This window comes from Rhinolophus sinicus, chromosome 3, assembly GCF_057876585.1.
Source record: "Rhinolophus sinicus isolate RSI-liver-muscle chromosome 3, RSI-T2T, whole genome shotgun sequence".
NCBI lineage: Eukaryota > Metazoa > Chordata > Mammalia > Chiroptera > Rhinolophidae > Rhinolophus > Rhinolophus sinicus.
In genome coordinates this window covers 30,747,225-30,819,313 of record NC_142503.1, presented here as the reverse complement: position 1 = coordinate 30,819,313, position 72,089 = coordinate 30,747,225, and the positions used below count along the sequence as shown (strand labels likewise).

General features: G+C 36.4%; 1 protein-coding gene across 1 annotated transcript; it reads left to right on the top strand.

Moving 5' to 3' along the window:
- Positions 1-14,397: 14,397 nt before the first annotated feature.
- EMB (embigin) lies at positions 14,398-61,028 on the top strand. Its single transcript, XM_019736208.3, has 9 exons — positions 14,398-14,814; positions 27,711-27,800; positions 43,548-43,734; positions 43,971-44,059; positions 49,899-50,026; positions 52,159-52,435; positions 53,205-53,238; positions 56,231-56,285; positions 56,819-61,028. The coding sequence occupies exons 1-9, from the start codon at positions 14,472-14,474 to the stop codon at positions 56,834-56,836; spliced, it is 1,221 nt and encodes a 406-aa protein (XP_019591767.3). The 5' UTR covers positions 14,398-14,471; the 3' UTR covers positions 56,837-61,028.
- Positions 61,029-72,089: the final 11,061 nt, after the last annotated feature.

Sequence of the window (72,089 nt, the reverse complement as noted above, 5' to 3'; positions counted from 1 at the left end):
CAGACTCTATTTGGAACGTTGGGAAATTTAAATTTTAGAGAAAAATGTATCGATTTCTGTCAAATAAACAATAACTCCAATGGTAGAGATGCTAACCCAGTCAAGTACTAATTCTAACAGAAATGTATATAAAGTTAGTGGAATAGCTGAAATCGTGGAAGGAAGCAATTCAAGGAATTTGTTTAGTAACAGACTGGCAAGGGTCTATCTTCTCTTCTGCCTTTCTCTTTCTCTGTATATAGAAGATGTTGTCTATCTTCCCATCTATAAAGTCGAGTCGATTAGAGAAGTGAAACTGAAAGACAAATGTCTAGAATTTCAGTTCCCTGAGGAGTAATGAGTGATACTGATCTCAAACTACTCCACTTCAAAAGGTTTTGCTGAAATAGGAAACATAGGTCGCGTAAGGCCACTGATGGGTACAATGAGTTATTTGAAAATACTACAGAAATTGCACAATACTGTGGCATTTAATATGAGATAGGGGCTAAAACAAACATTTGCTATATAGTTATAGAGCTATTTCTGACAATGTTTTAAAGTAAAAGTGCTCATTTAAGTTTTTCTTTATAGTTTCTAAAATTTTATTATATTGTATAATCCTTACGAAAAATAAAATATTCTGTATTGAAATGATACTGTTTTATGGATAACACATATAATAGTCATTAACAGAAGATAAAATTTAGCCCTGCCAACCAACCTATGAGGAACTTAGTCTTGCAAAATGCATTTATTTTCAATTTTGGAGAAAAAGTTGAAAAGTGTGTGTGTGTGTGTGTGTGTGTGTGTGTGTGTGTATCCACCTGTATATCCAGAATGTCTGTATTTTTTTTAGTACTCATTCTCATGTATATGACATGAATGATTCATCAGCATATTATCATCTACCCATGAGTAATTTTTATTAATATGTTCCTTTAAGGTCTTTTGAGTCATATCTATTCAGGAAAATTAAATATTGACATATAATGCATATTTATTGTATGCACATTATAATCTTTTAAAGATTTAATCTGTCAAGTAATCATTAACAAATGCTGAGTGAAACAACATGTAAACTATTAATACATATAAACTGTCAATATATGTAAGTTGTTAATCCTCATCTTATAGTGAAAAATGACAGAAGGAAAGATAGGGCAACCCTTAGTTCCTTTCCCTTTTAGTGCTTCCTTACTCATCACACTAAGCCAGCAGGTAGAGAGTGTTGGGAGAATGCACTGGTGTCAAGAAGCAAAACATAAACCGTTGAGTTACTTTTGTGCAGTATTTCCACTTATTTTGTAAGAACAAAATACATATGTATGTATAAGCTGTGAAATATGAATACAGTAATTTCAGGGATTCTGCATAAAAGTTAAATGCTCTTATATATTTGCATTTAAGCTGGTATTGCACATCATAAAGATGAATGGTAAAATCCTTTCTAATAATTACAATTTTTTTGTTTACTTAGAGCATTATATAGCAAATAAAAAAGACATGACTAGTTGAGAGAGAGAGACCATAGAAGAGAGGTAAAAGCGTTATAGTTTAGTACTTGTAATGGAACTTCTTCCCGCTTTTGGAACAAGGGGCCCTACAATTGCATCCTGCACCAGATCCTGCAAATTGTACAGCTATCTCTGCCTTATTTATTGAGGTCCTGGAGAGGATATCACAGAGGCAGAGAGGTTAGTGACCCTGTCTTCTAGGGGCTGTAGCGGATACTTTGACTACACTTTCTGCCTCCACCGTTGTGGTAACCCTCTCCAGATCCCTTCTGCCAGCTTCTGGGGCCAACTCACTCAGACTCACATCAGGCGCTGGCCTGCCCTTTTGACTTGCTTCGTCAGCAAAGGGGCCAGCCTCTCTAAAATGTTTTTCTCAAAGCATTGCCAAGACAACAGAGCTCTTTTCCTTGGCTATGGAGCCCTGCCCAGCTACAAACAGATGGAGAATGCAATTCATCCCCTCAAAGGTCTGGAAGGCGCTGAGATCCTGCAGCAGTTGCTCTGCACCTGGCTTCCCCACGGACCCCATGGTCTGAATGAACTTGCTGCTTACTTTTCAGGCTGTCTCTGAGTCAACGACTTTGCTGAAGGGTTCTATCCTTTTTATTTCTGGTCCATGTGGGAGCTTATTATAGAAGCCATGATGAACTGAGATTTATGGTGTTTAGAACTTAGCAAGGAAAACTGAGAAACTGTAACAGACTCTACTTTATTACCCAGATTTTAAAGACTAAGCCTAATCCATCTATATGTTACCCCCAATACATTTCATTTCACATTTTTTTTCCCAAGTGGCGACTTTATCTTTTGTACTGATTTACTGGTGCTCTTTTAATATTAAGGTTATTAACCCTTTGTAGATGATACACTGCACATATTTTCTCCTAATCTGTGTTTTTTAAAATGTTGCGGTGTCTTTCATCATGTATAAATTTTAGATTTTATGTAGTCAAAAATTACAGTCTTTTTTTATATTCTGAAATGTTACACATACCAAGCAAGGCCTTTTCTATCCCCAAAATAATTTTCAAATTTTGATATAGCTTTTCAACAATTTTGTAGTTTTATCTTTAACTCAACTTGGAATTTACTGTTTAATATGATGTGTAAGATAGAGCTATAAACTTATTTATAAAAATGAATAACATATTGGCCTTAAATTTATTGGATTATCTTTCCCTTTCTCACTACATAAAAATATCATATTTGCTGTATATCAAATATGAAAGTGTCTTCTTTTGTCCATCTATTCTTCTTCATTAGATTATTTGTCTTTTCCTGTACTAATATCACACTATTTAAGTTATTATAGCTTCATATTATATTGTGATAGCTAATAGGACAAATTCTTCAGTTGTCTTAAAATTTTCTTTGGTTATTGTTCTGATTTACGCTTCATGGATACTTCTGAATCAACTATTTATGATCAGTTACTTTTAAAAGCAGAATTTAAACAGAAATGGCATTGAATTTGTAGATTAACTTGGGGAAATGTGGCACCTTTGCTATGCTGAGTCCTCCCCATTTTGTCATACGTCTCCATTGTATTGAGTCTTGGAAAATTTTAACTTTTCCTTCATGCATGTAGGTTTACACAATTTTAGCTGAATATATTCATCAGCACATCATTGTTTTGTTTTCATTTTTGTCTTTGTTAACAGCATTTTCAAATAAATGTTTGTAATTTGTTACCTCTGTAAATTAAAAAGGTAATAACATATATTATCTTATAATTGGCCACTTTACTAAATTATCTATTTAGTCTAATAGTTTTTCTGTTGACTTTCCATGATTTTCTATGTAGAAAAATCATACAAATTGCAACCACGTAATGAGGATTTTTGTTTCTTCTTTTCCAATATTTATTTCTCTTATTTGATTTTTTGTTTCATCACATTTATTAGAACTGCCATAAAATGACTATGGTATATAATTTCAAACAGCAGAATAAACCAGACAGACTCTGGTTAATTTTGGTTAAAAAAAAAAAAATGAGTTTTCAAGGGAACACTACAGAATCATATCTGGAAAACAGGTCAGAAAAGTAGCCAGAATCAAATGCAAAATAAATCCATCAGTGGACACACTAGGACTGTTGCTACTGAACCGTGCAACCACAGCGGACCCTACCAGCCCAGACAGTCCTGGACACTGGGCATTTCCACTGGTACCACTGTCATCTTGTTCCTTGGGAAGCCAGGGTGGCTTCTCATCTGCCTTTGCTTCATTACAGTCATTTCTGACTCAAGGTTTTGTTTGAGTGTCTCTGATTCCGATTGGTGAAGCCTGTGTCATGTGCACAGTCTACAGTGGCAAGCAAAGTTGGGAAAGGAATGTTTCTTGACAGTTTCCAGTTCCTCAATTAGTGGGAATTTTTTAATCATAGAATTGGGGTTTAGATATCAGGCAGGAAAAATCATTAAAAAAAAAAAAGTCATATTCATCAAGACATACTGAATAATGGCAATGAAAGTGTGATTTATTTTCTTTCTTACCTTAACTGAAATTCCTACAGTATTTTGCTGTTTAATTCACTTTTTGTTGCTGATAGATACCCATAATTATACAAGAGTTCTTTCTATTCCTAGTTTACTATAAGTTTACTTTTTTAATAAAAAAATTGATGTTGAATTTTTATCAAATACCTTTTGACCATATATACATATACATATATATATATATATGTATATATATATATTTGTGTATTTTCCACGAGTATAAAATAGTAAATTACATGAGATTTCCTAATGTTGAATTATTCTTATATTTCAAAATATACCCCATTTGACCTTGCAATATTACTGCTAAATCAATATTCAATATTTATATTATTAGGCCTAGGTAAGTATATTTATTTCACAGCTGATAATTTTAGTGTATTATTTTTTATTTTCTTCTCTCTCTCTCTCTCTCTCTCTCTCTCTCTCTCTCTCTCTCTCTCATGTGTGTGTAACAATTGCTATTTCCCTTGACCATTTATCAATAGCCTAAGTACAATTTTCAACAAGGTCAATCATATCAAGTAATCTTTTAGATATTTCCATTAGTTTCCTGGAAAAATCTACCCCCCCAAAAAAAAAAAATTCTCTTTTTTGTCTGAGCTGGTTGCACTCTGGGCCTGAAGCACAACTGCCATTCTAGGACTTTCCTTTTTCTTCAGACTTTGGATTCCCTTTGCCTAACTTCTGGCTTGTATCTGCTTATGGCCCCCGTCTTCCTCTTATTTGATTGATTGCAGCGGCACGCGGATGAGAGCCCTCAACAGGTCACAGTCCAATCTGAGCTGACCATGCTGTATGCCGGTACCTGTTTAGCATCCTAGGATCTTCCTTTAACGTCAGTCTGTTGATTCCAGGTCTCACATTTCCCCCCTTTAATTTGATTTACTCTTGATTTTGAGGAGTACTTTCTTCATTATCTTGTTGAGCAAAACTATGCATTTTTTGAGACAGTGCATTCTTTAACATGTTTTTATTCATCCTCATATTTAATTGACATTTCAACAGGTCATAGAATTCTAGGTTGGAAACATTTTCCTTCAGAATTTTGGAGTCATTTTCTGCTAAGAGTGTCATAGCCATTCTATTTTCTGACCAGTTCCATATCCTTTCCTCCTTCTACGGCATCTGTAGAATTTTCTCTTTGTCCACAGGGTTCTGAAAATTGATGTGCCTCTGTAGGGGGTCTATTTTCATTCATTTGGGGACTTGGTATAATTATTCAGCCTGTATTATCTTCAGTTTTAGTTAATTTTTGAATTATTTCATTATTGATTGCCTTCCTCTGTTTTCTCTGTTCTATCTTTCTGCTATTTGCTTGTTGGGCCTCCTGGACTAATCATTTAATAGTATTATTTTTCTCTTCTTACAGCCATCTCTCTGTCCTTTTGCTCTACTTTCTCTGAGATATTTCTCAACTTTATTTTCTAACACTTCTTTCATATCTTCTATCGTGTTTTTAAATCTGATCTCCTTTTTCTTTCCTAAATGTTCCTTTTCATAATAGTTTGTTCAGTTTTTCATAGATGTGATATCATTTCTTAATCTGAGAATTTTTATGATAAATTTCTATTGAAATTTCTTCTCTTTGTATATTTTTTACTTATAAATTATGTGTCTTCTGTTTTGGTTTCCGTTTCCATGTTAAATATTTTCCTTGGATGCTTGGCTTATACTTGTTTAAGATTGTGGAGATTAAAAGTTTATTTTAATCACTCTGAGCATGTGTATGGGACTTTTGTGACTTTGAGCTTCATTTGACTATTAATTTGAATATGTTTTTGGGGACTCTTGGGCTGGTCATATATATAACTGAAAATATTATTTTAATATCCTATCTGGCGAGTAAAGGTAATAGCCCATTTGCAAAGAGCTCTCAGCATCCAGCATTTAGTATATGTATGGACAGGGATCTTCCTATTTCCTGTAAAGTATTTCCCATAAACTACCCAGGTGGCCAGCTATGCGGGGCCAGAACCAGCTTGTACAGTCACACCAAGCCCCGAGAAAGGCTCCACATTTGGTTTAATTCTCTACTGTAGTCATCTTAAAATCTGTAATTTTTGAACAATGGGCCTGTGTTTTGATTTTGCTCTGGGCCACACAAATTATGTACCCAGTCCTAGTACCCACACCCCCTTGGTCTGTGAATCCAAGACGACAGAATCTCAGTTTGCTCTCTCCACTTTTCTCTGAGAGTGGAAGAGGGGCATTTGACAACAACATACAATTCTAGTGGGGATCTAGGGATCTAACTTTCTAAGTTGGACTTCACACAATTCTCTAGCATTCTCTCTCTCTCTCTCTCTCTCTCTCTCTCTCTCTCAGAAAGTAGTTGTGCCTAAATCTAGCTTTCCATGGGCATTAAGGTCCCATGCTTGCAAGCTGGCAGCTGATTTTTCTCTACCATTCCTGCATGTGTCTGGCCACCCAAATCTAGACTGCTTCTTGATAAGCAGTCTTTTATTCCTCCATGAAAAAGGTTGCTCTTTATCAACAGTGGGGTAAGGTCCTTCCTCTGAATGTTAAATCTGCATTGTGTGTCCAGGGGAGCATTCTGGCTCTCGCATGCCTCTGTGATAGGGGGATGTACGGGGTGGGGGTGGGGAGGAACCTGTGCCTTTCTTTCTGGTGACCACACACCTTATAAGTTTCACCAGTAAAATCTGTTTCTTAACCCATTAGAGTGACTTGGTAGCATTCTTTCTGAGCTCCAGTGCACAACAAGGCACAGCTGCAAATGGATGCATTTTGCACAAAAGTGTCTCAAGAAAAACATATTACTTTTGTGAAATCTATACTAATAATGAAAACAACAAAATCACTACAACAGACATTCACATATTCTGTTTTATAGTTTGCAGTACTGCCAAAACTTTTATCTTTATCTTTATAACATTGGCAGATATGCTATTTCCCTATTTCATAGGAAAGGAAACTGAACCTTGGAGTGATTAAGTGATTATTCTCAAGTTCACAAAAAGATTAAGTGGCATTGTTGAAAAACAAAAGCCTTTTTTCTTTTTTTCTTTAAAGAATGGTTAATCTGACTACAGAACAAATAATTTTTGGTGATAACGTCACAAGACAAGAGGCATACTGGACAAAGTTATTACCTAAAACTAAATAGACAGTGACAAATGGTCTAAGCAGGTTTCATTTCTCCTGAGGCCTCTTTTCTTGGCCTGTAGGTGGCTGCCTTCTTTCTGTGTCCTCACATGGCCTTTCCTCTGTGTGCCTGCATGCTTGGTGTCTATTTCTCTTCTTGTAAGGACTCCATATTGGATAGGTCTAAGATTAGTCAAATTAGATTTTTGGCCCACCCATATGACTGCATTTAACCTTAATTAGCTCTTTAAAGATAACATCTCAAATACAGTGACATTCTAAGGTGCTGGGGGGTTAGAGCTTCCCAACATACAAATTTTGGGGGAACACAATTCAGTCCACAACACCTTTGATCTATAAAAGGCACCCTATCCCCCCAGTATCAATTTACTTCTAGTGCCAAGTGACAATAGGGTATCAAGATTGGTCTCATACTTGTCATCTTTATGTTGGGATGACCAGAGAGTCAACTCAGTGCTGGGGGAGCCACACAGCAGAAAGTCTGTATGCTTTAAGCCATTTCTAGACTGGGTAGCTAGCAATGATCTGTCTCTGTACCAAGGGTCTACTACAAACACATAGGATCCAAAAAACATTTACAGCATGCCATCTGACATGAGGGAGAGTGTGATGCAAGAGAAATTGGAGTAGAAATGAATGGTCATATTAAGTAGTTCCAGTTAAAAGTAGCTTAATTTAGCAAATTTTACCAAAAAAACTCAGAAAATAAACATGTTACTAGCTCCTGTCTTGGGCTTCAGAATGCATGTGTACAAGTCAGGGGCCCAACTTCCCCTTCTAATGAGACCATCCTCTTTCTGGGATTAGATGGAATGTCTGCCATTTAAATGAATAGAAGCTGTATGAAGCTGGGGGCATCTACTCTCATTCAAAGAATAAGTATGAAGAAAGGCTGCCTGCCTATCACGGGGATGACTGGAGTGGATATGTGACATTGTCAGGACCTCTTGTCGTGTCTTGAAAACCCTTCTAGATTTGGGAAAATTTTCTCATGATGAATCCTGCCTTCCCCCATTGAGGCCAGAACTCAAATGCTCAGCCCCTTGTGCAGCGAGCGCTCAAGCACGTGCCCTCGCTTTCGACACACCCAGGTGAATGAGTGATTCAGAGATGAGCAGCGTGGCACTCCCATTTATGCATAGCAGTGCTCCCATTTGGCTGGTGTAGGTGGCAGCAGGATTACAACAATGAGTTCTGATGCACACGCAGCATCAGGCATGGATGTGGGGCATTGTGTCCCGGGCAATTCACGTTTGATGGACGAAGCATCAGTGTTATCCATATCAGGCCAGTTTACCGTGTGCTTTCAGTGTTCCTGGAAGCTAATTCTTGAGTCTGTTTCTTCAACAATCCCAAATCCTGTATTACCTAATAATCTTTAAGAGATTTATTGTTGTTGTTGTTAAACTAGCTAGACTGGATTTTGCTGTTTACAACATTTGTATATCACATTTTAACATATAAAAAATGCTTACCCTGATTTAGAATTAAAAAAAATACAATTAAACTGTAAAAGGACATCAATTTTTAACTGTCAGATTAACAAAGATCAAGAATTTGACTAGGTGGCATTAATAGGGAAACTGGTCTGCTCACTGCTGGTGAGAAAATAAACTAATACAACTTAAAAGGAAAGCAGTGGGGCAACATCTATCAAAGTTGAAAACACAAATAGCTTTTGATGAAGCAATATTATTTCCCAGATTATAGTCACCATGTATACTTTTTTCTGAACCACTAAAGAAACACACAATAATATTAAGTTTTGAATTGTTTGTAAATGGGAAATGGCCAAACAATATAAATGCAGTCAATTGAGACCTGGTAAATACCTGGTTGAACATCCACAGAAAGGAATAATATTTAGCTGTTTAAAGGGGAAAGCTCTATATGGAAGAAGGAGATATACTATAGAAGAAGAAAAGCTGGGTGTGGGACAATGCACACAGGATGCTCTCTTCTGTGTGGAAGGCACAGGTAACCAGAAACATTTTGCATAGATTTAGAATATCCCTGGAAGAAGGCAGCAATGGATAACCGTCATCCCTGGGAAGGGAGGGTGGGTGGGGGACACTCCAGGAGATGGTTACTTTTCAAAGAATATCCATTTGTAGCTTTTGAGTTTCATTCTTTCATTCTTCAACGGGGTTTCTGGGGCATATAGGACGCAAATGTAAACCAGGCACCGTTTCAGCATTTAGGAAACTAAACGATGGAAATAAAACAGATGATTATAGCATAATCCACAAAAAAATTGAGATAAGAGTGTACACAAGATGTGTGGGAGCCCGAGAAGAAGTTCTTAAAGAGGGATAATCAGAGAATTTTCTGGAGAAAAGGGCACACAGAAATTCAAGTGAGGATTAGGCAGCAGAGCTATAGGCAATACTATTCCAAAAGTCAACAGAAAACAAGGGAAGGGCAGGGCAGAGGAGGGGAGGGGAGAGAAAAGAGGTTGCCAAATTGGAGAGGGGTTGGTAGGTAGGTGAAAAAGGTGAAAGGATTAAGAAGTACAAATTAGTAGTTACAAAATAATCATGGAGATGTAAAGTACAGCATAGGGAATTTAGTCAATAATACTGTAATAACTACATATGATGCCAGGTGGGTACTAGACTTATCAGGGGGTCACTTTTTAAATTATATAAATGTCTAACCACTATGCTGTACACCTGAAACTAATATAAAATAATTGAATTTCATTTGTAATTGAAAAATAAAAAAAAATAAAAAAAATAATGAGAGGTAAAGTCAATGATGCACACAGGACAGCTAACTTTGGGCGTATTTCAAGTACTTATCATGAATAGAGTTCGGGTGAGGGGAGATGTTGAAAGGTAGAGTTCAATAAGGGCCAGATCATAAAAAGTCTTAGATATTGCATATTATCCCCAAAGCAAAAGTGAGTTATTAAATTAGGACGTAGAAGGAGAATCTCATGTGGAGACAGTGTAAGGCTTTTATTTAAATTAAGGCAGGGTACAGAAAGTTCTGGAAGACAGGAATGCCGTCAGCTGCCATTTAACTGAAAATCCAAACAATAGTGTTGTAACTAATAGTTCTTGTTTTACACAGGTCTGGAGGTAGGCATCTCAGGGCTGGTGCAGCAGCTCAGTGATATCACCAAGAACCCAGGTTTCTTTTTTCTTTCCTCTGCTACGTTTGGAAAAGTTAGCTGGTCACCACTTAATTGCAGAGTTACCACTGCCAATCCTGGCATCAAGGCTGTATTCAAGGTTGAAAGAAGGTTTCAAAAGGATGTGGCAAAAAATCTTTCTCTGTTTAAGGATTTTGATCTCTTTGATGAGAGAAGGTCTCCATAGATTTGCTATTTTTATCTCATTAGCTATGCTTCCCCTTAGACATACCGTTGCTAAGGGGAGTGAGATTATACTCATTGCTTCAGACCAATTATGATTTATCTCCTGGGATGAGGTGGAGGACTTACATCCCTGAGATCAACGGATCTCCCTATGTTGCTTAAATAATTTAATTAAAATATGTGCATGTATATGTACACACTATGTATGTATGTATATACATGTACATGCATGTAAATACACAAATACACATGCATACACACACATATATATATTTTTTCCCTTCCTTCCAGAGGAGAGAAAATGACTATCAGTTGGTCACAGGTTCCAATTTAGAAATGTTACAACCTTCTGAGTAGCTCTGGAACTTTTCATTTATTCTTTTTAGTATACAGAGGTGAGTAGAGTACTTTCTTCTTTTTCCTTCCATATCCACATCTTATCTTGTTCAAATATATAATTATTTTCTTGTAGTGTGACTAGAATCAAATCTGATGTGCCCCCCGTATTAGTTTTCTATTGCTGCATAACAAATTTCCTACACAACAAACTTAGTTGTTTAACACACATTTATTATTTCACAGATTCCGTGGGTCAGAAGTCATGGGTACTCTATTCAGGTCTCACCAGGCTGCAGTCAAGGTGTTGGCTGGGACAGCAATCTCCTGTAAGGTTTTGGAGCATTTTCCAAGCTTACTGGTTGTTGGTAGAATTCAATTCCTTGGGGTTGTAGGCCTGACGTGCTCAGCTCCTGGAGGTCGTTCCTCTCAACAGGCAGGTAGTTCACAACGTGACTGTTTCTTCCGGATAAGCATGAGGGCATCTTTCTCACTAGGAATATTTCAGCCTGCTATAGTGTCATCTAATCAAGGCAGTGACTACTCTCTCATATTCACAAGCCTGCCCACGTGCAAGGGCAGCCAGGGCATGCAACCAGGGAAGCAGGAATCTTGGAGGCATTGCAGAATTTTAGCTACCATAACCTATGACTTGTGTTTGTACTTTTGGGTTTTTGTTTATTTTCTAGTAATCATCAGTAGCAAATTTTTGTCTTAATTTTTAGTACTTTACATATTACTGTTTGATAAATGCTTTTCTCCAATATTATTTTTCAATAAGCAGTAACCGACATCCACATTCTCATTCTCACTTTCACACCTTCCCAGGGCACTGTCACACACTTTTCACTCAATGACAGCTTATATCTTAAAAGAAAAAAAAAATTATAGCATTATTTTATAAACATGAGTTTATAAAAAAATAAATGTTTTTCCTATACTAATTTTATAATAAGTAAAAACAGAGAACACTAAAAGTACTATTTTAAGACACTGTAGAAAATATAAAGAATTATAGAATCATTTCCAGGTACTGAAAAGTTATAATGTAGCCGGGAAAGAAGATGGAATCATGTAACAAGTTGAATACCAATGAAATATTTAAATGGAAATTCAAGCCAAGAATGAAGGCCAAGTCACAAGTCTGTAAATTATTAATTGTCAAATTAATCATAGGGACAGTATGAGTTCAGAGGAGAGTGTTTGGGTTATTTCTTGTGGTGACTCAAACTACCCCAACATTTAGTGGCTTCAAACAACAGTGTTATTATACCTCACAACTGAGTGGGCCAAGAGTTCAAGCAGGGCTCAGCCAGGCAATTCTTCTGCTCCAAGGAGCATCACCGGGGATCATTAAGAGGTGCTTGGCTAGCCTTGTCTAAAGGGTCCAAGGAGCAGTAGGTGCTACAAATCTAGCACCTACTGCTCCTTGGCTGGCTGCTCTCTTTCCACATGGCATCTCATTGTTCTGGGTGCTCTATGTGGTTTGGGCTTCTCACAGAAATATGGTAGTCATATTTCTTTCCTGGCAGCTGTCTTGTAAGAGTGAGGAGAAAGGAAGTGGGTGCTGTTGTGGTTTGGATTTGGAAACTCAGTGTTACTTCAGCAATATTCAATAGGTCACAGAGTCCACCCATCCTGAGGGAAGGAAACACAGGACTCTCCTTCCTCAACACACCTCATGATGAGGAGAATGTCAAAGCATTTGTGACCACATTTAATTCACCATGAAGGGAAAGTTCAGTTTGGAAAGGTCAGAAAAAGCCCTACAGGGAAGTTTTATATAAACTGGTTTGAAAGGATATGGAGCATTTGAAATGAGTGGGGATAAAGCTAAAAATATCAATATCTAAGTATAAATTGTATTGATGGGAAAAAGACTTTCAAGATGCTTAGCGAAACAAGAATTGTATTTCTCAACTTGTTCTGCTCTAACGACAAAAGTGATAGAGGGAATTAGCCTCAACTTGGGCAAGTCATTTTTTCCAGTTCATACGCAGGCAAATTCAACTGGAAAGATAAATGAGGTCCTTTAAATGAGGTCAGCTTATTTGAAGAAAGATGAATTTGAGAGTCAAGATTATACAGGACTAAATGGGGGAGATCCGTTACAGTTCAGTTTGTTTTGAGAAGTGCGTCCCATTAAAACTCTCTGCAGGCATTGGCAAATGTTTGTAGTTTGTTCTGTGACAGGATGCAGGGCAGCAAACAGGTATGACTTAGCAACCAATGATTAGGCAATTTGGGTTTAGCAAGTTGGGCCAAGGTCCTGAGAGGGCCTATAAAATGTTTAGTTCTTCAAGGTCTCATAAGGTAAAATGTTTAGTTCTTCAAGGTCTCATAAGGCTTTGTTCAGAAAGGCTTAATCACTATAACCATAATTTTCTGACTGAGAAGAGGAGGCTTTTCTTAGATTTGCAGTTATAGGTAAATAACTCTCTAGATTAATTACTATGTGTGTGTGTGTGCACGTGTTTGTGTGTGTGTGTGTGTGTGTGTGTGTGTGTGTGTTTCTTGCAGTACATGCAGCCTATTTTGAACATAGTGCCTGCAACTTGGTAGATACTTTATATTGGTTAATGAGTTGTATTACTCATACTCTCTCAACACTGATTGAAAGAATCTACACTCTTTTCCACAGTTTTGCCCATGTAACGTTGAACCAGAAACAGTAGAGTATCTTAGTAACACATACCAAACAAAAATTAAATACTCCTGCCTGAAATGAGTGTACCTCTCGTGCAGCACTTCAATTTTTAAAATTTGTATGTAACATTTGTTTTCAACCCTCTTTTTCTGGACACAGATATATTTTGAATTTATGAATATCAAACCTGATGTCCAAAAAACAAAGAGAAAGAAAACAAAGCTCAGGATAAATACTCAAAAACAAAACAAACACATTTTCAAGTGTTATAACTTCCTGGGGAATCATCAGATCTTACTCTTTTGTTATAATGGAGATTCTTCCTCCCTGCTCTGACAAAACAATAGCTTTTTGTTGTTTTATTTTATTTGGTCAAGAGCACTGAAAACTCAAGCTACAGCCTCACTGGGTAAGGAATAGCATTGTAAACAGTCTTCAAGTTCGACTCAGGTCCACAGGTTTGTGCAGTTTACAAAGTAGTTGTATCTGGTAGTTTTTGTTTGTTGAGCTCTAGGGGTTCCTCAAAACCTGATAGGCCAAGAAACAGAAGGAAAAGAAAACACACACACTGTAGGGCCTTGGGACTCTGAAACCTTCATCTGGAGAGAACAGGTTAAGCCTTCAGAGACTGGAGGGGAGGGTGTGTGCAATTGGTACTTGGTACACAGAGCAAAGAAAGATTAGTCTAGGATGTAATGCGAACTTGTCTCCTTAATAACCCAGGGATGTCGGGGGAGGGGGTTGAGAAGAGTGTTCTCCTCTCATTTGTCCCATCAAAGTAAATAAGTGAACCCTGCTTCAAATAAACTGCAAAGGATAGTCTGCAGACATATAAACATTTTATATATATAAATGTTTATATATATAATATAGTTTCAACCCCTCCCCCAGGAGATCAATTAGACAGCAACTGCCCCGCATCTTTAGCAGGCTCGGTCTCAGACCTGCCAGAGTCCAGATGACAGAGGCTGGAGAGAATGCCGCTCGGATGTGGCCACAGTACATCCGGGCGCGCCTGCAGCGGACAGCGCGCTGCATAATTGATGGGAGGCCGGGCGCAGTTCTGGGTCGGCCTTGGATGCGGTGAGAGTGTCTCCAGGGAGCAGGGCAGGGCAGCCGGGCCCCTCCTACTTCGCCTTTTCTCGCGTGTCGCGTCCCTGGAACTGGCATCTGGCGCCGGGCCACGAGCGAGTATGCGCAGGGACTCCAGGCACCAACACTGGTTTGCCGAGGGACCCGCCTTGGTGAGAACAGCGGCGGACTCACCGACAACCATGCGCACCTTCCCTTGCCTGCGGGGACCCCCGGCGCGTCCGCCCCTGCCCCTGGTCCTCCTGTGCTTCCTGGCCGCAGCGCGCCCGAGCTTGGCGGACGGCCACCCCCCAGGTGTGATGGGTGCAGGACGGAGGAAGGGACTGAGGGCGGGAAGGAAGGGGCTCGGGAGGTGCGTCCCCGCTAGCGGAGGGCTGGCCCGCGCACCCAGGCGGGGGGGGGGGGGGGGGGTGTTGGCGAGAGGCGCGAGGATGCTGGCGGCCGCAGGTGGACCCGGGCGGCCGCCTCCTCCCATTGGCCACGCATCGGTTACCTAAGCTGGAAGAGGGGACTGGGAGGCTCTTGTTCCTCCGCAACGGCTCCTGAATTTGGAAACAACAGTGCCCGGGAGTTGGTAGTAGGGCAGTGTCAGGGTGTTCCTAAGGAGAGGATGGTAGTGTGGGTGCCGGCGGGCGCTGGCAGCGAGTGGCCTGGGCGAAAGGGGCGGTATTCTGAAAGCCATAGTCTCCGAGGCCGAGGCTCTGCGTTTGAATTGATAGTAAGACTTAAATATCACCTACTCTTCTTCCTGGCGGGTAGATTGGCTTTGAGAATGTGAAACAACAACTTAACAATAACCAAGCAACCAAACAAAGCCCACAACTCATTGGATTGCGTATCTTTTTTTACACCATGCTCTTTGACAATGAAGTTTTCCGTGGTGGTGGTTTTGTTAAAGACACTTTGAAAGTAGTATTTATGTGCAGAACATTATCAAAATCAACACCGAATTTGCCATTTTAGCTTCATGTGTTTATAATTACTTTTTATGATGAAAGTATTCCATCTAATCTACTTTCTAATACGCATTCCTGCGTTATGAATTTCAGTGTTAGCAGCCAGGTAGGATAATACACCGCCTCACAAGTTGGTAAACATTGCCCATCAGTTAACCAAAATTGGGATATTGTTCTACACAATGCTTTCAACTTTTCACAAGAATTCATTTTTATGAGTTTATAGCATGTGGATTTTTAGCATGTGGATTTTTCATAATCTATAAAAGATGGAAAGATAATCAAAGGATATGATTATTTGTGTTTTTTTTTTTAAATAAATGTCCTTTAAAAGGCCTCGTTCACAACTTGGACAAAACACTTTTGGGTTGCTTAAGTTTCTAAATTTCCTTGCCCCACGTCTCTTCTTTATTCGTACCACTTAAAAGAATTGTCCAGCACATTTTTCCCCTTCAAGCTATCCTTAATTCTTCTATCCCTGACTCACCACCCATCCTTCACCTCAAAATATTGCAGTTGTGTGGACCAATGCATTCTGGGTTAGCCCTAGAACGTTGATTCTCTATTTGGCTGTATGTTAGAATTACCAGGGAGTTTAAAAATACTACCTGGATCCTGCCTTCAAAAATTCTGATTCAGTTGGCCTGGGATTCAGCCTGGACATCAAGAGTTTTTTAATTGCCTTGTTATTTTAATCATGTGACCCTATGCAGGTTGAAAACCAGTACTTTAAAATGATACGGCCTAGAGAATGCACTGTTGGGTGGATATTTATTCTGTTGGCATCAGAGAGTCAGGTTCAATTTGACATTCAGAGTAGACTTCTAGAGAGAAAGTAGGAAACAAGTGAAAGTGGACTAAATTAACAAAGTTGTAATTAAATGGGATGGTGTATGTATGTATGGCAAATGTCTCTGTGTGTGTGTGTGTGTGTGTGTGTATATATATATATATGTGTGTATATATATATGTGTGTGTGTATATATATATATATATATATATATATATAGTGTAAGTCCTGTCCTATTAGCTTCACTTAATATGGAATAATATGCCATATAAAAGGCATGAAGTTAGCATCCAATTTTAAGAGAGAATTAAAAATTGTCAGGCAACTTCATCTTGTTTTATAGATTCTATATTGATCTCTGTGAGACTCAGTTTTTTCTTTGCTAAAGGACATTGTGAAGTTTACTGCTATTTTTTATCTAGATGCTTCGAACTGAGATATAGATGTTCTACAAACCTAAGACTTTTGGCCAAATTTTCATAAAAATGGTTATAATTCTTCATATTTACTATATAATTATGTGCATTGCCTACACACTGCATTATGCAGTTTATAGACCTATGGGTTAGCTCTTATTGGCCCTGACTTTGAGATGAGGAAATTGGAATTTAGGGAGGTTAAATGATCGCCCAAGTACACATAATTAATTAAGCAGTAGAGCAGGAAATTTAGCATTGTTCAATCCAACTCCTAAGCCTGTCTTCTTAAACACAATACTCAGTTGTCTCTGAGATAATTGGATGTCTATGAAAGTTTGGAACCACTGACAAAGAGCGCAGTTGTGAAGCTAAATGCTTGATTTGAGCTGAAGGACATGCTGACACAGTGTGAGTCCTGCAATACAGTGAGGCACAGGACTCACCTTAACTCTTTCAGGCTGTTTCAGTTAAATAAGAAAAGTAAAATATCTTTGTAAGGAGAAATATGACTTAAGTGGGAATATTCAAACATCTTTGTTTTTACTATTACGTGGAACAAATTGAGAGACTGGCTCGTGTTTATCTTTTGAAAAATGTTTGCAGGGGAGTCATTTGAAATGATCATTTTTAACTTCTAGAGTAACATGGCCTATATGCTCCCTTTATCAACCCCCATCCTTTCTATATGCCTCACCTCCCCCACCCTCAGAGCAACTGCCTAATAAGAAATATTTATTGGAATAAATATTATTTGAGCACCTAGATGTGCCTGATATTGTGTCAGTCTATATCTAAGTAGAACTTTAGCCGTTTTTAGCTTTCAATGTGTTTAATCTGTCCAAAGGAACAGGTTGAGAGAAGCCTATATTTAATAGGGTTGTATCTGATACATTAAAATATTGATCCTAAGTTTGTCATATTTAAAATTACATTATGTAAACATTTTTAAAGATTTGGTTCAACTGTGTCTTCCTTTTCCTGGTCTTCTGTCCCCGCCTCTTCTCCCTTTTCTTTTCCTTCCCAGAATGAGGCCTAGAGCCAGAAAGTGGGTATCCTCCTGTGTGGGAGCCAGAGGGGCCCAGATCAGGGAATCAGAAGCTCTGCCAGGTCAGGATGGTGTCCAGGAGGAGAGTAGCCCTGTTGTAGTGTTTGAGCCTGAGCACCGGGAGGTGGGCGCTCCTGCAGAGGACTGGCCTGGTGCTGGGCTTCAGGGCTCAGCAGAGCAACTAGGCCTGTGCAGGGCCTGCCAGACATGTGGTGTCTAATGCTGATCAGGGGATGGAGGTAAAGCATGCAGGAGAGCAGACAGTGCAGGGTGTTGGAGCCTGAGTGAGCAAGACATCCTTGGGGTCAGGTGTGGCAGCGGCAATGGGAGATGAGTTATATATAGGTTGCTTGAGCAATTCAATAAAGCTAGTAGGGATAATAGGATACAGGTTTTTCAGTAGAAAAGAAGAAAATAAAGGCGGACAACTAGAATGAACTTTGTGGTGTTAGAATGTAATTTGCAGCCTTAGTGTGAATTCATGACTTTAAATATCTATTTATTCTACTCTTATATTTACATCTGTATAAATAGATATATAGATATAAATGTGTATATGTATAACTATATGTATGATGCATATGGCATATATTTATATACATACGTACTATACCCATTATATATACCTAATGGGTATAGTACTTATGTATATAAATATATGTATGTATATGTATATATAGTGTGATCAAACAATATGGTAAATGTTTAAATAAAACATTTATTGCAGTAAAAGACATATTGCCATTAATCCCCCTCAAAATACTCCCCTCGCTTTGGACACACTTATCCCATCATTCTTGCCACTTTCTGAAGCAGTTCTGGAAGTCCTCTTTCATGCGTTTCCTTACTTTATCCTCCATCATAACAATGCTCTCTGTCACACATTGCTTCTGGTTTTTACTATTTCTGTCAAATAAAAACATTACAGTGAGTATTCATCCACCGGATCTGGTACCATGTGACTTCTGGTTCTTCCCTAAAGTCAAAATGACCATGAAAGGTAAATGTTTTGAATCAATTCAGGACATCAAGGCAGCCACGACAGCACAACTAAAGACACTCGTGAAAGAGGACTTCCAGAACTGCTTCAGAAAGAGGCAAGAACGATGGGATAAGTGTGTTCAGAGCAAGGGGGAGTATTTTGAGGGGGATTAATGGCAATGCGTCTTTTACTGTAATAACTTGTTTAAAACACTTGCTGTATTTTGTGGTCACACCTTGTATGTATGTTGTGTGTGTGTGTATGAATATGCATGCATGTATTCTTAACTCTCTCCACGGAGATGGAGCAGTGATTTCCCAATAATGATAAGTATGCTTAGCACCCAAATCTTAATTCAAAACACTATTCTTTACTAATAATGACTAGGACTTGTTGGAAAAATGGCTGATTTTGGGCCTGGGATGGTGAAAGTATAAGATAAGCCGGGAATATCTTGTGTCAGAAAGTAATGAAGTACTCAAAGAATGATGGGTAATTTCAAAAGGATACAGGAGCCCAGAGTGAAAGGGCTCCCAGTAGACAAATCTGGGACAGAATAAATAATAATACTAATGGACTAGTATTCATTAGTATCCACTGAATAATATCCATTGGATAACATTGGTATTTATGAGTACATACTGTATAAATTAATTAAATGAATCAATTAAAAGTTTGATAAGGCACAGAATATTACATAGTTTTAAAGTAACTTCACACAAAATTTTTACTAATGAAAACAGAAAAAGAATAACTTTGTGGTGGAGAAGCCTGCCAGATAGCACTTTAATCAAATGATCCAAGTGAAAATTATCAGTAAAGACAGAAATAAAAATTGTATGCCATCTGATAGGATGCAATGAGAAGAACACAATCACCTCTGATATTCCTGCCAAAGATGTCTACTCTGAGTCTAAACATATTACAACATATCTCTCCTGGGACTTTCACAAGTATCAGTGTCATAAAAGTCAGGAGAAACTAAAGTTTTTCAGAGTGAAGGAGAAGAGAGGGATATGGCAGCTAATGGCAACATGGGATTCTGAGCTAGAACCTTTTGCTGAAAAAAGTACATTTCAACAAAAGGACTTTTGTCGAAACTCTGATGAAGTGTAGGATGAGATGGTGATGCATAAATGCTTAGTTCCCTATTGTAACGTCAGTATTGGGGTGATGTGGGGTTATGTCCTTTGTAGTAAATACACAGTAGTGTTTTAGAGGGAAATGAGTCATCAGGTCATTATCTTATTCTCAAATGGTTCAGGGGAAAATTCTTTATTCTGTACTTGAAACTTTTCTGTTAGTTCTAGATTGTTTGTAAAGAAACAAAAAGAATTTCAATGGAGAAAGTCTGAGTTAACATAGACATTGAACCACAAGGAATAGTTGAGAAATGGTCATGAGTGTATGTATAATAATTAGGTACCATTTTCGAAGGGAATATTTGTTCTCAAATAGTAACATTATGTATCAAGGTTGTTTGTCCTAACCTGTAATCTTTTGAAGTTACTTTTGTATAGCTGGCCTCCCATATTTCACAATAATACATGAACCATAGAAATAAACAACTTAGGACCTACACACATTGACATTGAAGGAAAAAAAAACAACCCTCACATTTTATTAAAAATAAACTCTCTGTTCCTAATGAGACATAGTCACTATTCATGCATAACAAAATATCTCAAATAATATATTATTAGTACAGAAATAATAGATGTTATCTTTAAAAATTGTGTTATTCTTTTAATTGAAAAATTATATTTTTCTAGCACTTTTAAAGTTATTGTGGTTATGTCGTCACTAATGTATCCCTACGCCCAAGACAGAATCTTTTTTTTTACACTCTTATAATTACATAGTTCTGAGATCCTGACAGGGAATTGAGATGTAATATTTGATTGATCTTGAAGCCTAAAGTGCTTCTGTGATGTAGTCAAGAGCCTGGAGCTAGCTAATAGCTATAACTTGTTTCCTGGTTAGTGTTTCAAAACCCATCCAGTAACTGGTGCTTCTTCGTAAAAGGTCCGCGAGGTCGGCTCCTGGCAGAAGGGTGCGGTTAGCAGGGAAAGGATGCAAGAAATGTCCATGTTGTAAAATACCTGCACCTAAGCTATGGAAGAACAGGACCTCAGGGTGATGGGGCCATGGAAGATTATTAAAAATCACATTGAAGAATCAGAGTTGAGGATGTACCTGTTTTGAAATTAGGGTTTCTCAATCTTGGCATTATCGACATGTGGGGCTGGATAATTCTCTCTTGTTGGGGGCTGTCATGGGAAGATGCTTAGCAGCATCCCTGGCCTTTGCTTATGTAGTGGGTGAGTTGTGGCCCATAAAAAGCAACGGTCCAGTCCTCACCCTTGGTATCTGTGAGAGGGACGTTATTTGAGAGTAGGGTCTTTGTAGATGTAATCAAAATAAAATGAGGTCATGCTAAATTAGGATAGGCCCTTAACTCAATTACTGTGGTCTTCAGGAAAGAAAGGAGAAGGAGATTTGGATACAGAGACACACAGAGGAAAGATGACCCTGTAAAGACAGGTAGAAATTGGATGATGTAGCGGAGAGTCAAGGAACACCAAGGATTTCTGGCAACCAATAGAAGCTAGGAAGAGGCAAGGAAGATTCTTCCCTAGAGCCTTCAGAGGGAGCAAGGCCCTGAACCTTGATTTCAGGCTTTTAGCCTCCAGACGAGGAGAAAATAAACTTCGGTTGTTTTACATAAGCCACCATATGCATGGCAGCCCCAGGAAACCAATATAACCTTCTAGATACAAGTAATAATCTTCCCCAAGTTTGACAACTAAAATATCTCCAGGCATTGCCCCCTGAGGTGGAGGGTGGGGGGTGGGGCAAGAACACCCCCAGGTGAGAAGTGAATACAATTTAAATCTTACCAAAGAATAATTTACTGGGTGAAACAATTAAAAAACCTACTGTCTAGAAAGAGCAGAAATCCTAGACAAACTTTTGGGTTTTTATTTTTTAAGAGTTTTATTGGCATAGTTTTCACTGTTAAAATATCTTCATGACCCATGCAGAGGTAGTTTGAAACATGTTTCCATACTGTACTTCAACATATACTTTACTGCAAAAGTCACTTTTTTAAAAAAAGATCAATTTATTTATAGTCCTATATGACCAAGTTTTAAAACTATTTTTACAAGGCTGAGTGAAAGCACACATTGCTCTTGCCATTAGGCTTTTTGATTGTTTATTTTTTTTAACTATTCTAAAAATGGCCTTCTTGTCCAACAGTTACCATGTTATGTAAAAAACAAAACAGATAAACACACACACACACACACATACACACACACACACACACACACACGATTTCCCTGTCTGGACTGTTTTCTGTCCCTGACTTAATCTGACTTATAAATGTCCCCGTCAGGAATTTATTTTCTTGCCAGACCTTTTCTCTTATTTTTTGGACACCTCTCTCCCGAGTATAGTGTCTGGGAATCAGGGTAGCCTTATTGCCCCTGTTCTTCTTTCTACTACTGCAGTTATCGATGGGATGGGAAAACTAATATTCCCAGAGCCCAGGAGGAGAACTCTAAATGTATTCTTTATAGGAAATATTGATAATTCGATATTTTAATGCTTTAGTTCAGCCATATCACGACTTAAATGGCTTTTACAATTTGGGAAGATTATATATATAGTTGCTTCCATGAGGAAATATATTTTGATTTCCAAAACTATGTTTTATAAATAGTATCCATTCCTATGTTACAGTGTTCCTGCAATTGGGTTGCACATTTATGATGCTATATATCAGAATGCTAAAATTAAGATTTATTAAAATAATTTTAATTATGCATATTGATAGCAATTGATACGTTATGTGAATGAAAGAGAGAATGATATCCAAATAATAGCTTTTTTCTTACACTTTTCTCTAAACGAGGTCTAGACTCTTCCAAGATTTTAAAATATTTAAAAATTTAGGGGCAGGGGAAATGGCAAGTTAGAGAAAATTTTTGATTCTTAAACAGAGGTATAGTTGGACTTATTTTCTGATTTAAATAAAAGCAAATCTTAAAATGCAATGCAATTTTCCAGTGTTACTCATCCTCTTTCTTTCCTACCCAATTTACTTCAATGAAATGGGGACCCAAAGTTAAATATGTGAAAATGTTACCTTAAGTAGAAATTACAGCATGTTCGTTTCATTTGAAAATATCAGTAGCATAAATAATAAGTCGCTCTAACAATGTCTATTTTTAAATGTAATATATGAAAATATTTAAGTAGATATTTCACATGAAATAATAATAGGTGACAATTAGGATGTTATTCAGTTCTTTGATACAACATCCTCATGCCCCGTCTACCCTGCAGAGGGAGAAAAGCTAATCTTTTAATCTCTGGAACAACTATGAGATGTTACTCCTCTATGCTGGCATTTATTCCACTACCTGTAGAAGAATACCACATGGAAAATTTTCAGCAATGATTAAGAAAGGGGCGAGTGTGATAATTTGAGGCTGTGTGTTCTGGTCATTGCACCCTCACTCAGTATTATATCCCTTTTCTTACCCTCCCTTCTTTCTCCATGAAATGAAACCCCAAGCAACAAGTCAGTGGCAGAACTTGGATTAGGATACAAAACTCCTGCCTCTCCATTTTGTGTTTCTTTTTGTGATTCAGCCTAATCCTTTCAGGGAAGTATTTAAACCACATCTGCCTGAATTTCCTGCCAATTTCCTTTAAACACCAACATCAGCTGAATCAGCCTCCTGCCAGCCGTCCTACAGAAAGCAATAAGGTTTACAGTCTCACTTTTTTGATTAAAAAATATCTTGGCTAAAGAAAGAACTTCTCACTTTTACTATTCTAACACCTTCTCTAGACTGCCCTGCTTTGACACTCAGGATGTTTGTATATATTTGCCTCTTAAAGGGATTTTTCCGAAGGCAATGATCACAACAGATATATATATATATATGTTCTTTTGCAGTCAGGCCTTGTTCAGTAGAATCTGGAGCCTGATCAAGATGAATGCTTTAAAGGGAATACGAAGTTAGGAAACGGGTCATAGCTGCTTTATGGATGTCTGATTGTATTTCTAATATATGAACTGGCAATTGGACGTGGTCACAACAGCAAGAATATTCTGGAACCACCTATACTTCCTACTCCTGAAGCTTGTTTTTTTTCCTCTTCCTCCTAGTCCTTCAACTTCCATAAGTTTAGATTTTGCCCAAGCCAAGTCTAGACCTCTGTTCTCTCCTTGTTCTAATGCAGGACCTGTGAGCCTTTCCAGATCCTGATAATGCATAATGGGAAAGTAACCCCAGCCTCAGAGCTCATCTCTTTGGCATTTTGTCCCGCTCTATTACAGAGTCCCTCAAAGATGCAGAGCAGGCTTCATACTCTAGCTCACACGCCAACTCGTATAAAATACACAGGCTAGTTAGAGTGCATACTATGAATGGGCGCTACTCTAAATTCTAATGACTCTCAATCACAGATTTTTGTGGGCCCAAACTGATACTATGATGATTCATGTAGCCCTCTAGGGACTGAGTTTACTCTGCTTCAAACTCCTCATCAGCATCAAGCAAGTGCCAGGTGATCTGTATATTACATGACTCTCTTATTGTTCTGGATAGGGTGAATATAATAATAATAATAATAATAATAATAATAATAATAATAATAAATGATGTCAGACCATCTCAGAAAGATTATGCGCTTGTTTCAAAGGTAAGAACCCTCAAGATTGCATTCTATGTTTCCGTAGGCTAGGCCAAGAAAGGAGAACTCCCTAGCAAGGAAGCAAAGCTGGCGAAGAACAGATGATAGAACAGCTCCCTCCCTACCTCCCTCCTTTCCTTCCTTCCTTTTTTCCTCTCCATTTGCACCCTCCTGGCTTCCTATCCACAAGTGAACAGCAGCTGCCTTGACTTCCTGAGATAGCTTCTTTTTAATAAAACCTCTGAGGGAACTATGCCCAAGAATGGGAAAAAAGAATTTTCATTAGGAGAAGAATGTTGATAAGAGCCTTTTGGCAGTGGTGTGTGAGTGTGTGTGTGTGTGTGTGTGTGTGTGTGTGTGTGTGTGTGTTTTAGAAGCAGAGAGAATGAATGAATATTAGATGTGGGTGGAACAGTTTTGTATTCCTTAATAACCTCGTAAGAAACTCAGGCATATTTTCCTACATACGGTCAGAGGGTACTATGAATTAGTTATTGAATTTGTTAAAGGATTATTTTATGGGAAAGTGCATTCATTCTACCTTCCAAAGCTGAATTAGAAGTGATCAAGCCTTGGGAACACAACTTCCTGGAGAATTAGATTCTGCTAGGTAGATTTCATTTATTAGGCAAAATTGTAAAAGCTATGTGTAAGCTAAAGCAACAAAAGCAATCACTACCTTTTGATAACATTTTTCATACAAAAAGAAGTGGAAATAACTGGAAATCTCATCTTGCACTAGTGTAGGGAAGATGTTGAGGAAAATTTGCCTTCATTGGTTGATGTGAGCTTTTGTCTGTTAGCTTTTGTCTGTTATTGCATGTGAGGTTATGGTTAGCTTAGGGTTAAAAGAATTCTGTGCTGTGATTAGGGGTTGAGTAAATTCCCCGTTTGGTCTCATTCTCCCGAGCAGAGGAGATATGAGATGATGTTGCTTTCTGTTAGATGAGGTTGCTGTTCTGTCTGTGCTGTGATTATGGGTTGAGTAAATTCCCCCATAATGTTGCTTTCTGTCTGTTTCCCCCGCATCAGCAGATGAAGTGAAGAAGTAGCTAGGTTATATCAGGACGTTATGACAGGTGTGTTGCCAGGCTTTGGAAGACCTTGTGCTGATGGTCCCAAGTAGGAATAGTAGATGTGGCTCGTCCGGATGAACTAGCCCTTCAGCCGGATAAACAATATTTTTATCATTGACTGCAGGACCTTCCTGGAACTGGCTATTCCCTGAGGGGGAGGCAGGAACAAGAAACTTGGCTTTAAGGTACATCTGAGAAAATATATAAGACAGACCTCAGTTGGCAGTGTAAAGTTCGTCATTTGGTCCTTTGTCATTGGTGATTCTTCATCATTTTAACATTTTGGAGACTTTCAGCAACATGCAACTTATAACACCGGGAGATGTCCTGACTTCCAGCCGTGGACGTGGTGAGGTCTGGCTGGTTCCCGACCTCTCCAGTGTTGTTCCCCATGGTTAGCCTTCTTGAGAACTTGTTAGCATTTTAGAAGCTTGTATGCAGCTTGCAACATCAGAAGATGTCCTAACTTCCAGCAACAACAGCAAAGGCAACAGCAGCAACATTCTTGGGAACTAGCAAGCAGTGGTGTGGGAGCCGCCTGAGTTTCTCTCAGCTACAGACCTGGCAAGGTTTTGACTTATGACTTTTCCAGTGCTGTTCTCCCCTGGTTTTGTGAGATTTTGGCATCTACTGTAATAGTTACTATCCTATAAAGCTTATTACTGCTTTTGGATACTCCTTACTGATGTTATTTGTGTATTTAGCCAAGTGATTTTTGATCAATACCGTTTCCCCCCGAAAATAAGACCTAACCAGACAATCAGCTCTAATGTGTCTTTTGGAACAAAAATTAATATAAGACCTGGTCTTATTTTACTATAATATAAGATCGGGTCTTATATAATATAAGGCCAGGTATAGTATAATATAATGTAATATAATATAATGTAATTAATATAATATAATATAATATAATATAATATAAAATGTAAAATATAATACCGGGTCTTATATTAATTTTTGCTCCAAAAGACGCATTAGAGCTGACTGTCTGGCTAGGTCTTATCTTCAGGGAAACAATGGTAGTAAACATATATTGAGATCTCTTAAACTTAGGTGTATGTATACTCCTTTGACATGACATTGTTATCAATGTATATAGTTTAGTCTTAACCACCTTTACTTTCTGTCATTAGCACATTCTTTTAAGTACCTTGGTCTTTTTCTATTGCACAATGATAAATAAATTGACTAGATATTGCTAAATAAATTAATTAATCCCACTCTAGTGTGTGTTCTCCCCTTTTTTTTCTCCACTTGTCATTACAGCTAAGAATAGCTTTTTGAGTGGAATATAAAAAATGTGAAATAAGGCCAGGTTTAATTTAAATTGAATGAAGTTTAAGGAATTCAGCCAAACTGACAATAATCTTTTTTTTTTTTCTTCTCTCACTTGTTTGATAGAGTTGCGGTATTTTTTGTGGGACATAAGGTTTGGGGCCCTAAAGTCAGAGAAATAGTAGCCAGTGTAACAAAATGAAGCTTTGAGGAGAGTGAGAAAGGTGGAAATGCAGACCTTGTTTCTTTGATAAAAGTTTTCAAACGAAGATATAAATGACAGAGGAAAATCAAAAGTCAGTTTGGGAGAGGACATACTGTACTGTCACCAGAGCTGGAAAAGGAGTAGCAGCCCCAAAATTCTTACTGTGCGTCCATTTTATCGTCTCTGTCTTCTAGTGTTCAGTGCTCTCTATTTTGTTCCCTTTTTATGCCCCTTATTATGGTGTCTCTGTCTCTCTTTATTCTCTCACCTTCTGTCTTCCTCTTTATGCCTTTCTTTTTTTCTACCACTGTAACTCCTTAATGTTTTCATTTGTGTTTTATAAAGAAACCACAAATTGTAGGATAAGAAAATAAGTTTTCTGCTCTGGACTCTGCCCCTGGCAACTCCTCTCCCAGTGTTTCTCTTAAATAAACTTTCTAATTTCTTTTAAAAAAAAGGATTTAAAAAGCCACTTAATGTAAATCAATAGGGACTTTTCAGTAGAAAAACAACATAGGAAAAATTGGAAATTGGGTCACAATTTTTGTTTTTTAGCCCAATATATTTCTGAATATCTGTGAAGCATATCAGACCTAGTTACTCAGATCTTCCTGAAAACATTACTTTTCATTAATAGCATACAATAACATTTTAGCTGTTGTAAACCAGCATTTAGAGTCATTGAATCTTGGTAAGAGTGTGTAATCACATGTTCTTTTTCTTACAGCTTTAACTTTTACAAGTCTACCTGCCCAAGAAGAAATGCTGGCAAAATATTCTAACATTTCCTTGGAGAGTCATAACATATCACTGACTGGTAAATATATCATATTTCAATTAATACTATGCCAACATAAGTTTTTATTTTTAATTAAGCCACTGCATTTTACCTCATGAAGTACTAATCCCTGCTCATGGTCTTGTGGGAGAAACACACCAGTCCCTTATGCAATTTTAGTATATGAGGTCTGACAATTAAGTTCGCGAACTCATCCTAGAAAAAGTGCTCCATACCTCATTGCTGAATATCACTATGGTCACCTTCGAAGTACTCCCCTTGGGAAGCTATGCACTGATGCCAGCACCTAATCCCCCCTTCAAAGCAATTTTGGAACTCTTTTTCTGGAATGGCCATCAGAGCTGTCATCATATTACCCTTGATGTCCTGAATGTCATCAAAATGTCTTCCTTTCAACATTTCCTTCATTTTCCGATAAAGAAAGAAGTCACTGGGGGCCAGATCAGGTGAGTAGGGAGGGTGTTCCAATCCAGTTATTTGTTTACTGGCTGAAAACTCCCTCACAGACAGTGCCGTGTATTGTCGTGACGCAAGAGCCATGAACTGTTGATGAAAAGTTCAGGTCGTCTAACTTTTTCATGTAGCCTTTTCAGCACTTCCAAATAGTAAACTTGGTGAACTGTTTGTCCAGTTGGTACAAATTCATAATGAATAATCTCTCTGATATAAAAAAAAATGTTAGCAACATCATTTCAACAAGTTCACGAACATAATTATCAGACCTCATATGTATGTTATATATAGTACCTTATACTATATAATGTAGAACATGGAAGTATAATGCCATGAGGATGGTGTATTCTGTATGTATGGAGGAAGCAGCTAGTCTAGATATGGGAGGGCTAAAAAAGGCTCTCTAGAAAAGGGATACCTGGAGGGGAGGAGTGTTTATTTTGATTTGTAGATACTCTTATTTCTTTTTTTATCAGTTCTTACTGGTCATCCATTCAAATCACTCTGCATTGAAAGGACAATTCATGTATCTAGTGGAAGACACTTAGGCAGAGAAATTGAAGATGCTATCAATGCATCAATGACAGTGCTATAGAAACACAAGTAAAGAATTCTGAAATTCAGTTCTGCTGTCTCTCTTCACAGTTTTGGATTCCAGTGTTTCAAAAGTAAGCTCAGAGATCTTTAAATAAGGAAGAGTAGTTATCTGTTTTAGTAACCATAATTCAAGGCTTAATTAGCATTCAAAATATTTTAAACCTGTTTATTAAATCAATAACAAGTTTTATCCAATGATATGTCCAGTCTTTAAATGTCTTTTTGTCTGATGAACTGCTTCTGTATTTCTGTGTAGTAGGAACAAAAGGTGTGCTTTTCCTTCCCCAACCTGATACCAATGAAATGTTTGCATTGAGCTTGTTGGTAGAACATTTTTATGACATTGTGCAACTCCAAATTGTCCCCAACTGTCCCCAGGCTAATAGTTGGAATTTATTCTTCCTTATAAAAATTAATTATAATGCTCCTGTGTTATTTTTTCTTTTGTTTTCTGCATGTTCTAGCTGTCGGTTTTCCCTGTTAGGATGCAATATGGAAGAAGGATTCGTGTGATAACACAAGTTGACAAATCCTTTGACCAGCCTGCTGTTGGCAGCAGCACACCCCTCATTTCCCCAGTCCAGTTGGAGCCTGGGGAGAAAAAAGGGTTAGAGCAAGACAGGCCTAGAGCAAGACACGGACTTTTTAGTTGATGTTAGGCTGGTTATTTATTATACTTACTTAGCCTGTTTGGAGAGTTTAACTCCTAACTATGCTTTTAGTCTATGACTGCTATTAAAGCCAGTATTTCTACTGTTATGAAGAGATCGAGTGTTCACAACTGTTCACTGCTTTCTTGTCTTTGCCTTGGCCTCATCCAACTTTAGTCAGGCTCTTCTCTTCCTCCCAAGCCCCTGAACTTCGGCTTGTCACAGGTCTGACCACTCAAGCTGTCTATTTCCATCCACTAGTTTGCCCGATTTCTTCTCAAAAGTTCCTGCCAGACTGCTTACCCTTCCCTATAAAAGGCCTATGTCTGTTTGATTTTGAGTTGCTTGCAGATCCAAAGTTTGGAATATCTTCTCTATTGTAATAAACTTTTTGAATGAAGTTTCTCCTATTTAAGGCTGGATTTGTTTTTAGTTGACGAAAGATTTGACATTAATTTTGAAATATTGGATTCCTGATCTGTCACCTAGATGGTTGCATTTTCATGTAGGTGGTTGTTCTGCTTGCCTTCTCATGAAAAAATTTGGTTTTAGGAACTGCCTTTACTAAAATATAGAAGTTAAATCTGAAGATGTAGTTATGATTATTAGGAACCACAGGCTTTCATCTCATTGCTATCCCTAGGATTTTTAATCCAATTTATGAATGGAATGTTTTCTTGTCATATCATTGTTTATTTGGTTTGTGCCAATATTAATTATATCATCACTCAAGTTCATCTGTAAATGACGCTTACAACATTTCTGTGGTGTCACTTAATTTATTTTCTCTCTCTCTCGGGCCATTTTAGAAGTGGATCTCTCTTTTAGGATAAAACTTTTCTTGTCGAGAAATTCAAATGTAATGCATTAGTGGCAAATTTTGGACCAACATGACAACATTGTCCCAGTTCTTAGCATATACTTAACTTACCTAAAGATACTTGAGACTGGGAAACACAGGATCCTGTGCCTGAGAGAATGAAATACATGACCTTTGAGTCATGAATTCCTGGTTGTTTATTATAGTATGTTTTTAAAATGTTGCTGATTATTTACTGAATAGACACATGGTGTTGACGATGTACCATGTAGAGTCTTGTATGACAACGACTGGGATACGTTCTGAGAAATCCCTGGTTGGGAGATTTCATCATTGTATGAACATTGTAGCGTGCACTGACACAAACCCTACTCCACACCCAGGCTATGTGGCATACCACCATTGTACATGCAGTCTATCATTGACCGAAAACTCATTATGTGGTACGTGACTATGTCTTTCTAAATAAAAGTTAATTTAATCCTCATAACCACCCTGTGCAGTGGGTATTATTATTATTTTAATTTGTAGATGAGGGAAAAGAGGCACAAAAAGAGTTAAGAGAACCAATAAAGGTCACAGGTGGTAAGGAGTTCAGTTTTGAACCCAGGTAGTCTGGCACTGGGGGCCATGTTATTAACCCTTATGTTATGCAGCCTTTCTTAATGCCCAATTACTAATTTCTTTCAACATCATCATTAAAACAATTATACCTATTTTAAGGAAAGTTACATTAGTTTGAAACTATGTAAGTTTCAAAAAACAATGAAAACAAAGCTATTTTAACTGGCTTATTTCTAAATAGGTTTATGTTAGAAATTGCATTTGCTGAGAGAATGCATATATTGTGAAGGTATAATTGATTTAACTAAAATTATTTTTTCCTTTCTGATATCACTGAATTTTTAAACCTGATCTTTTGATAATGGACTATTTTTATATCACTGTACTAAGTTTCCCATTGTCAATATTTGGAATTCATTTTATGTGTTATAGCAGTAGAGTGTTTTGTTATTGTTACCTTTTTTTTTTTTTGCACTTCCTCTGCGTATTATACTGTTTGGTATCTCGTTCAGTGTGTTATAATTTAACCAAAGAAATTAAAATCAAAACATCTGCTGGCAGTTTTCTTGACAACCCAGGCAGTGCCAGTGTAGGCTTTCCCCAATGGAACATTTTATTTATCATGTTGACATGTGAGCAGCTGGCCTGACATGGTCCTGGTGAGAGATAGAGGTAGATAAAGCAGTCACTAGATGTACAGATATGTAGACTAAGGTACAGAGTAAACTTTGGGAAGACAAGTCGGGGTCAGGAAAGGTAGCCATGTTGCCTTGGAGCCAGCCAGGCCACAGGCCTGAGTGATGATCGCTCAGACTCCAGGGCTAGATGCCTGACCAATGAGATTGAGAAAAACAAAAAGCGAGAGTCCCCTACATTTGGCTGCTCAGATATTTTGCTGCAGAGAAGGTCCTAGAATGATTCAAACAGAGCGCAACTGTTTATGATGTTTTTCAGAGGCAGACTAAAAAATAAGTGCTAACACTCACAGAGAGTGAGAGAGAGAAAAGATAGAAGATGGATCCATTGTAGGAACACAAGTGGCAATAGTTGCAATGAACTTTTGTTTTACACCAAGGTTTCTCATTAGCAGGAATATTGAAATTTTGGGCTGGATAAATCTTTGTTCTGGGGGGATTGTTTGGGGGGATTGTTTGGGGGGATTGTAGGTGTTCAGCAGCATCCCTGGCCTCTACCCACTAGGTTTAAGTAGCACCCACAAAACTGTGACAACTAAACACATTTCCAGATATTGCCACATGTCCTCTGGGGGGCAAAAATAACCCCACTTGAGAACCACTGCTCTACAAATAAAAAAGAAGAGCTGTGTAACTGCCCCATCCCCTCAACATGGGAAGACAAATGATTTAATAATCACATGGTTGTTAACATTTAATGAAGACTCTCACCAAAAAGTTAGATGATGGTGCTGAGTAGGAGACATGGGACCTCCTAGCGTAAGTGGGACACGGAACCTGGTGGGTTATAATCCCACCTTTTTCCTCCCCTCCTACTGATGTTCAAACCTTTCCAATCTTTGATAGTTAAGTCAAAAGCTACATCTTCAATAAAGTACATATAGAGAAGTACTGTTTCTGTTCCTCTGATATGTATTTAGCATATTTTATTAATTTTGAGTTGCATAAGTAAAAATGAGTTCATTAAAAATACTGAAATATTATTTTATTTTCAGCAATACAGTAAATCAGAGAATCCTAAAATCCTCCTGCCTTACCTAGAAAATCTAAAATGCAGCAAATCTCTTTTAAATATATAGCTAAATATACAAAAAAGTAAAGACAATTTCCACTAACCAAAACTGGTAACCAACACATCAGGTCTGTGAACTGATGTCCTGTTAGGTTCCCTTGTGTTTGTTGCCAAGGCACTTGAGTTTCAAGACCAACAGAGGTAAGGACAAAGCCTTGAATGTAGGCAAGGAGGGGAGATGGAACCAGAAACTCCCAGAAAGCTGATCCTTCCTAAGCTATAAATACAATGAAAGGTTTGACCTAGGGGTAAAAAATTAGCTGAACAGCTCAAGGCGATGAGAAGTTGGATGCTCAATTTCAGCCTTCCTCTGCATCAAAAACAAAAACTCCAGAGTGTTCAATGACAAGGGCCTGCCCTGAAGGAGGTTTGGATCACAAATTCACATTACCTGCATTATACAGGAGCTTCCAAGCTGGTAACAAAAATGACCATAGGAGGAGATGCGTCCGCAGGAAAGTAAATGAAAAAACATCTACGGAAGGATGCATTGTACACCCTGGCAATGCAATCTCTACTGAGGACTGGCTTACAAGACAGACATACAGAAAGCGGTGAAGCCGCCCCCAACACTGAGAGTGAGCTAAGGAGCAGTACGATTAGACAGTCTAGAATTTCAGACTGCAGAAATACTAGATAGGGACATAAAAATGAAATAGTAAAACATGAGAAAAGAATATTCTCCTATTAAAAAAAAAAGGATAAAACACGTTTGAAAAATAGCCAAATAGAACTTCTGGGGATAAAAACTAAACTTGTCAGAGGAAGTCAAAGCTCCTTGGACCACCTACCATTTCTGTCTCCGCGTGCTCTCTCTCTTCCAGCTCTCTCTCTTTTACTGTGTTCAATGTGTGTATGTATCCTTAGAAACTATATAGTACTACATAGTGTTGTTTTGTATTCTTTAATATGAGTGGTATCAACCCATATTGTTCTGAAAATTGTTTTTTGTTATCATCTGACGTTAGTTCTTGGAGCTCTAGCCAAATTACACAGAACTCGTATGTTTCCTTTACTTGTGTACACAGTATATCAGCTTACTTAGATAATTTTCTCTTCATGGACTCTAGTTTGTTTAATTTTTTTCTATTGTAAACCATGCAGCAATGAACACTTATACATATCTCTCTCTGGGCATGATTGTGTATTTTCCTGGATAAATACCACGAAGTAAAATTGCTGAATTAGAAATTCGGTGCATAAAATAGATACTTGGAAATGCCCCTCCAAAGCATCTTATTAACAATTTAGCCCTTCCTCCCACCTGCATATTTGAGTATAATTTTTTCTAGATCTTGACCAACACTTGATATTATTAAACTTTTTTCTCCTTGCCAGCATGAGTGTGAAAAGCTATATCATGGTTGGTTTAATTTGCATTTTGGAATTGGACATACTTATATATGTATGCATGTGTGTTAATATCCTTTATCCATTTTCCTATTGGGTTTATATATTTTTAAATTGATGTAAGTAAATTAGAGCTATAAATTTTGAACACTAATCTGTACTTTTTAGAGAAGTTGCAAATATTGTCTCCCACTTGTCTTTAAACTGTTTGGTGTTCTTTATTGTGAAGAAGTTTCATTTACTCTTTTTCTTCTATTATTTTCATAGTTCTTTACCTTTTAGTTTTTAACCCATTTGAAATACTATTATGTATTGTGTGTGATAGGGCACTAACTTTATTACTATTTTGAGATACATAGCTAACTAATGTCTCCACACCCTTTACTGAATGGTTCTCCTTTTTCCTACAGCTTTGAAATACTAACCTAATCATATTCCAGATTTTCATATGCTATTCTGTTTCTCTATTGTTTGAGTGTTTTTCAAACGTTTTATAATGCTAGCCAAAGAATTTATCCTGTAACCTGATGCACCACCCATGCATGCATGCACGCAAAATAAAATGTTCATCAAGCAACACCCACCCCTAATAGGTGTGTTAACACTCTGATAATTTCTCTTCTCTTCCAATACATTTAAAAAATCTGGTGGCAACTATTAAATTGACTTCCTGACTCACAAATAGTTTCTGACTTGAAATCTGAAAAATTTTGCCTGTTTTATTCTATTCGTTCCCTGGAGTTTTCTAGCATCATTAATATAAATATTAACTTTTTGAAACATTTGATATAGCTTTATATCTTTGTACTTTTTAAAAAAAAATAGGTTTCCCTGTTTCCTGGACTTTTACTCTTTCATATAGATTTTTTTGGAATCAGGTTCCACAAAATTATTTTTTCCTTTTAAAAATATATTTTTAAAATTAAAATTGTACATACTTAAGGTGTAAATGCTTAACATGATTCTATATCTATATCTATATCTATATCTATCTATATCTATATCTATATCTATATCTATCTATATCTATATCTATATATCAATGTTACTATAGAGCCAAACTAATTAACATACTCTATTCACTCATAGTTATTTTTGTGTGTGATGAGTGCACCTGAAATCTACTCTCTGAGTATATTTCCAGTGTTCAATAGAATATTAGGCATGGTCTTCATGCTTGTACATTAGCGCTCTATTTTTCATCCTATAACTGAAACTTTGTACCTTCGACAAACATTGCCTCTTTCCTCCCACTCCCCCAGTCACTGGTAACCTACACTTCTACTGTCTGTTTCTCTGAGTTCAACTTTTTTTTTTTTTTTTTCCAGATTTCACATGTAAGTGAAATACAGTATTTGTCTTTCTCTGTCTGGCTTATTTCACTCAGCATAATGGCCTCCAGTTTCATCCATGTTACTGTAAAAGGCAGGATTTCCTTCTTTGTCATGGATGAGTAATATTCCTCTGTGTGTGTGTGTGTGTGTGTGTGTGTGTGTGTGTGTGTGACATCTTCTTTATTCATTCTTCTATTGATAGACACAGGTTGTCTCCATATCTTGGCTATTGTGACTATACTGCAATGAGCATGGAAGTGCTGACATCTCTTTGAGATTCTGATTTCATTCCCTTTAGGTAAGTACCCAGAAATGGGATTGCTGGATCATATGGAAGTTTTATTTTTAAATTTTTGAGGAATCTCTGTACTTCCATGATGGCTGTACCAATTTACATTCCCACCAACAGTGTTCAGGAATTCCCTTTTCTCCACATCCTCACCAACACTTGTTATCTTGTGTCTTTTTGATAACAGCCATTTTAACAGGTGGGAGGTGATATCTCACTGTGGTTTTGATTTGCATTTCCCTGATGATTAGTGACATTAAGCACCTTTTCACATTATCTGTTGTCCATTTGTATTTCTTCTTCAGAGAAATGTCTATTCAGGTCATTTGCCCATTTTTTAAAATTATTTGTTTCGTTGCTATTGAGTTGTCTGGATATTAACCCCTTATCAGATTATAGATTGCAAATATTTTCTCCCATTCCATAGGTTCTCTCTTCATGGTGTTGTTTCCTTTGCTGTGTACAAACTTTTTCGTTTGAGGTAGTCCCACACTTGTTAATTTTTGTGTTTGTTGCCTGTGCTTTTTGGGTCATATCAAAAAAATAATTGCCCAGACCAATGTCAAGAAACTTTTCCCGTTTTCTTCTAATAGTTTTATGGTTAGGATGGAAACCAAGTTCTGGAATATACTGAAGATCTAAGGAGGACAGAGAGCAAGGAACCCTGAAATAGTCTGGTTAAGATATTGATACTAGCATTGGACTCTTAATATCAGTGCCTAGAATAAAATCACATAGTAAATTTTTAGTAAAACGGAATGAATGTTTGAATGAAAGGCATGCAGTAGGTGTTTAGTAAATAAATGTTGAATGAATGGGTAAATGAATAAATGATGTCCTATCATTGCTAGACATATGCCATTGCTATGGTGATTAATTTCTCAATACTGCCTAAAGCACTCCCTCCTACTTTAAAGTCCTGGGTGAGAGGATATGATTAGTCAAGTGGCCATGCCCTCAGTCTCAGATGGGGAAAGAGAAGGAATATCTGGCTTTTCTGTGTCCACAGTGAGTGAGGGGGCTTTGCCTCTCACCAAAATTTACAGAGGGGAAGGGTGTTCAGATTCTGGCTACCGAAAATACAAAAACCCACTGCTACAGTGTTGGATTAACTTTGTGTTAATTATTTGAAAGTAATAGTAACCTATTACTAAAACAGTTTCACCATTTGTTATAGTTTCTCGATAACTGATGTAAACAGTAGTTGCACTACTGTCCTGTTCTTTATGCTGTGGAAAAATGGGTTTAATCATTGCATTATTACTCAATCCTGTATCTATATTACATTGTTGAAGATGAGAAGAAATATGCCTTCCTTAAATTCAAATGGAACCATGTACCTTTTAAATTTTTTCTTTGCAATGATCTTAAAACAGTTTAGAAAGTAGAGAAATAACCATTATATCTGGTACTGATCGAAGTGGAGGGAAACAGTGACCATAGGAACTTTGTGTAATAAAATTCCGCCAGCATCTTTTGCTGGCTAATTTTAGTACATTTTCCATAATTTTTCTGAATCTTTGATGAATTATGTTTGGTAAACCTGGCTTCATTTGTGTAGAAGCCATCCACATTTTCTAGTATTTCCCTTTATTTTTGAGGATGCCGGCATAAAATTCCCAAAAGTTTGAGAATAAGCTGTGCTTATGTAATACCAGCCACATAGTCCATGGGTCTTGAGGGCTTCCAAAGACAGAACTTGGAGGCGGCGGGGGGAGTATATTTATATATATATATAAAATAATTTCTTAATCATATACTTTTCTATTCAAGTTGTACTTAACATCCTTCTGAGTTTCTCTGCACGTTGGTAGTTTTACTTTTTAAGCTTATGGTATAGAATTCAGGAGCCACATACATTTTAGATTGTATCACATGAGTATTGCATTGATTAGATGGCTGATATAAATAACTTGTTGACAGATTCAGTGAAAAGAAATGATCATGATTCTTGCTTCAATATGAGATTTAATTTGGGAGGTGGTACCAAATGACAATAATCAAGGAGTGATGTTCCTATGTTATTTTACAAAAATTAAATATAAAGTTTAAGATACTGTGTTTTATTCTTACTTAGAGGAGTTATTTTATAAAGTCAGTGCAACTCCATATGGTAAGAAACATCACATAAATGGAGCCACAGCATGTTACAAATGGGATTGATTGCTTCAATTTTTAAAAGGGTGTTGGCCCCACGTTAGAATGGCCTTCTGACTGTTTCTGTAAGCATTCTGGATGTTCCATCTATATTTTAGGATGTAATATGGGACCTCATTGACTTTCATGGTAAAATGAAGAAAATTATTAAATAAATTATTAAAATTATTTCCTGTCTCTTCTGCTTAGAGTCGTCCCATTTTACGAGCTCTATATGTTGTAATGCACTTAACTCTTTTAAATAAAACTTTCTGCTTTTAAAGCATGTTTGGAAACACTGTCCTATGGTAGAAATTTTAATTGGCTTTTTCCATTTTTAAAACTTTTTTATAAAACAACAAATTAGACTTTTATTACACATGATATGATTCCTAAATGGAACCATTAAGGTCTAACTATTGTCATTTCTCTGAAAATAACAAACTGCTTAAAAATTTAATTATAAAAATAAGAGAATATTTAGACATGTAAATTACTGTATGATTTTAAGAACAGTCTTTTAAAAATATAGTTCAGTAACTGAGCAAATATGTATAGTCTTGGAAATGTAGATGTCATGGATATTCTTGCAACACTCTGAAAAAGCAGAAATGCCCTGCAGTTGTGGAGTTTTGGGGAAGTTGAAACATTGTACACTGAGTTCAACTGACATACTAATTTGTTGGCTAACCATAAAATATTTTAAAGTTCTAGGTAAAACATTTACATATTTTGATGCTTGTGATTTCCTGATAGGAAAGAAAGCAAGCTGTAGAAACACCTGCAAAGTATTATAAGAAACAGTGACATAATAATCAGGACTTGGAGAAGGCCCGTCACAAAGAAAGGCCCCTTTGCAGTTCTAATAGAAGCATCTAGGTGCAAGTGTGAATGTTTAAAATACGTTGATCATACCATTCATCTATCATCACATTGCTATGTTGCTGCATTATACATTCATTTCATTTGCTGTATTATACATTCATTTCATCTTCTATTAATATTTTCTTTCATTTAAAATCTTGATTCAATAGTTTGAAAGTGATGAAGTTAATTCCATTGTCAGGAGAATTTCACATCTTTGAGCGTTGGTATATACTGTTGGTTATGAGAATCTGGGCTCAGCCTCACCTAAATTTGAGATTCACCTCTGTCATTATCTTGATATATGATCTGGCACAAGATAGTCAACCTCTCTGTCTCAGCTTCCTCATATGTGAAGTAGGAATGATAATAATGGTACTTACAGAACTGCTGTGAAGAATAAGTGATATAATCACTACATAACTATTAGCAATATATGTGATATCTTTTGTTACATTCGCTGGTGAGAAGAAATAAGTGGTAATTATTCAGCAATTAATATATTACTAAAACTTCCCTTATGATAGCTCATCTAACCCTTTCTACAGCCTCATGAATATGTATTGTCCCATTTTACAAATGAAAAGAATGAGGTGTCCAACATAAAGATACGTTGTTTTGCCCTGTGAATAGCCTCAGGTAAAGAACCTCAGCTATTGGGCTGCTCCCTTGTGAAATAGGGGTAATATTAATAATTCATATCTTCCTGCTATGTTAGGAGGCTTCAATGAGCTACATTAACCAAAAAGAGCATGGTGCCCTGGTATCACCTTCTGGAATGTAAATATGTCTATAATGCCTCCTGCTAAGAGTGATAGTGCTGCCACGTCTCCTTGCCAGTCCTCCCCCAAGTAAGATGGTTTGTCATCAGCTCTAGAAAGTGCCAGATAATCAAAACTAGAGTCAAAGTAGTCTTCTCTGGGTGCTCCAGCCTCCACAGCCTCCTACACGTCCACGGCCTGCAGTGAGGCCCGATTCTCCTCATTCTGGTAGAATAGACTCCGGCTGAGCAGAGACCAGCAATAATGAGTGACGATCAGACAGGACCTGGGGAAAAGACTCACAGAAGTCTCCAAAGACTTTGTCCTGAAACAGTGTTCGTGCAGAGCTTTGCAGGATGTCAAAGAGTTTCCTGGAGACTTTGGTGGATGGTCTATCTACCACATGTCTTAGACATTTTGAGCTCCTGAGACCCCTTTCTTCCCTGTAAGTTAAGATTTCCCTTTACATACCATCAAGGTGATAAATCGAACAGTTCAGCCTTCTAAGGATCCATGCAGTACCAACAAAGACAGGAACTATTATGAGCAGAGACTGCAGTAAAGCAGACCTCTCCATATGAGTGGAATTGTGTGGTTGTCCTTCTCTGGCTGGCTTATTTCCCTTGTAATGGTGTCCTCACGGTTCATCCATGTTGTTCCATGTTGCCAGACTTCCTTATTTTTTAAGGCTGAATGATGTTCCATTGTGTGTATGTTACCACATTTTTGCAGGCCATTCATCCATCAGTGGTCATTTGCATTGTTTCCACGTCTTCGCTATTGTCATATGAGGTATCTATAATAGTCAAACTCATAGAAGCAAAGAGTAGAATGGTGGTTACCAGGAACTGTAGGGGTGAGGTGGGGGAGGTGATGGAATGGGGAGATGTTAGTCAAAGGTACTAAGGCGCAATTGTGCAAGATGAATAAGTTCTAGAGATCTGTACAACATGTGTTCACTGATAAGAACACTGTATTGTACTCTTAAAAATATGTCAAGATCATAGAACTCATGTTAAGTGTTCTTACCACAATTAAAAAAAAAAAAAAGAACAAAGATACTTTATTTCTAAATGAAAAGTATGTAATCAGGACAGCGAAATAACCTAACCTGAGTTTTGCTTTAGAAGGACAACTTTGGTGTTGTTGTAGAAAATATGAAGAGGAGGAAAAACTGTAGCCGAGAGAAGCTAGGAGGTCGTTGTCTGGTCCTGGTGAAAGATAGTGAAGGTGAGGGTGGAACAAGTTATCCTAGATCCTCTTAGGGTCCCTGCCTGGGTCTGAAAATTAAACTGATAAAGACAGATTAATAGGAGAAAAACAACAAATTTATTTAATATGTTTTACATAACACAGGATCCTTCATAAGGAAATGAAGACCCAAATAAACAGAGTCTTTTATGGTAGGTTTGATGAAGAGTGGACAGCTGTGGAGGCATATGATAGGTCAGAGAGGATGAGATTAGTGTAATAAACTGGGGGAAACTTAGCAAGGCCTGTTTGTTAGGATTCTATTCTGTGTCTCTTTGTCTTTGGAGATAAGGATGCTTCTTTCCTCCAAATATAGGGAAGCACCTCCCACCTGAGGGTTTTATGACCTGTTTCAGGGGAGAAGGATGAAGGGGGTCAGATGGACCTTTCTGCTTTTGCTGTTTTCTCAAATTCCTTCAGTTTAAAATATTCAGTATGCCAAGGTGACATATTTGGGGGGTAGTGTGACCTGAAACTGGGTGAATTGGTTTGACATTTCAGAGGTAAAATCAACAATTCTACTGCATGTGACTAGGGGAAGAGAAGTCTAATGCATCTCCCTTGGATATATTGAGTTTGAAGTACCTGTGGGATATCTAGGTTTAGATACTCAGTAGACACCTGGAGCTCTAGACCTGGGGATCAAGAAGGAAGGAAGTCTTGAATGGAGCCAAGAGGTTTACAAACAAAGGATATCAGAGATAACCACTGAATCCAACATGGGAGTGTGAAATTGGAAAGTAAAAGGGGGGGGAGGGAGGGGGAGAGAGAGAGAGAGAGAGAGAGAGAGAGAGAGAGAGAGAGAGAGAGAGAGGTCCAAAGAGACATCAACATTTACAGGTAGTTGGAAGAGTTAGTGTAGCTAACAAAATGTTAGACATGACACAGAAGCAAAGTAAAGGGTATTTCAAGGGGTAGATAGTCTGTGGCAATGTCTGGGAAAAGCACTTTCTGTAACATGGTAAGATACCAAAATATGCTATATTGAAATGAGAACGTGGGTGAAGACAGATACTGTGTAGAGAACTCCTTCATGAAATTGACTAAGGAAGTACATTTCTTTGACAGAGAGACAGCACTACCTTTTTAAGGGTACTCCCGAGCTAAAGGTAAAGTGAGGAAAATTGACAGAAAATAAACTCAGGACTAAATATAGTAAATCTTGAGACATTTTCTCCTATAACTAGTACCTAGTATAATTTCTGACATGTAGTAGATGCTCAGAAAATATACTGACATGTGTATATCCTTTTAGTTTTATTGACTCAATTTTTTCCCTATATAATTGTATCTTGCTATACGTAAGGTGTTTCTTTTTTCTTTTTGTGCATAAAATCAATTCAGCAATTTTGGAGTTACATGAACAGTTATTTCAAGCATGTGCTCACAAAGCACTTCACACTTAGCTGTACTTAACTGTCTGCAAACTTTGCACCTGGTCATTGCTTAAGGAAGCATTTTTGTAAAATTTTGAATGCAATCAAAAGTGGTATTATTTTATTTAAGTTCTGTTTTTTTTTTTTCCTTTGTACATTTTGGCTCTGCATTCTACTTTTCATGATACCATACTATTGTGCACAAGGTTGAGAAATGCGTTATACAATGAAGTCCTTCTTCCCAGAACAACTCTTTCCTTCCCCTTCAGAGTAACCATCGCTATGCTGATTTCTGTATAGTCACGTCTTTGCTTTTTGAAATTGTTTTATTACACTCAGGTGTGCATTCTAAATATTATAATTTGGTTTTAACTTTTTTTTAAAAGGCATGTTTTAAAAGTATCTTAATATTTTTAGGCTTATCTCTCTCCCTTTTCTAATTTATCTGTTGAAAAACCAGATCATTTATCTTACAGTTTTCTCATAATCTGGATTTTGCTGATTGCTTTCATGGGATATAGTTTCATATGTTTCCCCATCCTCTGTATTTCCTGTAAACTAGCAATTGGATCTAGAGACTTAGTAGTTTCAGGCACCCCTGCCCTTTACTGCCAGATTACTTCCTAGGTAGTGAGGTGTTCCTCCTCAAAAAACACATGATTCTGTTTCCGAGATGTTTGTAGCAGTTGATGCAAAATGTCTAGATCCATGATTCATTAGAGGTTATAACATCATTGTACTACATTTCTTCACTTATTTGCTGAATTCTATAAAAATTTTCCTTCTCTATTATTTGGTTACCAGTGGTACATTTAGTATAAGAAGAGCATGTACTTGCTTGATTTTCTTTTTTTTTTATTTACCACTGTTTGGAAAAAAAAAAAGTTGGGTCTATGCTTCCTTCATAAGTGGATGTTTATATCTATATACTTATATATAGATATATCACCTCATGGCTTTATACTGATATTTCAATTTTAGTGAAAATTCAAAACTACAGGATGTTTATTTAAATTCGTCTTACATCTGTATCTTTACCCAATTCCTCCAAGTTCTTAAGGAGTTAAGAAAACTGGGAATGACAGAATTAGTGTATCATACAAACCTACGATATACACAAAACATTCTTGTACTAACTACCAATAACATGATTACTGAAAGGAATTAAAATAGTCATTCCATTCTCTCCCCATTAGCTTTTGTTTTTTTGTTTTTATAGTTGCCCTGTTTCTATACTGTCAGCGCATATGGCATTATTTCTATACTGCTCTCTTTCCCCTATATTCGTGTCAACTAGAGATTTTAAGAGACTAAAGTTAGGCTTTTGTGATTCTGTTAATGTTTTAATAAAACTTTTCTTCAGCTGTGTTTGTGAAAGAATAAAGGGAACCAAATCTATGTTGACAGAAAAATCACTCTTGAAAGGAATGTTACATTAAGAAACTGTCAGTAGAGTGCTATTGTTGATGATTTAAACTGTTTTTATATATTGGATTTCCCCTAAATGTAACTTTTACATCTTTTCCGTTGCTGTTTTCTTTTGTGGCTAATAGAACATTCTGATGTTCCAGTAGAAAAAAATATCACTTTACAAAGACCTTCTAATATAGAACTCACATGCCAGTTCACAACATCTGGGGATGTGCATTCAGTAAATGTGACTTGGAAAAAAGGTGATGAACAACTTGAGAATAATTATCTCATCAATGCAACAGGAAGCATCCTGTATACCCGGTACATGTGAGTATACCAAATTTTAACCTGTGTGGCTAGATGAAATTACTAGTGAAATTCTAAATATTTTTGCTGACGGCCATTCTTCCCTTTGCTGTCACATGAATGTTATGCTAATATTCTAATTTGCATATTTCAAGAATTTTTTTTTTCCATTTTAAAATTTTGATTAATGGCTAAGTCTTCATTTTCATTAATGAGTGTTTTGAGAACTACACCTATATTAATAACATTATCTTTAGGTTCACCATCATTAATAGTGAACAAATGGGAAGTTACTCTTGTTTCTTTCAAGAGGAAAAGGAACAAAGGGGCACATTTAATTTTAAAGGTCAGTACTAATAATTGGTAGACTAATAACTTCAGCATTATATTCTTAGAATTCTAAATCCCCCAAATTTAAAAGTGTTATCATAATACTAAACATAATGCAGTTGAAAGAAAATCATATGCTTCCAATTGAATCATAAGTGGCAACCTTGAAAATAATGCTTCCTAATGTCTTCCCCATGATAGAATTTGTATTTCCCAATCCATGCCCACTCTTGCCTTCCTTCCCTAGTTTAAAACACAGGTTTTAGTTTCAAAGACCAGGCACCCAGGTTATTTGTAGATCATAGCAACCTCTTTTATCTCTCTGTCTATCATCTATCATCTATCATCTGTCTCTCTCTCTCTCTCTGTAAACTCAGAGCTATCATAATAGTCCTCTAGGTGTCTGAGTTATTACACTCCTAGACTGTGAGAATATGCTTTGTGTTCTGTGTCAGTGGCTCCAGGATTTGGGATTTTAGGGATACATCAAATTTAAACATAATATGGAGAAACAAAGAGTTGCCTGCTTTTGATCTCATCAAGTAAGGACAAAACACCAGAATATAATCCATAGCTCTCCCTTGTGGAAACAAACTAATCAAAGTATTTTACTCATACTATCATTAAATCAAAACATTAAAGGTCTCACTCTCATAGTAAAGACTAATCATTCGAGTTGGATAATTATCTTCATGGAAAAACTCACATTCTGCGATAGATTACTGAACCACAAGGTTTGTAATGCTCTTTGAGAAATGAGGTCGGTTGCCATATGAACTATTTTGGGCTTTGCTTCACATCAGTTTCACAGGGTACATGAGAAATGGTGCTCTTCTTTTCCTGAAAATTGTGAACTCTGGCTAGCTGCTCTGACAAAATATGAATACTGCCCCAAAGTCCCATCAACAGCAGAATTGCCATGATTTAAGATTGTTAGCTCCTATATCTCTCCCATACTCCCTCTACACAGACTTGTTTCCTTCATGTGGTTTTACAAATGTTCTTCTTGGTAAATATAATAAATCCTTGTGTTTATGCAATTTGGTCTCTGAAAAGGCAGAAATTATTATCATTCTTTGATTATTTTGATCATGTACATTTTCTCTTAACCTTCTCTCCTCCATTTGCCTAATTTAACTTAGTGAAGTATACACCATATACAATTCCTTTCTTTATTGCTTTCCTTCCATTTCTTTTTTTTTTCTTTTCCTTCTCTTGTCTTTTTCTCTTTCTTCCTCCAACCCTGCTTAACATTATTGTAACTTTTAAGTATGTATTATATTGGGAAGATATTTATAAAATTAATAAATTGGGCCCTTCCAGATCTTTTTTAGTAAAACAATTCTTTGTAATTCATCGAAATTGAATATTGTTTCGAGAAATAATTTCGTTTGATTACAGTTTAAAGATGTTTGGCATCTGCAGAACAACTCATATTATAGTTATATGATTAGATCTGTAGGGCTTATAGAATGGTATATATTTTTTTCAATATCCTTTTATACTTTTTCTCCATATAAGTTGCTTATGGTTTTTCCGAAGGAGAAGGATTATCTTTCCTTAGCAGCACTATAACTGAGTGTGGATGAAAAGCCTGTTTTATCCTCTATTTTAAATTGAGCAAAAAGAAAAAAAAGAAGTCTGCTATTGACTATATGAGTCAATTATAGTGCATGAGCCCGAGTTCTTAGAACAATTCATCAGCAAAGTTCCTGCTTTTGCCTTTGTGGAAGCTGGTTGATTTATTACTACAAGATTGTAAAAGGGCCTCCACATCACTGATTAATACGATGCAAAGAAACCTGCTGACTGTGTGTTTGGCTATTGATGCCAGTAACAGAGGAGATAGCAAAAGTCACACTGGAAGCTTGCGACTGAGCAATGTGTTGGTGAATACTTTTCATCCAAGAAAGACAAGTGGTAGTCTACAATATTTCTCGGTAGTGAGTCAAATATTCTGAGGTAGTTGCTAAAAACTACACTATTCATCAATGTTAAAATATCTTAGCAGAAATGTGGTTAGTAAAGCACAAGCAATAGGACATAGGACTTTTGGGAAATCACGGTGAGATTTTGGTAGTACCAAGTCTATGAAATCTGTTTTGACCAGCCATCTGTCTTCATTGGGACGTATACTTAAGGAGTCAAAGTGTGGAAGTGCCACATAATAGAATCAGTTGGAACTTCAGCTTCAAACCCAGGTGTTGAAGTTAGCTGTCTTTGACCATATGGAAGAATCTTTTCTTTAATTTGAAAACACATAAATATTCTTGAACCAAAAATGACACAGGTTGGTTTTTTTCTAGTCCCTGGATATGCAGACAGAAATCTCCAATCTTACCTACAAAGGACTTTCACTTTCATTGGGTAGATCCTAGGCCCCACTTTCCTAGACACTAGTCTGAATCAGCAATTTCACCATCTTCAAATATGGATTCTTCCAGTCCCAAGACTCTCACGTGTCCTGCTTTATCCAAAGTTCTAAAAGGTCAACAGGACACATTATAATATTGTATCACTCTCCTCCTAGTCATAAATACTTCCAAACATAAGCAGCAGCCCAGACCCAACGATGACCTCTGGAGCAGTTCAAACAAATTGATCTTCCCTGAGCACAGTGCATTTTATAATTTATCAGCCATATAAAGCATAGCAGAGCAGGGGTTCATGTCATCTTGGCCATTAATCTAGGAGATAGTAAAAAACAAACAAAAACAAAAACAAAACAAAAACAAGAAAACAGAAGAGATGAAAGGAAAATAGAATTGGGTTTTATTTCTCTGTGGCATCACTGTCACTGTCAGCTATCTGCAGTCTATTCCCTGATCTTAACATTTAACTGAGATGGTTTAATAGCATAGATATGTGTCCCCCACCCAAACCTCAAAAAATAGCCATGATTTTCTTGAAAAGTCCCTTTCAGGGAGCAGTTATGCTTCTCAAGCCTGTGCCTCCTAGAGGCTTACTGAGAAACAGTGTGTCTGTCTTCTGCCATGTTTTTCCACAAATGTTGCTTTTCATCCACTTTTGATTCTTAGTCTGTTTGAGTAAATTTCAAAATTTGGACATATTTCAACATATATTTTCCAGCTAATACATGCCCTAATTTATTTCCAGAAGGAAGTATGCTGCGATTGAGAAGTAGGGTTGGTATCTGGGAGATCAGCAAAATGAGAAAGCAGAAACTGTGCCCTTGACTAGTGCCCAACACAACCAGTTTCAAAGTCTGCCTCCAAAGCAGTGTTTGTTTTATGGTGAGCCTAGCCTGGCTCTAGAAGTAACTGCATCACAGCTGCATTATTAAAGAGCAGTGCCAAGTATGTACATATGGTACCTCTCCAAGTGGTACGCCGGTGTGGCTCTGCTCCATCTGAGGTTTAGAAGGAACCTTGTGGTTTTGGAAAAGAATTCCTATTTTAGCCAAGCTCAGCTCTCTGCTGATTCTGCAGGTCTTTAATTGAGGCCTCTCCTAAAGTATGGCTGATCTTTCCAAGTGGGCCTTTATCTTTCAGGTGCTTCTATGTTCTCATACTTAATATAATAATAAAACTATACCCAACATATACTTCACTTAATAATAAAACTATACCAGGTGTTGGGTGTATCAGAATGAAATGTGATTAGAAAGCAATACTGAGCTGGTCTTATTTCTTCTCTGTTTCACATGGACAGCTGGCCTATTCGTTCTTGCATATGATGATAATCCGCCCAATAAAGCTGGCTAACGACCACTATGCAGAAAGACCATGTGCATTACAAATGGCTCAGTTAAAAAAAGCAGGATCATTACATGATCACAACAAAAGTTTGAACTTTGTGATGTTTACTCTGCACCAAGCACATTATGTATTATGTTCTTGTACTTAGTTCTTTACAGCAACACTGTAGGATGGGCATAACCTGCCTTTGTCCTCAGTATCAGTAACACTGAAGCTATAATTCTAATCCAAATATTTCTTGGACCCAAATCTTATCTTTGTTACATCATTGTCACACTGTGCTGTCTCTTTCAAACACCTATGACCTGGCTTTGAAATGGACACATATTAACTACATGTTCCTTAATGTCCCTCAGCCTAATGGCGACCAATAGAAGGTGGGGCACTAATAGCCTCTCAAAAGGAGTGCTCAGAACACCTCTGGCAGTCAGCTCACCAGTTTCTTTGGCTGGATGACTTCAGTCAAGCTTGTCACATGTACTCATCTCTCTCTTCCCTCAGGAGCACCCTCGTGGTACCTTACCAGGTTTTCATAAACTATTAGTGGGGTGATTATAAATTCTGCTTGTCAATTAACATCTTTGGTTGATATAAAATTGTAGACCATTCATTTTATCAAAACATGTTTCCTTGGTTATGAAAACTGTGAGACCCACTGACTTACAGATTGCTCTGTCATCTTATGATCACTTAAAGCATTTATGCTTTCATGGGTGACATACTTTCCTCTTACTTGCATTTCTTTATTATTAGCAGTGCCTCATTCAACGCTCTGTTGCTCCGAAGTCCTGATGACGGACAGGGTGATATGTGTAATTATATGTAAGCCTACTTTAAACAATAAGGAGAAAAGAAGACTTCCCACGCTCATCATTGTAATAATCACCTAAGGACAGAACCCATAAAGAAATATTCTCCAACTCTATTTTTTCCCCTTCTCTGGTAGTTATACAATTATTCTAGTTATTTACCAATTCTAGTTATTACCAATTATTTCCCCCTTCCTCATCTTTAAATTCATATGTTCAGCAAATGCCTAATTATCTTTGGGTAGTAGAAAGCCAAGAACATTTAGAAAATGCATTTAATCTAGAAACCTAGTTTTAATAATAAAAATCGATCTTTTCATTCCCCAATCTGACCCTCCCAAAAATAAAATCTAAAAATAGGATAAGTGAATATCAAATAATGTCTATAAAATTTGTCAACATAGTATTAAAAATTATTTCATACATCCTCTCTGTTGGGAAATAAAACAACAAAAAAATACGAAACCAAAAACCTGCTAAAGTTAGTAAAAGAAACAAAATCAACAAAAGTAATCTTTGCTGATCAGTCTGTATCTTGAATGTAAAAGTAACTACATATGTCCTTTGAGGTCAATCAGAAGAAACTGATTTCACCACGGAAGCTTTTGATTGGCTTTTTATTACTTTGCTTATGTTCTTTGTGTTTTAATTTGTTGACCAAATTATTCACATCCCTAAAACTTAATTTTTCTAAATTCAGTGCTCATTTTAATTTTGTTACTAATGATACCTACTTCAAACTTTCTAAATAAATTTATTGTAATGATTATTAATATGACTTTTTACAAAACCACATGAAGTTTTTTTTTTATCTCATTTTCTTTCCTGCTCTGTTTTCCTCCTCTTAATTTTTATATATTCCTTTCTCATGTTCCTACCTTCTCCAACTCTTTGATGGCTTTTCATAAATCTGTATCGACTAAAGAATTTATATCCTTAAAATATGTCTCCTCACTCAAATGCCATCTAAGGGCAAACGTTTGGGAAAAAGAGTTCTAAAGTAACTTAGTAGGTGGGAAGAAATAGTCCTAAAATGTAAATTATCTTATCCAAAGCATGTAACAATTTATTACAGTCCTTGTAATTGCTATTATATTAGGCTCAGTAACAGAACATCATTTATCTATTTCTACATTACAATTATATTGAGCTATGTACTACTATTACTGTTACTGCTATGCATCCTACTATAAATTGTATAGAACTAAATTAAAACTACTTAAAATCATATGTTAATGAGAAACTGAAAGAAAATATTATCAACTTGAATACATCCCCCCTTATTCAGACTCCTTCATTAATATACATTTCTCTAAATTTTTCTTAGTCCCTGAACTTCATGGAAAAAACAAACCATTGATCACTTATGTGGGGGATTCAACTGTCTTGATATGTAAATGTGAAGAATGTTTTCCTTTAAATTGGACCTGGTACAGTAGTAATGAGAGTATACAGGTAAGATCATATTTTATTTGAAGAAAACAAAGTTCGTAAATAATAAGATTATAACAGACTCACAATTCCTAGGACTATTTGTACTTCTGTTATTTTGTTCTTTAGTATGTCTTCATGAAGAAAGAACAGTAATAAATGAAGTTGTCATTTGATGATTTTAGCATATTATACATCTGAAGATACTCTTAATGTTTCATTAGCTGGTACTTTGTTTTTTAGATTTAGCAATTTATTTAAATTCTTTGAAAAGAAGTTACAATTCATTTTTAGTGGGCGAGTTTAGAAATAACCCCAACAAAAAAAGATTCTTTTTTTTCCTATAATTGCATGAAAATAACTGGAAAAAAAGGGAGTCTTCTTTTTTTTGCTTCTGTCTCTGGAAACATTTTGATAGAATGCAATACAATGGCACCATTTGAGAGAAGAATGAAAATTTGGTAATTTAAACTTAGGTCTTACGTTCTTTTAGTAAGTGTCATTGGCCTCTTTTGGCCTTCCAGAGACTTAAGGAACGCCAAATATTTAAAATTCCTATTAAGGATTTAATAACTATTTAAAGAGCTGATATTAAGAAAAACATGAGTATTCAAGAAATCATTTCTGGCTCTCTGCCCTCCTCCCAAACACCCTCTAATAGGGAAATTTAGGAAATTGCCCTTTAGGGTAACCTTTCTATTGCCCTGGTGCTAATCATCATTGTAATTAAAGTCCCGTAAAGGCAAGCTGTAATTCTAGAAGGAACTGGGATGAGACAGTGTAGATCTTACAATGAAATATTAAATTACTTCTTAGACAAAATTGATGCTATCATAGACTGTTGAAGGAAATAGACGAAGGACTTAAAAGGGAGAGTGACTGATTCTGTGATTGTTTTCAAAGAAGTAGCTCAAAATCATTTAGGAGTAGACTTAAACCATTAATATTTCTGCTTATCTTCTTATTGATTAGGGAAGGTGATCATTTTGTGTATGTAAATATTCTTTAAAACACATTAATTTGGAGAAATATATCAATGGTAGCATTTGAAATAATTTATTTATGCATATGTGATACTAGAGAAAAAATAGCCTAAATCTAATTTATATTAAACTTTTTAGAATGTAGTCTGTGCTTCTCTCCATTTGCTACCAATTTTCTCTTACTTTCACCCTAAGCATGGGTAATATTAGGATGTGAGAAAAGGGCAGGGAGGGGGTGCAGGTCAAAACTTTAGGTCAAGTGTTTTTTCAAACTGTAGACCAACCATCTGCATGAGAATCACCGGGGATGCCTACTAACCTTGCGGGACTTCGATTGATCAGCTCTTGAGTTAGAAAGGCTACATTTGTAATAGGCATTATTCTTTATCAGGTAGCCTCTGAGAATATCTGTATGCAGATTGGCATTTATTGAGCATTGCAATTGAGTGATAGAGCCTGAGAATAAAATTTAATTTAAATGGATTAAATAAATAAGCAACCCAATAGCTTAGTATGGTTCCTGAGAACCACACTCAATGAATCTCAGAAGCCCACTTGCCGAGAGAGAGAAATTCAGATATGAGAAGACAGAAGGGGGGCAGACGACCACGTACATGAGGCTCCCTGGGGATTTCTGCCGTTCCTTTGACATCAGCTTCAAAGGCCTGAAGATTTCATCTTCAGTTCCAGTCAAAGAAACTTGCAATGTCAGGCTTTAGTGATCTTCCTTTATAGGAATGATCAGATTTAATAGTGTCATTAATTTAATAGTTGATTTAATGTAGGCCTGTGCTTGTGAACAAGGAAGTTCTTGAACAGCTAATAAGGAATTATGAAACACAGATGGCTGGGTTTTGTTTTTTTTTTTTTTTTGGATGTTTAATTCTCATATAATATTTATCCACAATTACCTACATGCTATAGTTTCAAACATTCAGTGTAAAGTACTGAAAGCAAAGTACACTTTTCCTCTGTTTGCTACCTCTGGGAGATCAAACTCTTACAAGACTTGAGCTCTGTTATGCATAAGCCTTCACAAATTTTAAGATGCTTTTCCTGGTAAGCAGTTTTCTCGGCACTATCTTTTTTATAGCTTTCACTCAAAACTGTAGCTCCTTTATGACATATGACTTTTATGCGCTATGACAGGATTTTCATGTCTCCTTATATTAGGTTCCTCTCGATGTTCAAATGAAGGACAAGTATGTGATCAGTGGAAAACATGCTAATGAAACCAGGCTGAAGATAATGCATCTTTCAGAGGAAGATCAGGGCTCTTACTGGTGCCATGCGATATTCCAGTTGGGTGAGAGTGAAGATCACGTTGAACTGGTTGTGCTGAGCTATTTGGTGCCCCTCAAACCATTTCTTGCAATTGCTGCTGAGGTTGTTCTTTTAGTGACTATTATTCTGCTTTGTGAAATGTACTTCCAGAAGAAGAAGCACACAGGTATCATTTATTTTTTTAGATAACATTCTCATATGATGATTCTACATTATAGGGACTTTAGAGTTGTGGGGAAAAATCTAGTCTTTGTTATTTGGAGTGGTATTTATGTTAATTTCAATGGTTACAGTGAGCTATGAGTTTGTATTGATGGTCTTTCTATTGCAACTTACTAAACTAGAGCTCCCCTCCCCCCTGCTTCTGTGTTACTGGTACGGATACACCAATTAATATATGCTTTGTATTAGAATATTGGAAAATTCTGTTACAGCTTAATATAAAAGATTTTAAAGACAAACAGGTATTATTTCACTCTGATAACTCATTTAAAAAATATTTTATATAACATTCTGGAGTTCTCGTAAAAGAGACATTGTCCTGTCAGTTTCCTGTTTTTATATCAATAGCTTGTACCTGATGGATTATGGGTTAAGAAACCAATGGTTCCCTTAAGAAAACTTATCTTAAATTCTGTATTCTCTTCTGACTTTGGTTACTTATAACTTAAGTAATTTTGTAACCAATAAGTCAATCCTGTTTTTGAAAATTCCAGGCACTAGACTATGCTTGATTGAAATTGTAGGTAAGCTCTGGAGAGCAGGAAAAAATGTGGTGGAGGGTGCAGCTGTCTAATGTAGCACGTCTCGCTTTCATTTCAAAAAGGGGAAACAACATAGTGAATTCTGAACTCGGGGAAAATTGAACCGAACATATGTGCTCTGTAAGAATCATAAACCAATCTTAATATTTATATTCTTCTTTTGTTACACAGATGATGGGAAAGAGTTTGAACAAATTGAACAGCTGTAAGTATTAGTTTTTACAAATTAATTTTCATTTGAGTAAAATACAGATAAAAATAAAATAGAATAAAATGTTTACAGTTAGGGAAAACAATCACAAGAGTATATTATGCGTGTTATTTTCTGTACATGTCCATGTTGTGGTGAAAGCATCTGGAGTTTGCCTGCCTGCGTGGGAGTCTCCCACCATCACGTACTACTTTCACTTCTCTGTGCTTCAGTTTTCTCAAAAAATGGGATAGTACGTATGACATAAGGCTTTTGGATTAAATGATATTACATATGGAAAAATGCATAGCATGGGCTTTGATGCACAGAAAGTGTTCAGTAACCATAAGGAAGTATAATTTGTGTAAAGCACTGATTCTCAATCCTGGCTATGTTTTTGATCACTTAGGATGCTCCTTAAAAATACAGTTACTCAGACCTTACTGGATCTCTGGGTTAGAACCTCTGGGATTGGTGCGTGGGCATCTGTATTTCTTCAAAATGTCTATCACTGGTTCTGATTTTGTGTTATGTTGAAAATCACTGGCCCAGAATTCGTTTTAGTCGTTATTTTTGAAAGCACACAAATTGTGTCACTAGTTCTCTTATAGCTCCCGCCTCACCTTTGTTTAGAGTTGAGCATGAGGAGGGCTGGGAAGGAAATTACCAGGGATGTAATTTATTTTGGTGAAGCTGGGAGATGCTAGTTCTTTCAAACCAGAAAACTGAGTATGGAGTCCAGTGGTGGAGGTGGCCAAGACTGGGATTAACATCTGAGTAACATTTACTTTATAACCGGAAGTTTGTACTTACTCCCCTTCATTGTTTTCATCCACCCTTCTGGGCAACCATCTGTTTGTTCTCTGTATCTATGAATCTGTTTCTGTTTTGTTTGTTCATTTGTTTTGTTTCATTTTTTGTGTTTTTTTTTTTTTTTTTTAGATTCCCATATAAATGAAATAATTTGGTATTTGTCTTTCTCCGTCTGACTTACTTTATTTAACATAATACCCATAAATAAGCCATGGGATGTAATGTGTAGCGTAGGGAAAATAGTCAGCAATATAACTTTGTATGATGACAGATGGTTACTAGACCATGGTTACTAGACTTATTGTGATTACATTGTAAGGTATACAAATGTTGAATCACTATGTTGTACACCTGAGACTAATATAATATTCTATGTCAGTGATACTTCAAAAAAACAAGTATCTGAATAACAGAGCCAAGGGTTGGGGACCAGGAATGTGAGGACAGATGAAAGCAGCCAGGAGAAACCTAGGAAATTGGAGGCCTGAGCAAAACTGCTCCAATGAAACATGGCAATTAAGTTGATCTTTATCCGCCAACAGGAGTTGTGAAGTGTGAATGCTATAGCCACGGTTAGAACAGGACTGGGGTGCACAGGTGTCATTTAGATGTTTGTAGACATTATTCAAAATAATTAGTTTACTCAAGTCACATATGGCATGTAAAATAAATCAACACGATAAGACCTTCCACAGGAGTTCCATAACCCCAGACAGGAAAAACACAGCGCTGTCTCAGAGTCACAGACTATCACAGTTGCACCTCTTTCTGGACAGCTTGGACACCTTATTTATATTGATTTGAATTTTTTATCTGTCTGGTTCCCATGTATGGAGTCCCCATAAAATACATGACAGTCATTCCAATAGTTGAAACAATGACAACCTTGCCTGATTCTCCTATTCTCCCAGCTCCACCTCCCCAGTGTTTCTAACCATTTTCTTGCTGTCACATTTGGTTGGGGGTTGGTCTGGTCTCAACCCTGGCTTGTTAAAAACACACTCTGAAAGGATGGTGCCAGAACAATATGGAGCAGACTATCAATTCTTAATAATTTAATTCTCATTTATGTAGCTTACCTTATTTAAAAAATATATTTTTAAAATATTTTTTTCTAGAATACCTTAGGAACAATGTCAAACAGATTCAATCTCTAGTATAATGAATTACCTTTTTTTATTTTTGGAAAATTTGGATATTGTACATCATTTTCTCCATCCTATACTACTCTGCAGAGATCACTGAGAGTGTTTCAGTTTTCTCATCTTTAGTTATTCATCAATATTTTTAGATTTCATAGAAGTATCCAGGGCACTTGGATGCATTTACACAAACCTTTTACCAATGCTACTTTAGATTTGTTAGTTAGGAGATGAATTTTTCTTGACAGAGAATAAATGCTATTTATTAATACAGTTTATATATAATGTTTATATATATGTGTGTTTAGATATCAGCAATTCACAGTTTCTTGGTGAAAATGATTCTTAAAAATAGTATTAAATGTATAACATCAAAACAAGCTACTTACTTCAAATTGTTCAACACGAAGCTCACTCATTATCTCATCCACTCAAATATTTAATCCATAAAATCTCACCTACCTGCTCTCCTCCCCCAAATTTTGACTTAACTGATAGTTGAATAGGTGGTTGAATTTATCCTCTGGGGATAATAGCTTAATGGCCTTAAGCTGCCCCTAACCTAGAAGGTCGTTAGTTATGCACCTGTTACCTACTTTAGTCACTCTTGTCTTAAGAATCTGAAGGCCAGCTTTGTATTTTTGCGTTGATGCATATTAGGTAGATAAAAAACATGTTTAGCCTCTAATTCAATGTAATAACATGTCAAATTACAGCACTTGTTATCTCGCATATTGGCTGAGCTCCTGATTGGCTATTGTCTTGCATGTGTCAAAACAACACACAAGTACAGCCATAGACCCAAACCCCCACACGTGCTTAGGGAGAAGCTACTCTCCCTCTGCATTAAATAAATAGGTCTTTGTCATTGTCATCTGCGGTAATAGTTCCTCTCCAAGCAATGGCGTGTGCGCGCGCGCACACTTAGGAAGAGTGAATTCTGCCTATGTTGCCCTTTCACATTAACCTGAGAGCCGTGATGTAGATGGTATACTGACTTAATTTTATGCAATGTAAACATCTAGTGATTTTCCTTTTTATTTTCCATATAGGAAATCAGACGACAGCAATGGTATAGAAAACAATGCCTCCAGGCACAGAAAAAATGTAAGTTACTTCCAAATGTTATTCCAGATAAACAGTGAAGTCCAACACACATAGGCTGTCTATTAATCCAGCTACTTTTTTTGTTTCATAAAAGACCTAGTTCATCACTATGTACTTGAATATGCTTGTTTACAATATTACAGGAGAAAACATAAAACAGGTAGCAACCAATCTACAAGTAAATCCATTGCACTGCCTATGTATTTTTTCCTTTTGTCACCACGGGTTAGTTTCTTTTATAACTTTTCAAGTGGTCTTACTATTCCCCTCTCTCAATTTTTCTGGATTCTCCTATTTTATTCTCATATATTCCCACATATTTGGTCCATATTGGCTTATTTTCTTTACTGATTAGAATCAACATTTTCATAGTTCATCGGCATATTTTTCCTGAGTATTTAGAATAAGATTGGTTTTAGCAGTAGTTTGGATCATGCCTACTCAGCAATTTTTGCTTTGCTAAATTGATCATAAGTCATTACAGAATAACCAGGAGACACTAATTATGTTTCACTATGTTTCATTTAACTCAGGAATCTGCGGGTCAATGAATGAGAAACATCATGTCAAGAGTCATGGGAAGATGTACAAAGAGTTTCTATTTCTGCTCTGTTATGCTTCCTATTAAGAACATCTGAGTTTTTATTTTTAGAAGAATAAAAAGTTGATGCAACATGCTCAGCAGTAGCTTTGTAAATAATATATGAGATCTTCAGATCTAAAGATGTATTTTCATTTTGTAATTACTTTACACGAAAGCAAGGTAAACTGCATTAACTATGTTCTGTGGGCAATAACCCAGGATAATTAATTTCATCCTGGTCCTCAAGAGGCACACAGAACAGACACCAGCAAAACCAGTTAATAGTTCATAGAGCTAATGTCTCTCAAGACCTGTTTAAAACCAAAGAATTCAAAGAATTCAAAGGAAGCCTTTGCCATTTGTCTTTAAAAGTTTTTTTTCCCAATCATATTTACTATATATAGAAATATGTGTAATAATTTTCGTGTGAAGTTCATTCTTCTGTCATCTTGAAAAAAATGTGTGGCTTTACTAGGAAATGAACACTTGCTTTCTGCCTTTGATATCGATGGTCACGCTCTACAATCTCTACAAGAAAAACAGTTTTCCGTTTTCCTGTAAAAGTACTGGCTTAAGGAAATAAAACCATGCAACTTGCCCCATAGTTCCATCACCACAAAAGCAAATTTCCCAATCTTTATTCCACTCATCTCCACTGCTTTCCCATATAGCAGGCTAAAGTGATTCTTAGTCTTTTATGTAGAGCATTTAAAAAAAAAAAAAAAAGCCATGGGTTTTGGATTTCTTGTTGTATCTAGTAATGATGTAGGTGCAGGTCCATGCAGTCGTAATACAGCACTGCTACAAGGATGCTTCTGTGGTTCATGGTTTCCTGGTATCGTTGACTTACTACCTGGTTTCCCAGTGTCCATAACAGGCTCAATATCTAAAACTGCATTATTCGTGCTTTAAGATACTAATTGTTTTGTCTGAAATCCAGAGGTACTACAGTACTTCTTCTATGTTGTTGCAAATACCTTAGATTTGCCTTCAAAAATAGAATAGTTTCTATTCCATATATAACTGAAATGTTATAAAGTCACGCTTACCAAATCAGATGAAATCTGAACAGACATGCAAAGCTGTCAGTGGCTTTGAATGGGGCATTAAAATTATACTGCAGAATACTGGATCGGGTTGTAGAGGGTGATATGAAACTGCTGGGTGTCCTGGTGGTGGTCCCTGCTGTGGTGGTACGTGCAATGCCCCACTGCTCACAGTGCATCAGGGTTCAGAAAGATCAGAAGCAAAGAAGGAAGTTTGGGGTGGTGGCAAGGAACCCACACATTTTTGGTGACTAGGGCATTAAAATTTGGAGAAGAGTTCAATTTTAAAAAGAATGTTTTATAGAAATTTAAACTATGTGCTGACCGAGAATATTATGATAAAATTCTGGTAGTGAAATTTATAATTTATGTGGCATCCTAAATAGTGTTAAAATATTACTAATGTATGAATAATATACATAAAGTAGTAACTTGGAAGCTGCTCATTAGTTTGTTGTAGCATTATTTTGTGTAAAGCATGTTAACTATACACACAGGTTTTGTTGAACTAGAATACATCCCTTAAGTAATGGCAGACTTCACTTTATTCTTGCTCTCAGAGCCATAAGCCATGCATTTGTTTTGGTTTAATTCATTATTAATTTGAGAAAATTAATTTGGGTGATACCTATCTGATGACAGAGAACCAATCAGTTCACTTAATTCTTCTGAACAATTTCAATTCAGTGCATTAGACCTGTTATTTGACTAAGTCAAATTCAAAACTATGTTTGTGGCTGGGTATATACAAAACCAAAACAAATTTGTAGCTCATATGCAGTATGCATCCTTCCATTTTCCTACTACTATTTAGGCTAAAATACGTTTCAAGCAAGAACAATTGCTGCCCCAAGGTAAAGTAATCTGAAATATTTATATAGTAAATTTAATTTTTAAATGGCAGTGCTTGCAATTTTTCCTAGCAAAGACAATTTATTTCAGTAACTTTAGGCAGAAAAACGTACTCAGAAAATTAAAGTTGATTTTTGGCTTTTTAGAGTCTCTCTGGAGGACTGCTGGAAAATTACTTTACCACTGTTAGATTGAAAATGAAATGCTTCCATTAACTAACCTCATGGAGATGATAAATTGATTAATTTATAATGAACAGTTGTAAACTGACTAAAAATGTTACGCGAGCAGAACAGCTGAAATAGGAAAACGACTGCACATTTGTATTACTGGATGCCTTGGGAAATTCTATTAATCTTTCCAGCTAACAGGGTTTTGTAGCATATTAAGTAGATTTAATGATATCATAAATTTCCCAGACACTGTCATATTAATTTATATTATATCAATGTAAATATTCTGCCTTTGTAGTCTCTCTTTTCTCAGTATCTAGTTACTCAGGCCAAAACTTAGAACTTGTGATATTTTCTTCTCCTCTATTAACTAATATGTATTAGTCATGAATCTCTCTTCCTTTAACCTTCTTAATAGCTCCTTAATCCACCCATTACACACACCCCCCACCTCACCCTATGCAGCTGCCACAGCAAAGATCTTGATTTTCCTACCTTAGTCTCGTCTTCTATTGATCCATTTTTTGCTTTGCTGCCCAAATCATCTTTCTAAAACACAAATTGCACTATGTAACTTATGTGGCAGCTTCATGTCTAACCTCTGCAGGTTCCCCTTTGCCATTTCTTAATATTGCAGTTTTCTAAATTGCTAATCTTTCTCTACGAATAATGTCTTGACTTACCTTTGGTGTATAGAGATTCAGTGTAGAATGCTGCCCCCGCACACCTCCCCATTTGATGAATTCAAGTTTAGCTTTCAAGACTTTAATCTGATGTTACTTCCTGGCAGATCCCTCATACCCAGTGGAGTGTGTACCATCTTATGTCCTCAGATAACCACACATTTCTTTGTAGTTACTACCTTGTATTGTAAATATGCATTTATTTGCATCCTCTCTGGATTTTGCTTTTTATTTGTGTCCTGTACTTACAACAGGGTACATTAGAGTTGTCATGAAATGTGTGTTGGATGGATAAATGTATAAGTAAAAATCAATCACATTTCATAAATTTGTTCTTACTTTTAAAAGAACAATCTAAATTATGACATCAAAATTTAAACAAAATATTTTGACAGAGATAAGCAAGCTTTTATAACTTTAATTTTTGGTTCTATTACTTTGAAAAACACGTAGTAATAAAATAAGTCCTGTCAGATTTTAATGATATGTTAATATCTAATGAGCAAAGAAAGTTCTGATTCCTAAACTATGACCCATGGTATGTTGCTTTCAACCTAATTAAATTACTGTTGTCTGTTTTTTTATGGACAGTAAAAATGTTAACCTTAATTGTATCCTTTCTTTTAGTAAAATAATGTATAGACTTTAATTAAATATAAAGAATTTGAGCACTGTGTTCCTTTGCATGGTACTGTGGCAAGTGTTGACATTTGTGTCCACTCCATTAAATTTCTCATTCCTCTTCCCATCAATGCCTTGTAGTACCTTAGAATATCTCAGAATCCAATTCAACATTTTATCTTAAAAGAACCAATTTTTTTTAGAAAGCTTTAATTGTTTAGTTTTGATCACTGAAAGTTTGTCATTAATCATATTCATCAAAAGAAAAAAATGTGAGTTCTGTTCCCTTATTCCCTGGATCTTCATCTTTGAGCCATTTAAACAGATTTATGCAAAATAACTTACTGAATATCAATTACACTTTATAGAAAATGAATCTTTTTTAATTGAACAAAGCTGTGCAATGAATTAGGGACTTACTTCCTATTAGCATTGTTAATCTTAGGTGGGAGCAAACTCAAGTATGTATTCCAGTATTAATTAAAAGGCACAGTGACCTAACTATACCATGCTCTGAACTAATATTTACTGAATAAGTGAAAAATTGATAAATGACTCAATTATTTTGGAATCCTAAATTATACATATTTCTGCAATCTCTACTTTGATTTTGATTAACTGTGAATTTATCCTACTCTAGTATAGATAAGAAAAGTGGAACTCTCTGTGTACATTTCTCTCGTGATATTTAGGAATATATTTGCACTGTATCTAGGTCAGTTCTATGCCCTGTTTGTCCATTGAGTTCTTATGGAGGATATATGATATTAAACAATAATAACTGACATTCCTTGCGTGCTTGGCATGTGACAGACACTGTGCTAAATGCTTTGAAATGTGTTGTCTCATTTAATCCCCACATCGTCTTCCATCATAGGAACTATTATCATCTACTTTTATATAGATGAGGAAATTGAAGCTTAGGGAAATTAAGTGTTTGGAGCTGGGATTGAAATCCAAGGAGTCCTCAAGAGTCTAGGTTTAACAACCATGTTGAGGAGTTTTGCTCATTACTCATGTGCTTCTTAGAAAATGAGGCTATTGTCTGTCAACTATCTTTTTTTTTTTTAAATGTCACTCATTTAGATTGTCAGTCAAATAACAAGTTCCATAATCTTATTCTTAAGGCTTAAAGGATTTGTGTTTACTTGTGTCCCTGCAGGGGTGCTGGGAATCAGTACACTTTTGTGTGTTTTGGGAGTCTTTTTTCACCCCCCCAATATTACTTCTCAATAGCTAATGTTACCATAAAATTTATCACCCAAATGCTGAGACTAAAAGAAGGTGCTATTTATAATTTTACTGGGGCAACAGACTGGTAATGGAGTGTATTAGGGTTTCCAGGTGGGAATTCCTGCCCGTTCTCAGGAAATATTTCGCTTTCCCTTTCCTAAATCCCGAGATATAAACTGTTTTCTGTTCTCCACAATGAATCGTTTCCATAAAGTGATGGCCAATACTACCAACCACCTGGGTTCAAAGAGCTGATTTTCCCAATTTCCCAACCAACTTTTCTTGGGATTTGGGAACTGGAAAGCAGAAAAAATTCCTGAAAATGGGTGGAAATTCCTGCCTGGAAACCCTAGATTGTATGGTCACATTTTGAGCTTGTAGGGAAGAGCTAAGTATTTCATGGATGTTCTAGCCTAGGCACAGCAGTAATAGCAGCAGCAAGTTTGAATGATAAACATAAATTCACTTTCAGGGAAAGAACTATTTTTAGCAAATGACAGGTCAGTCTCACTAGAGAGAAGTGCCTATAATGAGATAATTTAGTGACTTTAAAAATGTATTACTTTCCAAAAATAATTTAAACTTTATTAGCATTCAAAAGTATGACTCACAAGTTGTAAGAGAAGCTGGCAAAGAAAGTCATGTTTCTGATGGTCTATGAAATGAAATGGACAATTCTTTGGACTTGTTTATTTTCACAATGAATGTGTCTTAATAATAATATCTGTGTGATTCTCAATGAATCAGGGATGCCTGATTATATCTTTACAATAAAATTTGCTTATGAAATTAGTGATTCCTCAAGAATAATGTTGCCAAAATGACTTTCAATCACATGATTAACCTGTGACATCTATATTTCTTACTCTCTCATTTCCCAAATGGTAAAGTGCTAAGGAAACTAGTGTATTGGTTAAAATCTATATGTTACTTTGGCGTGTTATCTATTATCTTTAAGAATTTTGTTCATAAAAAGTGATTTTGTTATTTAATTTGTAATTCACTTCAGAAAATAATTTAGGACAAATTCATATTTTTCTAAGGTTTACTTGATAAATGAAAATATGAGACTTATTCCATATGCAATTAACTATAATGCTATTTAGTGCTACAAAAATATAAAATATATTTATATTAACTGCTTATCTCTTAAGATAGAAATATGATCATGAACTTTACTATTTTTTAAAATAAAAAATCATGGCTCTATTGTGGCATGTTTCCTAATTGTAATTTCCTTTTTTTAGCATATGTGTCTAAATTCTCATTAATGCCTTTCTGTATTATGAAAATAGCATAGAAAATGTCTATATTGGAATGTTTTTTAAAAAAAATTTTGTTGCATATAATTGAAAGAGTGTATCTAATATGTATCTAATTTTACTCTGAATTAAAAAATTAACTGAGTATTAGAAAATATATTTTCAATTTAAAATTAGTAATAATGGTTTAAAAGTGAATTTAAAGGACTAGATAATCGAAAATATGGATTTTTTTTCCTCTGGTTATACTCACAGGAAATTCAAATTTTGTTAATTCACCTTCTGAAGTCCAACAAAAAAGTATGCCTAGAACTGGGACTCTGTATTTTGACACATCACACAGGAAGTTAGAAAAGAATTTTCAAAACATACCAAATATATTTAGGAAATTTAAAAGACAACTATGGCCTTGATATAAATGTACATTTAAAATTAATTTAATGTATAGAACATATTTACTTGTTGTCCTGAATCAATTTTTTAAAAAATTGCAGTCTCATTTTAAATTGATTCAGCAAAAATGGTTTCAAAATTTGTATTCTATGACAATGTCTACTGCTAAAAAAGGGAACCAACATTCCAAATAGAGCATTTTAATGATTCCAGCAGTCAAGGAAAAAAGAAAAATATATTCAGAAGGATAATAGCATATTTTACTATGCTTTATACTTGATTGTTACCTTAATTGAAATAATTAAATATATATGTTACAGTGATTAACAGTTAATAAAGAAGGGTTTGTGTTGTAAAGCATGTGAAGCCAATATAAAAGGAGTATTTTAATTGGGCAGTGACAAGATTAAAAAACAATGGTTAGGGAAATCTACTTCTGAAAAGATGGAATAGACATATTTTCCCCTAGTCCTCCTCCTAAGTACAACTAACAACCTTGGACCTTATTAAGCAAACAGTAAACACCAAAAGGTGAACAGAAGAATGCAGACCAACTAGGGACTTTGGAACATGAAATAATAAACACCAGTTGGACTCCTGATTTTTCTTTTTGCCTCATATGTCCCAGACTAGATGCTAGAGAAGCCAATCGCCTAGGAATACCACAAGGTACAGATACAGAAAGCTCCCCCAGAAGCCTGCTGTCTTTACCAAAGAACCAGGACAAGAGATACCTAGCAAGACAGAAAAACATTTAGACAATAACTATTGTACTTCTGCCAAACACCACTATTGCGGCTCCACCCCCACAACCAGCAACGAAGGCTGAGTGGGGAGCTGAGACTTTCAACCCATCTGGTGGTAACGAGCAACCTTCCCACTCCTGGTGGAGCCTGAACTCCCACTGCTGCCCTGGAGGAGCAAGGTACCCCTCTGGAGTGTTAATAGGAGCAAAATAAAGAACCTGTATGTTCAACTGCACCTGACAGTAACAAGGTGAAGTACCTCTTTTCCTACCAAAGTGTCTCATAATACCTAAAATATCTAGGTTGCAGGAAAAACTCAAACTCACTTGTCATACCACAAATCATGAATTCTCTCCCTGAATTTTGACAAAATTCAATGCCCAATCATGACAAAAACTCAGAAAACTAGGAATATGGGAGAATATCCCCAACTTGATGAACTTCTACAAAAATCCTGTAACTAATATGTTTAATGGTGAAAGTCAAAGGCTTTCTTCTTAAGTAATTGTGAACAATGCAAAGGTGTCCTTGTCCAACATATTACAGGAAATTCTATGAAGCTCGAGAAGATAAGAAAAGGAAAAAAAAGACTTACAAATTGGAAAGGAAGATAAAATCTGTACCTAGTTGCAGATGACATGAGGTCTACATAAAAAAAAAAAAATCCTAAATAATATACCAAAAACTCCTAGAACTGATAAATGAGTTCAGTAATGTCTCTAGATCCAAGTAAAACATACAAAAATTAGTTGCATTTATATATAAAGCAATGACCACATGGAAACTGAAAATGAGAATACATTACCATATATAATTTCTCAAAACAAAAAAATCAAACACATAGGTAGAAATCTAACAACACATGCACAAGACCCCTATGCTGAAAACTACAAAACACTGATGAAAGAAATCAAAGATCTAAATGAATAGATAGCTCGTGTGTGTGGATTGGAAGATTCAACAAAGTAAAGATGTCAATGCTCCCCAAAGTGATATACAGATTTAATGCAATTATTATAAAATCCCAGCAAGAATTTTTCTAAAGATGAAAGTGAGATTATTCTAAAATATATTTGGAAAGGAAAAAGAAATACAACAAACAATTTATAAAAATCAGAGTAAAGTTGGAGAAATTGCTTCATTTCCTTTCAAGATATGTTATATAGCTACCTAATCCAGACTAGTGGTACTGGCAGGATAGCTACATGGAACAATGGAACAGCAAATAACTCAGAAATAGCCCCACACAAGTATTGCCAACGAGTCTTTTCAACAAATGTTGCTGGAAGAATTGGATATCTAAAAAGATGAACTTCATCGAAAACCTCACACATTTCATAAAAATTATCTCAAAATAAATCATACATTTAATTATAAAGCTTCAAACTATAAATCTTTCACACCCATGTTCATAGCAGCACTATTTACAATAGCCAAGAGGTGGAAGCAACCCAAATGTCCATTAACAGAGGAATGGATAAACAAAATGTGGTATACTCATACAATGGAATATTATTCAGCTTTAAAAAAAAAGAAATCCTGTCACATGCTACAAGATGAGCCTTGAGGACATTATGCAGAGTGAAATAAGCAAGTCACAAAAAGACAAACACTGTTATGATTATACTTCTGTGAGTTATGTAAAATAGTCAAATACTGAAAAACAAAACAAAAAACAAAGTAGAATGGTGGTTAACCAGGGGCTGGGAACGAGCAGGGAAAAAGAAGTTGTTTAGTGAATATAGAGTTTCAGTCCTGCAAGATGAAAAAGTTGTGGAAATTTGTTTTACAACAATGTGAATAATTTAACACTTGTGAACTATATACTTAAAAATGGTTACAATGGTAAATTTTATGAATGTGTTTATTTCAGCCACGATAAAAAAGTGATAGGAGAAAAAAAATTAACTTATAAATCTTTTGGACGGAAATCAAGAGAATACCTTTGGGACCTAGCTAGGGCTTGGTCCACAGGCATGACAGCAAAAGAATAATCCATAAAATAAAAATAAAAATAAAAATAAACTAATAAATTATACTTCATTAAAATTAAAGATTTTTAATCTGCAAAAGACACTCTTAAGAGGATGAAGATAAATTCCACACTAGGAGAAAATATTTGCAAACCAGGTATCTAATAAAGGGCTTGCATCTAGAACATATAAAGTATCTCAAAACTCAGCAGTAACAGCAAAACAAATATTCCAACTAGAAAATGAGTAGAACTATGACATCATAAAACGGCAGCATGAGGTGAGCCTCTTGAAATCTCCCATGGAATTTACAACAAATTGAACAACTATAACTCCACAAAGGACTCCCTGCACAGCAGACAAGCAAAACTAAGAGGTGCACTACTGAAATCATCTAAAGGTGGGCAAATTGCACAAGTGCAGGTGGAGGGAAGGAAGAAGTGCGGAGATGGGGTCCCGAGGTGCAGGTCACAGACCTAGCTCGGTGCTCTGAGCTCGCTGCATTCCGGAACTACTGCAGCTGTGGGAGAGGGAAGAACTCAGACTGCTAGGGCTCCGCTTATGGCCCACAGGGCTGAGGAGACAGTATATAACATGGCTGAACCCAATGCTCATGGCAGAGACCTTGGAGCAAAGACTGAGGGAAGAAGGCTCAAAACAGTGGTTTAACCCCTCACTGCCGAGCAGAGAACGGGAGCCTTAGGCACTGAGACTAGCTGCCCTCTCCCTAACCTCCCAGAGCTTGCCCTGCCCCCATCTGCCCAGTGCTAGAAGGGGAACAGTAGCAGTGTCAGATTAAAAGAACAGAATATTTGCAGTTCTGAGAACTGCAGTCTGCAGACACAGACTCGCAGCCCAAATAGTTCCGGCAAAGGGGAGGGAGCTGTGGAAACAGGACCGGCTGTGGTGGTGGTCACAGCCATTGCTCTGGGCCACCTCTCACAACCCACCCTGCCTCTGTCCCCAACTATCTGGGCAGATCCCTGCAGGAGTAAACAGAACTCCTGAAACACATGGCTCTGAATCTGGTGCAGGAAGAGCTTTGGAACTTCAAAAGTTCTCCGCATCCCCACACGGACAGGGCACCCTATGACCCAGGTGAACTGTTCACAGAGGAGAAGCCCGCCCTTCAGGGAATCCTCCCATTGTGTGAGAAGCTGGAATAGTGCAGAGAAAGGATAACACTACAGTGTGAGAGAGAAAAAAAGGCTGCAGTCAGAGAGAAAATAAAATGTTCTACCAACATGTACTGGAAAACAAAAGAAAAACCTCTTCCTATCAACCTGTTGCACAACCCACTCCTGTAGATGTCTAGGAAGAGAAACAATAAATCATTAATTGCCATGAATAACCAAGGCAACAAGACAGCTCAGAAAGAAACTGAAATGTCTCCAGAAAATGAACTTAAAGATATGGAAATATGTGACATAAATGACAGAGAATTCAAGATTGCAGTTCTGAAAAAGCTCAACGAGATGCAAGAAAACACAGAAAGGCTGTTTAATGAACTCAGAAACACAATCAAAGAACAACATGAACATTTTACCAAAGAGACTGAAATTTTAAAGAAGAACCAAATAGAATTTCTGTAGATTAAGGACTCAATAGAAGAAATTAAGAATGAAATAACCAGCTTAGGTAGTAGAGTTGACCAGATGGAGGAAAGAATCAGTGACATCGAAGATAGAAACTTGGAAATGACACGGATGGAAGAAGAAAGAGACTTGAGACATAAAAGAAATGAAAGAAATGTACAAGAACTTTCTGACTCCATCAGAAAGAGCAATATAAGAATAATGGGCATACCGGAAGGAGAAGAAAGAGAGTAGGGAACAGAGTATATTCAAACCAACAGTCTATGAGAACTTCCCAAACTTGTGGAAAGAACTGGATCCTCAAATCCAAGAAGCAAATAGAACACCTAATTATCTCAACCCCAACAGGGCTTCTCCAAGGCACATTGTATTGAAGCTGTCTAAAATCAACAACAAAGAAAGAATCCTCAAGGCAGCCAGGGAAAAGGAAAGCCCATTAGAGTATCATCAGATTTTTCAGCAGAAACTCTACAAGCCAGGAGGGAGTAGAACCAAATATTCAAACTATTGAAAGAGAGAAATTATGAGCCAAGAATAATATACCCAGCAAAGATATCCTTTAGATATGAAGGAGGAATAAAGACCTTTCCAGACATGCAGAAGTTGAGGGAATTTTCTAATACACAACCTACACTACAAGAAATACTAAAGAAGGCTATTCAACCACCATCAACAGGGACAATTTGTGGCAACCAAAACATAAAAAGGGGGAGAGTAAAGGCCTGAAGCAGAATATGGGAATGGAGAAAGTAAGCATGCTGAAGAAAATGGAATACTCTAAATATTAAACTTTCTTTTACATAAACTTAATGGTAACTACTAAAAAAAAAAATAAAAAAAAAATCCAGAACTGAAATATATACTGTAATAAAAGAAGAAACAGAGGGAAAAATCATAGAATACCACCGCACAGAAATAATAGACGACAACAACAAAAAGGCAAAGAAACAATGAAGACACAGTCTTACCAGAAAACTAAAGATAGAATGAGAGGAAATCCTCACATATCAACAGTCACCCTAAATGTAAATGGACTGAACTCACCAATAAAAAGGCACAGAGTAGCAGATTGGATCAAAAAAACTAAACCCAACCATATGCTGCCTTCAAGAGACACATCTCAGCTACAAGGACAAGCATAGACTCAAAGTGAAAGGGTGGAAATTGACACTCCAAGCAAATGGTATCCAGAGAAAATCAGGTGTATCCATACTGATATCAGATGAAACAGACTTCAGGGTGAAGAAGATAACAAGAGACAAAGATGGACATTTCATAATGGTAAAGGGGACTATACAACAAGAAGGCATAACAGTCATCAATATTTATGCCCCCATAATCAGGGAGCACCGAAATATTCCAAGCAACTACTAACAGAACTAAAGGGAGAAATTGACCAACACACAATTATACTATGGGACCTAAATGCATTATTGACAGCTATGGATAGATCATCCAAACAGAAAATAAATAACGAAATAGCAGCCCGAAATGACACATTAGATGAAATGGACATAACTCACATTTATAGAGCCCTTCATTCTAAAACATCAGACTATACATTTATTTTCTAGTGTACATGGAACATCCTCAAAAATAGACCATATATTGGGACATAAAACTAGCCTCAGCAAATTTAAGAAGATTGAAATCATACCAAGCATATTCTCTGATCATAAGGCTTTGAAATTGGATATTAACTGCAAAAAGAAAGCAGGAAAAACCACAAATACATGGAGATTATACAACATACTTTTAAAGAATGACTGGGTCAAAGAAGAAATTAGAGGAGAGATCAAAAGATACATAGAAACAAATGACAATGAAAATACATCCTACCAAAAATTTTGGGATGCAGTGAAAGCAGTTTTAAGAGGGAAATTTATATTATTACAGGCCTATCTCAAGAAAGAAAAATCCCAGATAAATAACCTCATGTTATACCTTAAAGAACTAGAAAAAGAAGAACAAATGAAACCCAAGGTCAGCAGAAGAAAGGAAATAATAAAAATCAGAGCAGAACTAAATGAAATAGAGAACAAAAAGACAATACTAAAAAATTAAAGTGACAAAGAGCTGGTTCTTTGAAAAGATTAACAAAATTGACAAACTCTTGGCTAGACTCACTAAGATAAAAAGAGAGGACACTAATAAACAAAATCAGAAATGAAAAAGGGAAGTTATCACGGATGCCACAGAAATACAAAGGATCATCAAAGAATACTATGAAGGACTATATGCCACCAAATTCAACAACCTAGAAGAAATGGACAACTTCTTAGAAACATATAGCCTTCCACGGCTGAACCATGAAGAACTGGAAAATCTAAACAGACCAATCACCAGTAATGAAATTGAATCAGTCATCCAAAACTTTCCCAAAAGCAAAAGTCTGGGACCAGATAGCTTCACTAGTGAATTCTACCAAACCTTCAAAGAGGATCTAATACCAATCCTGCTCAAACTCTTCCAAAAAATTGAAGAAGAGACAGTACTCCCTAACTCATTTTATGAGGCCAACATTACCCTAATACCAAAACCTGGTAAGGACAACACAAAAAAAGAGAACTACAGACCAATATCTCTGATGAATACCGATGTAAAAATGCTAAACAAAATTCTAGCAAATCGAATACAACAATGCATTAAAAAGATTATTCACCCTGGGGTTCATCCCAGGGGCACAAAGATGGTTCAACATACACAAATCCATCAATGTGATACATCACATAAACAAAATAAATGACAAAAATCATATGATTATATCAATTGATGCAGAAAAAGCATTTGACAAGATACAATATCCATTTATGATTAAAACACTTAATAAAATAGGTATAGAAGGAAAATACCTTAACAAAATAAAGGCTATATATGACAAGCCCTCAGCTGATCTCATAATTAACGGTGAAAAACTGAAGCCCTTTGCTCTACGTTCAGGAACACGACAGGGCTGTCCCTTATCACCTCTACTTTTCAACCTAGTGTTGGAAGTCCTTGCCAGAGCAATCAGGCAAGAGAAAGAAAGAAAAGGCATCCAAATTGAGAGTGAAAAAGTTAAATTGTCACTCTTTGCAGATGATGTGATGCTATATATAGAAAACCCTAAAGACTCCACCAAAAAGCTATTAGAAACAATCAAAGAATATAGTAAAGTTGCTGGCTACAAAATCAACGTACAAAAGTCCATTGCATTCCTATATGGTAACAATGAAATCTCAGAAAAAGAAATAAAAATAATAATAATTCCTTTTGCAATTGCAGCAAAAATAATAAAATACCTATGAATAAACTTACCCAAGGATGTGAAAGACCTATATGCTGAAAACTATAAGACATTTTTAAAAGAAGTTGGAGAAGACACAAAGATATGGAAAGACATTCCGTGCTCATGGATTGGGAGAATCAACATAGTTAAAATGGCCATATTACCCAGAGCAATATACAGATTTTATGCAATCCCCATCAAAATCCAAATGGCAGTTTTTAAAGAAATAGAAAAAAAAAAATCATCCGATTTGTTTGGAACCACAAAAGACCCTGAATAGCCAAAGCAATCTTAAGAAAAAAGAACAATGCTGGAGGTATCACACTGCCTGACTTTAGCTTGTACAACAGGGCAACAATAATCAAAACAGCATGGTACTGGCAGAAAAACAGACACAAAGACCAATGGAATAGAACTGAGAACCCAGAAATGAAACCACATAAATATGGACAGATAATTTTTGACAAAGAAGCAAAAAACATACAATGGAGAAAAGACAGCCTCTTCAATAAATGGTGCTGGCAGAATTGAATAGCCATGTGCAAAGAATGAAACTGGACTGCTATCTGTCACCATGTATCAAAATTAATTCAAAATGGATCAAAGACTTAAGCATGAGACCTGAAACAATAAATTGCATGGAAGAAAACATAGGTACTAAACTTATGGACCTTGGGTTCAAAGAGCATTTTATGAATTTGACTCCAAAGGCAAGCGAAGTATAAGCGAAAATAAATGAATGGGACTATATCAAACTTAAAAGCTTCTGCACAGCAAAAGAAACCATTGACAAAATAAAGAGGCAACCAACTGAATGGGAGAAGATTTTTGCCAACAGTGCTTCTGATAAGTGGCTAATATCCAAAACATACAAGGAACTCATGCAACTCAACAACAAAAGAACAAACAACCCAATTGAAAAACGAGCAGAGGACCTGAAGAGGCGTTTTTCCAAAGAGGACATACAAATGGCAAATAGACATGAAAAAATGTTCAACATCACTAATCATCAGAAAAATGCAAATGAAAACCACAATAAGATATCACCTCACCTCAGTTAGAATGGCTGTCATCAACAAGACAAATAATAACAAGTGTTGGAGAGGCTGTGGAGAAAAAGGAACCCTCATACACTGTTGGTGGGAATGCAGACTGGTGCAGCCGCTATGGAAGGCAGTGTGGAGGCTCCTAAAAAAATTACGAATAGAATTACCATATGACCCAGCAATTCCTCTCCTGGGTATCTACCCAAAAAACCTGAAAACATTTATACATAAAGACAAGTGTGCTTCAGTGTTCATTGCAGCTTTATTTACGGTGGCCAAGACATGGAAACAACCAAAATGTCCTTCGATAGATGAATGGATAAAGAAGTT

Bases quoted from the DNA above. Each gene is read 5' to 3' on its own strand.
- EMB (XM_019736208.3), top strand. From the start codon at position 14,472: ATGGGAGGCCGGGCGCAGTTCTGGGTCGGCCTTGGATGCGGTGAGAGT. The intron at 14,815-27,710 runs GTGTGATGGGTG...TTTTTCTTACAG, and splicing joins GGCGGACGGCCACCCCCCAG to CTTTAACTTTTACAAGTCTA. The intron at 50,027-52,158 runs GTAAGATCATAT...TCCTTATATTAG, and splicing joins GTAGTAATGAGAGTATACAG to GTTCCTCTCGATGTTCAAAT.